We start from the raw sequence: 67743 nt of genomic DNA on the forward strand, positions 1-67743 counted from the left end.
TGGATTCTTCCGGAGGCCCTCACAGATGTACATCCTGCATTGATGCTCTCCCTGGCGCAAAAGGCCCTTTGGCGGCTTCTGGCCGGGGCATTTTACCCGGAATAGGCGCAAGAGCCCTCACTGGGGCAACAAGATCTCTGATAACCGCAGGTGATCCAATTACTGGCACAGAGACCCATGTTTGGCCAACAGACCCTTGCCTAAAACGGGGTGAAGGGCCCCACAAGGGCCCCGGTCACCTCTGGCCGACTCGGGACTTCTTCCGTCACAGGACCGCTGTTGAACACTCTGGAAGCCTGACCGTCAAAAGACCACTCACTGTTTAGGGACGCCGACCAACGCAAATCGCGGGCCTCGGTCATCGTTCCTGCTAGAAGAAATAGGGCGCCAGGGCTCAGACAAACACCCAGCCAACTATTCGGTATAGTAATCTCCGGCCGAATAGGTGCCCGCAACTGTCCCAGGGTCTAAAACTTGGCGACGAAAGAGACATTTGGCTGACATTTGAGATCACGAGCCATACGGGCCTGGATGACCTGCAGCCTTTCGACCCTTACGGCCATTCAGCCTTCGCATCGGCCCGTTTAGTCGTAAGTCTTGAAGGGCAATCGGTCCACCTTCAGGCACCCTCGTACATCCCTGACCAACTCGGAGGCCCTTGTCAACACCGGACCTCCCGCTAGGAGCTGTGTGCCCTGGCCGACACAGGGGCCCCTCATTGGCTCGGGGTGCACTGACCAATGCAAATCGCGGGGTCCTGACCTTGTCCCTGCTTGGGAAATGGGTTTACCAGGACCAGGTCGGGGCCCAATCGGAGCAACGGGCCCTCTGGCTGGTATTTGAGGGTCCGACGCGCGCGCCCTCAATGATTCTTTAGCCAGTCCTTCGGGTCTCATATCGGATTACGTGTGCTCCCATTTGAGATTTCGTCGTGGTCACATGAGTGACACTTCAGGCTTAGAATCAATCGCTCTCTCCTCTCGGCAGTCCGACGTCAAGGGCAAACTGAGTTCGGGGGAGGGGCAAACATGTGGAAAATAACAAAAGTATCCTCAAAACGTACGGTAGCAAGCAGGGGCGGGATCTAGAGAGGGGGCCACGGGGCGTGCACCCCCCCCCCCCCTTGGACTCCGAAGGGACCCACTTGCTCCGGGGGGCCGGTAGCCGGCCGAACAGATGCAGTTTTTTTAAAACACAAAACGCAACAAAACTGGGTATATTGGACTTTTAGGCCATCAAGAACAGCTGCAAGTGAAAGTGATGGGCCTAGGAGAAGTCCCAAAAATTACTCAATTTTTTCAATGATTGGAAAAGTTGTGAACTGGAAATTTTAAGCCCCATTACACCGTCTAGGGGCCCATGCTGTTTCCAGGGGACCTATATGTCCCTTGTAGGTTCATTTCGGTCGTTTAGGAGCATCCCACGTTGTCCCTCATTTCTTTGCATTTGCTCAGAGGGCCCTGAGCTGTTGTTGGGGCCCTTTCTGTTAGCGTGCCGGGGAACTTTTGTCAATCACGGGCCCTTCCACGGGTTATCTCCATTCGCGAGAAGGGCTCTGTGAGCGGTAGCCAGAGTCCCATACCTTAATTGCCGGGGTACTCTCGGCTGCTCAGGGGCCCTTTACGGGGGTATCGGTGAACCTACCGACACACTTGCGATATGTCCATGGGCCTCTACGTAGGGCGTTTCCAGTTCTCTGTCACTTGCTTAGGGCCCTACACTCTTGTCGAGGGCCCATCTAATGGCCTGCTTGGGCACACTCAGCCGTTCGGGGACCGTCTACATTAGGTTTTGGTACTTCTTTTCTGAATGGGGAGTCTACGCTTCTGTGCGCGGGGGGGGGAGAGCTATGTGAAAACCTGATCGGGCACATCCGATCGTCCGGGGAGCCCTCTATATTGGGCCTTAGACACGTGCTGTTTGAATGGGACCCTACGCACTTGTCTGGGGCCCGCTCTGTTCGCCTCCTCGCCCACGCTGGATTGCTGGCGGGCCCTGCACATTGGTTCTCAGTGTTTGAATTTAGGGCCCTCTGCCCGTATTGGGGTCATCTGATAGCCTGTTTAGGTACACTCCATATTTCGAGGCCTTCTGCATGGGGTTTTAGATAAATATGATTTGAATGGAAGGCCTTAAGCTCCTGTCGGGGCCCCATCTGATAAGATGCTTGGGCCCATTCGATCGTGGGGGACCTCCACGTCTGGTTTTGGGTACTTCTTTCTTTAAAGGAGTGTCCTCCGCTCTTTCGGGGGACCTATCTCTTAACATTCTCTGGCGCACTCGGTTATTCGGGGCCTTCTACATCGTGCCGTGGGTAATTCACATTTCAACGGAAGACCCTACACTCCTGGCGGAGCCCCGTCTGTTAGCCAACTGCGGCGCACTCGAATATCCGGGGGCCCTTCACATTGTTTCTTGGGTACTTCCTATCTGAATGGAGAGACCCACACATTTGTCGGGAACCCCATCTGTTCGCCGCTTCGGCCACATTGGATTGTTCCGGGCCCTATATATTGGGTCTTGGTGTTTGAATTTAGGGCCCTACACTCCTGTCTGGGTCATCTGATGATCTGTTCGGGTATACTCCATCTTTCGGGGGCTCTCCGCACTGAGTTTTGAGTACTTCTTATTTGGATGGAGGGCTCTAAGATCTTGTCGGGCCCCTTCTGATACGCTACTTGGGCACATCACATCATTCTGGAGTCATTTACTCAGGATCTTCAGCGCTTCCCATTCAAATGGAGGGCCTTACGCTCTTGTTGGAAGCCCTATTTGTCAACCTGCTCGGGCACACTCGATCATTCGGAGGCCCTCTACATTGGGTATTGAATAATTCCTATTTGAATGGAGGACCACAAGCTCCTGACGGGGGCCCTATATGTTAACCTGTTCTGGCGTACTCGATCGTTCAAAACCCTACACATTGCGTCGTGAGCATTTCTTATTTGAGTGGATGGCCGTATGTTTTAGCGGGCCCCATTTATTCAGCTGCTCGGGCCGGTGGCCGATGCAGAGGGGGAGGGGGGGGGGGGGGGGGGGGGAAGCACAGGACCAGTGTCCCATGGACCATGCCGAGGGAACCTAAAGGCTCCGAAGGGGCCCATAACCGGCTGGACGGACGCAGTTTCCTTACAACAAACGCACAACAAAATTGGATCCATTTGGGCCTACAGATGACCAAGAACCATCGCTAGCAAAAGTACCGAGTTCATAAGTAAACAAAGTTCATTCTTCGCTGATTGAAAGAGTGTTGATTAGGGGAAATTTTGGGGCTCATTACGCTGTCTAGAGGTATTACGCTGTTGGTTGCCTATATGTCCACTTGTTGTTGTTGCCTATATGTTGGTCCCCATATGTCCACTTGCTGCGTCAATTTGATCGCTAAGGAGCTTTTCACGCTACCCTTGATCTATTCCCATTCTTTTCGTAGCGCCCAATATGCTGTTGGGACGCTATCTGCCTTCATTCTTGAGCACTGTTGATCAATCAGGTTTTCCTCCACGGATTCTTCCCATTCGCCCGAAAGGCTACGTACAATTTTCCGGGGCCGCATACTCCAGAGTACATTCAGATGCTCAGAGGTCCTTCATATAAATCTCAGGTACTTTCTACTTGCTTGAAGGGCCTTATGCCGTTGCTAGGGCTCTTGTACGATAAGGCACGGAGACGCTCGATGGTCAGGGGCCCTCTACTTTGATCGAGGGCTCTCTCCCTTTGGTCTCATTTGCGGCTGACTTTTTACTCCCATCGAGACTCGTGTTGTTAACCTGCCCGTGTTCTCTTGATTGCACAGGTGTATTAATTTATAGACTTGAATAATTTCTCTTTGTTCGGAGGGTCCTTTGCTCTGACCGGGGATTCATAGGTCAGCCTGTCGAGGCACCATCGATCGTTTAGGGGCCCACCACGTTGGTCTTGAGTTCTTTTTGCTCGCTCTGAGGACCCTATACTTGTTGACGGGAGCCACTGTGTTGGTCTCCTGCGGCACCCATGACCGCTTAGGTTCCCATTGGCCTTGGTGCCTTCGCCTTTGAACAGCAGTCGAATACGCGCCGATGAATTTTTACGCGCAATTGCCGAACGTAATTATTCATGCCTCCGCCGTCGTATGCGTCATTTCCACTGACTGTTCAGTGTGTCACACTCATTTAAATTTACGGCCAACCTTCACGAGATCCTCAATATCTCTGTTGGGTGTGGACTCCCTCGCCCTAGCATTAGAAACTACGGCGCTGTCTGGTGTAAAGTCCTATCTAGAATTCATTCCGCTTAGAAGTGGAACGAGTTGGTATCATTACGTCACGCCGATAGACAATGAAGCCACCCACTTAACAGCGGCCATCATGAACATTGGAACCCGGGCTTGCCGCGAGAGAGACCAGCACGCTAACCATACATCCACTGGAGATGCGAGCCCGGCGGCCGAAAATTTATGATTAGGATCGAAATGGTTCGGAGTGAGAAGATGGATTTCGTGATTGTTGTATATACGCTCAGTGCAGAACGATGGGAGTTTATTGGCTGGACAGGCTTTTAGGCACAATGCAGTACACGTGGCTTGGCGCATCACAATCCACTCGTGAGTTCGTTATATTTCCAAACAGCGCAGCGAAAGATGCTGAAACACTGCCGTACTTCGCTGCGCCAAAGTACCACAACTCCTCCCTTCTTGGCAAAAACTAGCTTAGCGGTACATTGTATAAGTCCATGCGCCTTGGCGAGCGCTGGTTGCGTACCGGACGAGCAGGCGGCGGAACCTGATCGGCTGTTTCCGTCGTTCGCGCGCCACTGGGCTGCGGGAGGCTTGTTTCAGCTTCCGCGGATGAGCGGACGTCGCTGGCTGGTTGACAGCTTCCGCGGACGGAGCGAACGTCGCTGGCTTGCTGTCAGTCTGCTGTGGTGCCGTCACGTTCCTGGGCACAGGCACGAACGGCTGCGAAGTTAGGCTACCAGGCGCGAAGTGCTTCTCTGTTTCGAGCAGTCCATCCTCTCCAGACGTATAACGGGGACGGATGTGATCGAAGTGACGACGGAACTGACGGCCATCTTGCAACAGAACCTGGCAAGACGGTCCGCAGACATCCAGCACGGTTCCTGGGAGCCACTTATAGGCCGAGCCAGTCACTTCTGTGATGAAGGCTGGGTCTCCCGTACGGAACGATCTGTTGACAGAACCACTCGCTGTGCTGCTGCGGTACTGCCTCTCCTCCGACGGGTGGAGCAGCGTTAGGTGCGTTTCTGGAGCGCATTTGAACAGCATCTCTGCTCGGGCTTTCCCTGTTGCTGCATGTGGCGTATTCCTGTATTGGAACAACCAGCTCCGGAGCTTCGTGAGCAGAGGAGCGGGGCATTGCTTCTTGATTCCGGTTTTCGCGAGCTTCACCATGCTTTCCGCTTGACCATTAGACGCAGGGTGAAGCGGAGGGGTCAAGACATGGGGAATGCCGTTGGCGCTTGTGAAGTCGCTCAACTCTTTACTGGTGAAGCAGCCACTGTCGTCGCTCACGATCACTGTGGGGATTCCATGCGTGGCGAAGGCAACCCGTAGGTGGTTTACGGTTGATCTCGTGCTGACGTCGTTGGTTATCCAGACGTCTGGCCATTTGCTATACGCATTCACCACAATCAGAAGCATCTCGCCTTCTACAGGGCCAGCGAAGTCAACATGTGCTCTGTCCTACGGAGCGTCTGGGTATCTCCATGGTTGAGAGGGCACTTTAGACGCTGCTTTCTGGTGTAGCTCGCATGCATCACAGACTTTGGTGAGCTCGGCAATGTCTGAGTCCATCCCAGGCCACCAGATCTGACTGCGGGCACGACGTTTCCTGGAGCAAATGCCGGGATGCCCTTCACGAAGGAGCTTCGAGTGCCTTTTGGCGCACCGTGGTGGCATCACCACTCGGCATCCCCGGAGCAAACAACCGCCCTGGATACTCAGTTCGGCCTTTCGGCACTGGTACGGCAGGAGAGCTGGCGACACCACTGATGACTTGGGCCATCAGTACCGGGTGTGGTGCAGAACTTCAAAGAGAACGGCATCTCTTCTGGTCCATTCTCGAACAGCGTCCACAGTTACCAGTCCATCAACAGCTTCATGCATCCGGATGACTTCCATGAGCGGAGCTACTGCAGCCTCTGCCACCGTTTCCGAGGTTGGCAGGCGGCTGAGGGCGTCTGCTGCTGCATGCTGCTCTGCAGTGCCGGGGACGTGTACAAGGTGGTGCTGGTAGGCGTCCATCGTGACCTTCCATCTCATCATGCGTGGTGGGACGACTTCTGGCAGGTTCTTGGTTTTCGCGAGGAGCCCCAGGAGCGGCTTGTGGTCAGTTCTGAGCGTGAAAGGTCTTCCATACACGAAGCTGTGGAACCGCTTGACGGCGAAGACCAGAGCCAGTCCTTCGACCTTCACGGTCAATCTGACTTTAGTTCTTTTCAGCTTGGTTCAGAGTGCGGGAGGCAAAGGCGATTGGGCGTCCTCCTTCTGGTGTCATCTGAGACAACACAGCTCTTAGGCCATAGGAGCTGGCATCTGCTGACACGATGACTGGTGCATTACTGTCGAAGTGTGCGAGACAGGGAGCCTCTGAGAAAAGAACCTTCGTTGCCCTGAAGGCGTCCCGCTGCTCTGCGCCCCATCGCCACTCCACGTCCTTCCTCAGGAGTGTATACAACGGTGCAGCAACCGCACTCAGCTTCGGGCAGAAGCGGTTGTAGTGGTTCAGCATGCCGAGATACGTCCTCAGTTGTCCGACGTTTTCAGGATCTGGGGCGTCTCGCACAGCTGCCACCTTTTGTTCTGTTGGGTGCAGACATTCCTTGTCGATCCGCAGCCCGAGGTAGGAGACCTCTGGCAGGAACCACCGGCACTCTCTTTGGTTGATTCTCAGGTTCTCCTGATCCAGTCGCCTCAGTACTTCCTCCAAGTTAGCGAGATGTACAGCGTCGCTCGGGCCTGTGACACAAATATCATCAAGAAACACCATGCTGTTTGAGATGCCAGCTAGCCGGGTTTCGATGCGGCGCTGGAAGATAGCAGGACCACGGACCACTACTAACTCCATACACCAGCCTGGTCGCTTTAGAAAGACCTTTGCGCGTGTTGACCACTGTGTAGTCTTGGCTTGACTCAGACAACGGAATATGCAAGTACCCCTGTTCCAGGCCGATTGTGGTGAACTTGTGACCCCAGCAAGTTGGGTGAGAAGCTCCTCCACTTTGGGCAGTGTACATTGGTCCAAGTGACTGGCGCTGTTTACGGTTAGGTTGTAACTACCGCAGAGTCTCACTGTGCCATCCGGCTTCAACACTGTCACCAAGGGTGCAGCCCACTGTCCTGACTTGCAGGGATCAGGATTCCAGCTACAATTTGACGACCCAGCTCCTCTTCCACCAGTGGTCGCGGAGCCAGGGGCACTGATCGCGGTTTGCAGAACACCGGTTTGACGTTCGGATTTATCTCCAGGTGGGCTTCAGTGTTGGCTTTCCCCAACTCGTGTTTCGTCAGATTTGGGAACTTTTTCAGCATCTCTTGTGCTGTTTCCTCCAGTGAGGCCATCACGTGGAAGATTGCATGCCAGTTGTGTTTCCCCTGGAGAGCCAATGTATACCCAGTAGGGACTTGCTGGATCCATGCACTATGACCAGGGGTAGCTGGACTCTTGTGCCTCTTTCGTGCACAATCACATTGACTTCCCCCGCTACAGAGATGGGCTCACCTGAGTAGGTTTTCAGTCTCTGTCTGGATTCCTCCAATTTCCTGTTTGGCCACAGCTTGCGGAAGAGCTGTTCCGAAATCACTGACACTGCTAAAACCAGTATCGACTTCCCACTGCACTGGCTTTCCATCCACTTGCACTGTTGTCTTGATCAGATGGTTCTCACTTGCTGTTGTCTCCTGTGTAGACTTGTTAATCTTCAGGAGGTACTCCCCAGGTGGGCTTTCATGCTGAGCTTGCAGATTGTGTGCTTGGTCCATCTGTTTTACTCTGGTTAACCATGCTGGCCTTTGTTGCGGCATGCTGTTTAAGCGTGACCCCATTTTACACAGTGAAAGCAGTCCTGCTTTTTAAAGGGGCACTCCCACTGGCCATGTTTCGGGCTGTTGCATCTTGTTTATCTTTATGTGTTTGACATTCTGTGACTGGGCTGGTTGCTTTGGTGCATTTTCTTCTGCACCATGTTTGGGGCGGGCTTTTGTTTTTGCACTACGCTTCGTGCCTGGAGACAAATCTGTTTGAGTGGCACGCTTCAATGACACTGGCTTGGGCTCTGGCTTGCTGCAAGCCCCTTGCAAACGAGTGCAATTCCTCGAGTGTCATTTTCTGTTGCAGGGCCTTTTCCCTCACCCTGGGATCTCTGACTCCCATGGTCATCTGTTGGCGGATTTCCCGGGCGGAATCGGTGAAATCACAAGTGCTGGCGAGGTGCCTGAGGCGAGTCACAAACGCGTCAGTGAACTCACCTTCCATTTGCATTGTCTGGTGGGGCACATCGCACTCGTCATTATTTTTCTGGTCAACAAAATATGACCCGAGCTGCCTGCACATCTTTTTGTAGACACCATCTGCATCCTCTCACGCGACAGGCGGGGCTGTGGCAGCGTTTCTCGCAGATCAAACACTCCAGGGCCAGCAAAATGGAGCAAGCAGGCATTTTTCCGGGCAGGATCTCCTACTCCCATCGCCAGACACATGTTTTCCAGTCGACGGAGTCATTTAGACGTGTGTGTAATTGGGACTCTACGACGCACTCAGCTGCTGAGGCTATATGGTGTCGCCTACCTCTCACCCTGGCAGGAAGGGCGGGCACCGCGGGGAATCGAACCTCGTACCTCTGGTTTTCCAGACTCGCAGTGGTTAACGCAGACGCGCTAACCACTACACTACCGGCACCCCGAGAGGGCCATTTAGGCCAATGATCGGGGTGCGTCACATCAAACTGCGGCAGTTCCAGCGTCGGCAATGCCATCACTTTTCAGGCGGGATTTAGCATCTTTGGCGGGCAATTGAGCGTGAAAACAGCATATCAAAATTAATATCCTCGTCGCCAATCTAGCTGCATACACGCTCAGTGCAGAACGATAGGAGTTTATTCGCTGGGCAGGATTTCAGGCGCAACGCGATACACGTCGCTTGGCGCGTCGCAGTCGACTCGTGAGTTGGTTATATTTCCAAACGGCGCAGCGAAACATGTTGAAACACTGCCGTAATTCGCTGCGCTACAATACCACAGTGGTCGTTTGATGTCTATCACGCTTAGAACCGACTTTTTGCACGGGATTCTGCATTTTTGCTTTTCCTTGCTTCCATGGCTGTCAATCCGCGTATGCTTGACACGTGCAACCATCTGAAATATTTTTGGAGGGTGTATAAGCCCGGCGCGCAGCCGCCCTCTGTCATAGAGGGTGTATAAGCCCGGTGCGTAACCGCCCTCTGTTCTAGAGGGTGTATAAGCCCGGTGCGTAACCGCCCTCCGTTTTGGAGGGTGCATAAGCCCGGTGCGTAACTGCCAGCTGTTCTGGAGGGTGTACACGCACTGCCAAACCTATTACAACGATCCTTTGAAAACTTCACTATCGGGTGCAATAAACCTGATATGCTCTTGCAGGTGAAAATCGGGTGATTCTAGAAGTCAAGAGTCATCAGATTTCACCAATTCCAAAGTTATTGCTTGCAAACAACTCATTTCTAAGGACCCACGGGACCGATCGCTGCGAAACCTTCACTTTTGGATGCGCCGTACCTGACTGCCACCTGCAGTCAAATAATTGTTGGCCCTGAATCAATGAAATGGCATCAACTTTCACAAATTTCAAAGCTCTTGCTTGCAGGCAAATCATATCTCAGAACTTACCTCTCCCATCGTCTCCATACGTCATCATTTGATAGGGCGTACATTGCAGTTACGATGTGTGCCATGAAGCCATGCTTGAGATTGTCATTTGTCGTGCCCAAGCGCGTGGACAGGTCATACACATTTCAGCAATAACATTTTTATTTTTTGTTGTGAGAATGTGATATTTATATTTTGTTGTGAGAACATTTGTGAGAATGCTCTCACAAATGTGAGAGCATCAACTTTTTCTTTTTTTCGTGGCAAGGACACACCAAGTACGTTGTACACGACATATCCAATTTTGGTGCATATTTGGGGGACAGTCGTAACCACGCATTGACATGGCTGCGCACGACACGCGTGGTCGAGCTCGATGTCCCCGTTGTCCTAAACAGTGACGCTTTTTGTCCTATTTGATCACTGTCTGCTTCAGGGACTTGTGCCTCAGTGATAAACAGGGGCGGCGTAAAGTGGGGGGCGTTCCGCTTTATCGTCAGATTTGGGGACAATCCCCCTGTCCTATCGACCTTCTTGCAGGGCAAAAAACATTCTTCACAAATATTTTCATGCATGGTCTCATATTCCAATGTTTACCACAATGAAGTTACCTCACATCGGTAGGATTACATTGCCAGAAATCTAGTGCGATCCTGCTAAAACTCCAAAAGGCCGCTCGGCGATGTTCCTCTTTAATAGCCGAGCACACTCAATGGCTTCCATGCCTAGTGATCAAAGTCGGACTAGGAGGTGAGCAGGTCATGTGCCTGCATCTTATGGATATTAGGCATGCTTTAAAGGGAGACGTAAAAACATACATCAGATCACAGTGAACGTGCTACAATGAAATAAATACAAAAATAATATTTCATTAGCTAGTACAGTGTTACTAGGGCTTCAACAGACCGCTCGGTGATATCCCCCATACTGCCCAAGCATATTCAATGTTTTCTGAACCTGGAGATCAGGAGCGGAATGGGAGGTCATTGGACAATCACGTGCGTGCAGTCAATAAATAGTGAACACGTTTTAAAAGTTTAAGATGAAAGCTAGCTTTAAATTGTAGGGCACTCGCTGAAATGCAATATCCTCAATTTCCCAGGTACCACTGTAATTTTCGCGCGCCCCGTCAATAACGTCCAGTTTGTATCACCACTTCTGCCGCTACGTTTTCGCAAAGCTTTAGCAGCCAAACAAGTACAGGCCCGCAATGCTGCGTGCGCTTTCTGTTCATTGCCTGTCCGTCCCGATGGCTCAGGTTGGCTCAGTCGCCTGCCTTCGATCTACCCACCCGCGGCCGAATGGGGCTTGGGTCGCTTTAGGGTCGCTTTGAGTCGTTATTTGGCCTTAACAGGTATGACCTGCGATCAGCGGCAGCGCCAGCGTCAAAGGTCAAGTGACGTTAGAGGGCGGGACGTACCGCGCCAACCATTATGGCACGCTAAACTTTCGCCACCAAATTCTGCCATCGACTTGGAACTGCGCAATCGGATGGTAGGGGTCAGGGTTCACACAGCAAGCACTGCTTAGCGCGAGCCCTGATCCCAGAAATTCATCCATGCAAAAGGCTCATATCAAATTAATACAAATTTAGCTGCTTGAAAATTTGTGCTTACACGTGCATTAATGACAGCACCAGTACACAATATTTGTTTGACCTATTACCGTGCTCCATGAATGGTGATTTGTAAGGCAATTTTGATGACTCTTGCTCCGTAAAGTATGTTTTAATCTAATGCCATTATTTCTTTGAACGCCTTTTCGCCTTCGCCTTTTGAAAGATGGCGTGATTAGGTTTCGATTCGAAATGAAGACCAGGCGTCAATCGAGATCAGCCGGGTAGACGTCCTGCCGGTCGCCACGCTTCCTGCAGAGGTGAGAGGCAGCCAACGCTCATAGGCTCAGGCTATAGGCTTCCTGCTGGGGTGAGAGCCAGGCAACGCTACATGACCAATCAGCTGAGTGCGTCGCAAAGCCCCAGTGACGACGATGGCTGCCGAGGGAACGGGATTGGGGGGGGGGGACAGAAATCATTCCTTTTAAAGTTGCCGAGGACTAACATTAAAAAAACACACAAAGCGACGGTGGAACAGAGCGATGCGAAAACTCAGTGTCTGGTATATTACAATCCGTTTTGTGCCCGGGCAAAATTTGAAGTTCAAAGCAGGTCACTGAGCTGGCTAACATTAGTCTGAGGTTAAAGCGCTAAAGTTGAAAACCTCAGAATTTGTTTAAGTATGGACAGGTTTAGTAAATATTGCAGATACGTTCCTTGATGTGTTACATGTGAATACACTGGTTTTGTTTGATCTTTAGTCATGGCATGCTCTTATAACTGATAGCGGAATGGCTTTCACTGGAGGATCCAGGGGGCCGGGACCCATACCCATCCCTCTCCCTTGGGCCGAAAGGAGACCGTAGGTTCCGAAGGGGTCTTTGAAATGGACAAGGACGTAGATAAATATGTGGCCAAGAGAAACATGCCCCTGAGCCGAGCTGTGTACACTAGGTGCTGGCAGTAACGGATGCAGATAGGGGGCACGGGGCTGTGCCCCCCCCCCCCTTGGGCCCGAAGGACCCATAACCAGTCGAACAGACTCAGTGCTCAGGACTGCCTGAGCGATGTAATACAATCTGAGAGCATCGGTGAAACTTTCACTTGAATTCTGGATTTTTGGCAGTAATAGAGGACGGACGAGATAGGCAGCATTGTCCTGAATCTATCCACCAGGACCTACTTCTCGCATGCCGAGGTTATCACAGCGCAAGATGCAGTGGAGCGCAATGGCCGATGGTAGTTTTTACTAATATTTTGAGAGCGGTGGCGCGCCAGGTCCTCACTGTTTCTTGCCATGCCATGCATAAGCCGCTTGCTTCATACAAACGTGATAAAAATAATGGATGGGGGAAACTGCTGTCAAATAATGATTATGTCCGGGCTGCGGGAGGCAGTCACGACTCTTGAGAATCGATAAGAGGTCTTGTTCTAAAGCAAAGAGCTACAGCCTTGGGTTGAAATGCATTGGAAGTCATGCCAAATCCAACGTAACCATCAGCGGCTATTGAAATATCGTCGGGACAACAGTAATCAATGCGTTCATTTTGTTGCCTTTCATATATGACCTAACTTTAGGTAAAACTAATCGGACTCATCGAAGTGTCAAGCATATTATACCGAAAAATGAAAACTACGACAAAGCTTCTAACTGCTGATGGAGCAAACACCTCACACTGTGCGATACTTTAAGCATTGCTTGTTTAGAAGCACGCCGCCGGCGCGCGTCAAACGAACTGGACTGGATCACGAGACAGCCAGCCACATAGAGTCGGGTTGCCTTGCCACCAGCCATTTAGTGATTTGGACGTGCAATTGAGTTGCCAAGTCTTAGTGAGCATCATTGCGGTTGCGCTGCGCTGCGTCTTGCGCTGTGATAACCTCGGCAGGTGAGAAGTAGGTCCTGAGAGCCGGTATAGGTCATTCGCTGTGTTGAATCCAATGTGACAGACACCAATGCAAGGTGTACTTTCATGTAAGCCAGAGTAATAACGAGGGACGGCTGATTTTGCAGTTAGTCAGACGATTGGCAATTTAGCATTTTGAAGGCAAGAGTAAGATCTGACCAGATGCCACATGGCTGCCCGTTGATGGTTGCCGAAGCAACAGATCAGAACCATATCAGGTGGAAGTAAACGAAGCATAGAATAGCTCCTCAAAGTTGCCTCCACGTTAAATGACATCCGTCTGCAGCTGCGGCAATCGCAAAAGTATACCAGCATTCATGGATAATTAGCAAATGACCTAATGTGTAGCATTGGTTAATGGTGGACTCCAACGGAAACGAAATATTGCCGCTCAGTGGTCGATATGGAGTGCGTCGCGAATTAGGCGCAATGGCTCCCTTGAGTCGTTTAACACATGGAGAACGGTACTACGTTGTTCAATACCTCTTCATAAGTACGTCCCCCTTGTTTTCATTCTAGTTTATAGCGCCAACACTCCGATCAAAAAAGAGCAGGTAACCTTCCAAACGTTGGAACATTAAACACGAGGGCGTTCGCTGATTAACATTCGGGCGTTATTACCGATCTGGAGAGCTGGCTTTTCTCTGCGGGAGTTCAGCGCAGGACAAGCGTAAGCACCTTGGAAGTGGGTTGTCTTGTCGGTTGCCACTGCAGGTGGACTTGGGCATTCCTGCAACCGCAGAATCAACGCACGTCACGGTTTCAGTGGCGAAGGCGGTAACACGTCGGATGCAAATTTTAAGGTTCGTGGCTTCAAAACCGGGCTTGACCAGCATTGTTCGGGCCGTCCTCTAAATATTTGGTTGTAATGGCTGCTAATGGCCTGTTCATAACATCGGTGTGATGTAAATTCAGTTCCTTGAGAATTTCCATGCGGAAATTCCGTGCATTACACCATTTTCAACATTACATGACACGGCATACAAGCCATCAAGCAACAACCCACCTTAACTCAATATACAGTCGGTATGATAACACCTGGGGGTCAATAACCTTGGTGACAGGGTGGAATATTGCTAGTTAAAGTAATGTTCTAGCACGCAGGTGCATATCTGATAGCTTTCTAGAGCTTTACAACTTACATTCAATTAGGTAAGCTGTTGAGTGCATTTGCGAAGAATATTATTCACGTAGATAAGACAGTAGTAATGATAGTAGTTGAGTATTTGCACGATATTGCCACGTTTGGGTGTTAATGAAGCAAGATAGCGCCCTAGAAACACCTTTGTTTTTCTTGCAAGGCACAATAGTTCGTGAGGGAGACGTGTGAAAATTGTTGCAAAACAAAGAACAAGAACAGTCACTTTCATTCAACCGTACGTGAAAAAGCATAAGCCCGGTAGCAAAGCAGCGCTGTTCTTTCTTCTACTTCAAAAATATCCTCCAGATGTTGATAAAAACCTAGGGTAACGTACACAAAAAATATAGCAAAGGAACATTGAAATCATCGTCTATGCGACCCATAAGTGTAAAGGCCAGGCTAGAAATTACATATACTTCTGGGAGGAGGGCGAAATGCAAGCTGTTAAATGCTGATGCTAACTGCCAGTTTGCCCAGCCGGAAGGCGACAAAGCAGAAATCCGCCATGATCATCGCAGCGTCTGTGGCAAGAACAATAACTGAAGCAAGCAACTATTCCCATGTGTCGTTAAGTTTCAAATGGGGTGGTGAGAAAGCCAAATGAAGGTTGCCAATGGCCTCGTAAAACTGCAACTAACAAATAAACAACATGTTGGAAGTGATGCGAAATATTACAAATACGGCCTGTATGTGAGGAGAATTTCTAGGGAATTACGAGCCTATTGCCCGGCCTCCTGATCGTGATGCACCGAAGCTCGTCCTAGACCAATTCTATAAGTGCTGAAGCAGTTGCAAATGTTTCAAGTCCTTCAGGGAAGGAATCCACAAAAGGTGAATCATGGTTCCACGGGCTTGAAATCTCTAGATGTAAAATTGAAGAGAATATTGCCGAAGTTGCACACAGTATTGCAGGGTTTGCCCCCTCCCCCCCTCCCAGCCGTTGCAACACTACATCAGCAGCAATAAATAAACTAACAAAAGATGAACATTTCAGATTGTGTCATTCCGTGCTATTCATTGCAAATTGAATGAGGAAAAGTATCTATGTCAATAAGATAACTACCTAAGTCAATAACTTAAGTGACAACATCAATGAATAAAGTACCTACGTCTGTTATTTTCGGAGTTAGAGGAAGCAATCAACTGCGGGTGGCTAGATTTCCTGTCCGTCCGTGTCGGCCTGGACCATGTGCTGCCGCACGGGCACAGGACTGCTGCAAACCAGTATTATCAATATTGACAAAGTGCAGGTTAGTCCTAAAGTGCCGGGTAAAGACGACTTACCGGACCGTTGTTACGCCGTCACTAGGTAATTTCGCCCACAGACTATGACCGGGCCTATGATTTGATGCATCGGGGACCCGCTGATGTACCGCCAGTGGCCTGTTTACCTTCGCTGAACCACTAAGGCGGAGTGGCTCGGCGTCGCCAACGAGGTGGCGCAACGGAAGGCCATGGTTTGCAGCTTGTGGACATTCGCTGTCAGTTGCAATGTGGCGCAGTGCTCTACACACACGGCGGCATGCTGCTCTTGCTCTTCGGTGAGTCAGGTGGCTGGAACACTGGTCCCAGCAGATTGTCTGCCAGTGCATTTCACCGAGCCTGAAAAATCGCAGCGCAGCGCGTGCGGAGGTAACGCAACGCATGCCTAAGCCATCACGCGGGCTGCATGCAGAAGGTCTAGGCTTTGTGTACAGGCAATCGATTCTGGCAAACACGATATCGTCCATTGCGCTGCTGCAGACCAATCTGACTCGGACACCCCTCGGTGGCAAATATAAACGACAAAAGTGCAACGTCGCACTCTGATTGATGTGATGCTGTTTATCACTTGCATCGCCGCGCAGTGTCGGACGTATTGTGTTGCGGCGCGGGCGCGCTGTTGGGGATTCGGAAGGTGTTCGACTATTGTGTATGCTTTGTGAGGATAAGCGGTCGATGCATTCGCATTTTCAATTGTCTGGTTGCTGGAGGTTGTTGAGCGAAAAACTGCGCAGTTTTCTAAAGCGTAAGTGCGCTGAACATTGCACTTCATGTGCCCGATAAACGCGCTATATGATGGACGACTCTGCACGGAAATAAAGGCGACACACTTTTGTAAAAAAAGTCACTTGATGGCTCAGGAGACGAGGGGGGCTTTTCGGCTGATGATTCATCAGAGACTGTGGTGTGGACGGTCAGTCGAGTCGGCTTCGTGGAGTTCGATTTAGCGCGTGAGAGTAACCTCCAATGGTGACCTGAGCGAGCTTCAGTGTGCTGGGCAACATGAGAAGGCATTTCAAATGATTTTCTTATGCGTGAAAATAAATGATCCGTGAATTGGGGATTGATCAGCTGCCAGCGATCCTAAATATTACGCCAGGTTGCAGGCACGGCGTTTGCCCCTAACTGACGAGACGCCTTGAACGCGTTTTATCATAGCGAGAGAGATTCGGGATCGCCGATTCGCGAGCTAGTTGTTATGTCTAAACCTGCCATAAGCCCTCAAAATATTCCGTCATAATCTAATTTTAGGTGAGCGCCGGAATCCAATTGCCTAAGTTTTGATCTCAGACATTTTGGGCCCACCCGCAGGGGACTTCCCGGGTGAGTGCCTACTCGCGTTTACAAAATGCATTATGACTAGGCGTGACCACAGTGTATCCAATCTTAAAACCGTTATTGGAACGGTAGCTGTTCAGAACCCGCGTCCGGCCGGGGGGGGGGGGGGGGGAGATGTTGACTTCCCCACTGCGGTTTTTCAAGCAAAGCTCAGAATGAGCGCTCGTGGCAACAGTACATTTTCAATGCCTGCTAATTTATCAATTTGATATCCTTTACGCGAATCCCAGGTTTTGATCTACCAAAATCATTCACGTAGGTCAGGTCAAAGAGGTCGACATCCATAAAAGTTGGCTTACACGCAACTTTTTGTGGGTCATTTACTATCATTCAAACTTGCAATAGTAAAAGAACATGGTAGTATCTACAGTTTTGTGTTTCAGATTGTTCAGGAACGCCAGGTCGGTTAACTCAGAGAAGTAGTGCAATTTTTGCGCATTTTTGTGCATTTTTGGTGTTTGAATATTAGCAAAGAGCATTTACTGACATGTAAAACTGCTACATGAACACAGAGCACATGATCTTGGCCCAGTCATAACTTAGCCTGTGGGAACTTTCTGCAAAACCTTTGCTGAGCGCAAGATAGTCAGTTTTATTACATAATTTTGGACACAGAGTTAGAGTACTCAATTGAAAACATGCTGTGATATTATTCTAAGATATAATAAAGCCACAATAGGTCGTGCGAGGACATACGAGGTTATGGGAGGCCATCCAAGGTCAATGACCCATGCCATCGCCAGGGGAGAGGCTAAATGAATGAGTGCGACGTGTCTGAATGAACGCGTGCGATAAGAGCATTTCCTTATGGTGTTTATGAAGCTGATGACGTGTAATTTCATGCACCAACGTGCCTTTTCTCAGTTGTTACAAATGCATTGCCAATCGTCGGAGGGGTTATGTATATATCGACGACAGCTATGCGATCTCGAGTAACTGCAGATAAACAGCACACTATTTCTGACCACAGAAAATCATGGCACTGGTCACATAGACATTATTAGCACTTAATTTTTCATCATTTGTTGGTTTATAAATTTGACCTAACTTGATCTCAAATGACCTCTAGGTCAGTCGTAAGTGCTTTTTTGTATCGGGAATCCTTTTTTCAGACAGCTGCACCTAATAACATGAATTTAGTCAGAAAAAACATTGTGAAAAATTATCGTTCTTGCGCGTTACTAGCAAACCAATTTTGAACGGTGGCTTTATCTGAACTAACCTTTTCTGGGGAACAGACATCTTCGAAATGGACTAACCACGGTCATAACGCTTATTTCCGTGGCTTCTATATCCGTCTTGACATGTTAACATAGGCTTTAACTGCATTTGTCGGATCGACTGGTTTTTTTTTTCGTGACCACCGGGACCTCACATTTTGCCTAAAATAAAAATGTGGTGTGCATTTTTCATGACTTGACCAGACCTTGACAACTGCATCTTTTTTTCTCTTATGGCGCCTGGAAATTGGAGATCGGAGGGAGGGGGTTGTCTACTTCCTCCCCGGCCGGGCGCGGTTGCCTCAGGCCCCAGGCCGGGCGCGGTTGTCTCAGGCTCCAGGCCGGGCGCGGTTGTCTCAGGCCCCGGCCGGGCGCGGTTGTCTCAGGCTCTAGGCCGGGCGCGGTTGTCTCAGGCTCCAGACCGGGCGCAGTTGTCTCAGGCCCCGGCCGGGCGCGGTTGTCTCAGGCTCCAGGCCGGGCGCGGTTGTCTCAGGCCCCGGCTGGGCGCGGTTGTCTCAGGCTCCAGGCCGGGCGCGGTTGTCTCAGGCCCCGGCCGGGCGCGGTTGTCTCAGGGTCTAGGCCGGGCGCGGTTGTCTCAGGCTCCAGGCCGGGCGCGGTTGTCTCAGGCTCCAGGCCGGGCGCGGTTGTCTCAGGTCCCGGCTGGGAGCGGTTGTCTCAGGCTCCAGGCCGGGCGCGGTTGTCTCAGGCCCCGGCCGGGCACGGTTGTCTCAGGCTCCAGGCCGGGCGCGGTTGTCTCAGGCCCCGGCCGGGCGAGGTTGTTTCAGGCCCCGACCTGGCGCGGTTGTTTCAGGCTCCAGGCCGGGCGCGGTTGTCTCAGGCACCGGCCGGGCGCGGTTGTCTCAGGCTCCAGGCCGGGCGCAGATTAATTGACAATTACTCAGAAAACACGGGCTCAGTCATTCGGGGGCAATATTCTGAGGCTTGTGTCCGCCAGCCCGGCCACCCTATACCGGAATACTCCCTGAAAGGCATTCCACTACAAGTTATAATAGCTTAAAATGCTTTAAGATTAAACCAAACCAGTTCATGCTCATATCTGGACGCTCACTCGTGCACACGCTCACATCTGGACGCTTCTACAATACTTACCACATCTGTCCACGCCTAAACAAGATATGAGGGTTCTGGTGATTAAAATTTGACCTCCGACTGACCGCAGTCAGCACATAGACCTATCTGAAACCTCAAAATTTACCTCTGGATAAAACACAGACGCACAACAAGGCACGACAAATTTCGTGTCGCTCCGCTGCATCGTTTTTTTCCACGCCCTGGATATATGGTAGGGCTTCTCTGACCACTGGCGACCCCAGCTCAAACCCTGTCTTCATTTCAAACAGGAACTTAATCACATCAAAAGTATCGAAAAAATTATTTTTCCAGAAGATAAAATGGTGCTGAACTGAAATAAAGCCATAACAGAAAAAATCCCCAAAATTGTATTTTGAAGTCCTCTCCAGTACGGTCATGGGCAAGGCAGATGCGATGCATACTGCATTTCGTGCAAGGCACGTATATACAAATGTTTTAATGTGTGTTTAAACAAAACAGGTACGCAAAATTGCAAGGGGCCATGCCTATTTGCATTCTAAAACTGCGATGAACACAACGACGAAAGTGGCGATGACACACAACGGGCATTGATGAGAACGAGAGGTGCCGGAAAATGCGTACAAAACCTGATCCCTCTCCAAAGAAGAACATTCATTTACGTGTGCCACACCAGTTGTGGCTCCCAGTTTCAGCATCTTCGCAGGATGTAATATTCGACGTTCTTCGTTCGACCTGAAAATCTTAGAACCTTTACAATGTTTACAAATAGGCCCAGCGCTAAATAACATGACCTATCACATCCATTGAGAAATGTCGCAAAATTGAATACCTCTGCAGACTTGGGCTGGATCATATCGTTACCTGTGTTTGTACTATATCTTCGCTTTGTTTGTGTGTCGTGTGCGTGCGTTAAACCACCATGGTGTACACTGTACGTGGGTGCTTTTGCCTGACGATGCAGCTTAATATAAGAGGATAGATTACATACGTTCGTGGTACATTATATATATATATATATATATATATATATATATATATGTATATATGTGTGTGTATATATATATATATATATATATATGTGTGTGTGTGTGTGTGTGTGTGTGTGTGTGTGTGTGTGTGTGTGTGTGTGTGTGTGTGTGTGTGTGTGTGTGTGTGTGTGTGTGTGTGTGTGTGTGTGTGTGTGTATTGAGGTGCCGGTAGTGTAGTTATTAACGCGTCTGCGTTAACCACTACGCGCCTGGGAAACCAGAGGTACGGTGTTCGATTCCCCGCGGAACCAGGGTGAGAGGCAAGCGACGCCATATAGCCCCACAAGCTGAGCGCGTCATAAAGCCCCACTGATACATATATGCATATTGCTGGTTATACCCCACACCATAATATTAGTTTATGACCTCCTTGGTCCTTTGTTCAAGGCTTCGTTTGGTGCGTTTACCGTTTTAAAGGTATCAGTACAGAGTGTTTCAAAGTTCATCTATTCGTTCAACATTTAGATCAATTCCATGATCACCTTGAAAACAAATATTTAAATTTAGACAGGCAGTCACAAGTACAAACCGTATGCAAAGCTTCAGTTTTATGGTATTGCCACAAAATACATGGTCGGGACATTAAAAAATATTTACATGCCGCATGCTTTAATTTCAGACACACTTCCGATGATTAAATATTTTACATTTTCACCAATCAAGTTAAAAGCTTACTAGTCCGGAAGGTTTGCATTACGAGGGAGAAGTATGTCCTACTAGTCGTATGTCGTAGAATGATAGCCGTCTAACTTGTTTGTTTTGTATGACAAACAGAAATGACCTGGTCTATGACCCTGTCTGGACATTAAGATTCATGAAAAATATGAATGGTTCGAATGTTACAGCGTCTTGAAAGTCAACTTTGTGGTAGACATGTACCCTGGGGACCGCGAAACGCGCAAAGCAAACTACATTGGCGTGACAGAAATAAGTCTCAGCCCATGCTTAACCATGCACTTGCAGAAGGCGGCACCAAAAACACATGCACGCACACATCTCAACACCCCACTAACCATAAATACATTGGTCACAAGCACTACCACATTTGCGCACACCTCAGACCATATATATATATATATATATATATATATATATATATATATATATATATATATATATATGTATATATATATATATATATATATATATATATATATGTGTGTGTGTGTGTGTGTGTGTGTGTGTGTGGGTGTGTGTGGGTGTGTGTGTGGTGTGTGTGTGTGTGGTGTGTGTGTGTGTGTGTGTGTGGTGTGTGTGTGTGTGTGTGTGTGTGTGTGTGTGTGTGTGTGTGTGTGTGTGTGTGTGTGTGTGTGTGTGTGTGTGGTGTGTGTGTGTGTGTGTGTGTGTGTGTGTGTGTGTGTGTGTGTGTGTGTGTGTGTGTGTGTGTGTGTGTGTGTGTGTGTGTGTGTGTGTGTGTGTGTGTGTGTGTGTGTGTGTGTGTGTGTGTGTGTGTGTGTGTGTGTGTGTGGTGTGTGTGTGTGTGTGTGTGTGTGTGTGTGGTGTGTGTGTGTGTGTGTGTGTGTGTGTGTGTGTGTGTGTGTGTGTGTGTGTGTGTGTGGTGTGTGTGTGTGTGTGTGTGTGTGTGTGTGTGTGTGTGTGTGTGTGTGTGTGTGTGTGTGTGTGTGTGTGTGTGTGTGTGTGTGTGTGTGTGTGCGTCCGTTCTGCGGACCTGTCTTCCTTACTCTACAGACCGCAGCACTGAACCGAACTGCCAGACTGCACTGCCTCTAATCTCTTGGCTTTACCGCTGACCAGGGTACATACCTAGTACGGACTTGGCTTCCCAGACAATGACGCTTTCCATCTATTCTGACTTTATCAAAATCTTAATGCTGAGACGGGCGATATATCAGGTCATTTCTAATTCTCCCGCCCTATTTCAGGAATTCTCATGCCTCCATTGACCTGGACAGAAGTACTGGAGGACTGGTTCTTCAACAATGAGAACAGTTACGTGGAAATCCGATGTGCGGCCATCTGCGCCCGGCTTCCATCTTGTCGTGCTTTCGCGGTCTCCCCCGAAATGGGAGGCAGCTCTGGTGGCAGCGCGTTTAGAGGGGAACGGTGTTTAACATGGGACAACCCACCACCTGAGCAGCCGGCATGGAGGAGGCGGGAAGGGATAGAGCCGACAGGTGCCGACAATACCGGAGGAAACGAACTGGATGGAGAGGAAGGTGAAGTAGGAGAACAGCAAGTGGAAGGAGAAGAAGAAACAGAAGGAGGAGGAGAAGAAAAAGAAGAAGAAGAAGAAGCAGCAGAAGAAGGAGGAGGAGGAGAAGAAGGCGAAGAAGAAGGCGAAGAAGAAGGCGAAGAAGAAGGCGAAGAAGAAGGCGAAGAAGAAGGCGAAGAAGAAGGCGAAGAAGAAGAAGGTGAAGAAGAAGGCGGAGAAGAAGAAGGAGGAGAAGAAGAAGAAGAAGGAGGAGGAGGAGGAGAAGGTGAAGAAGAAGAAGGCGAAGAAGAAGCAGGCGAAGAAGGAGAAGGAGAAGAAGAGGGCGAAGAAGAAGAAGGCGAAGAAGAAGAGGGCGAAGAAGAAGGCGGAGAAGAATAAAGTGAGGAAGAAGAAGAAGAAGAAGAGGAAGAAGGGGAATAAGAAGAAGAGAAAGAAAACTGAAAAGAATAGCAAGAGTGGTGAACAAGAATACGACGTTTAAAACGTGAAGACGTTTTATGATGTGATAATGACAGTTTATTGTGACAGATGACAGTTGATCAATTATCTTCCTTTAGCAGACATCATAGCAATAATCAGCACGGAGCTCTTGGCTTTACACGAATAATCATCGCATTGGCAGGGTGAAAGCGTGTGCCATGGGGAGTGATCACGATGTGGTCAGTAACTCGTGGCTCCAGCACTAAAGCTATATCATTCAGCCTTGCCCAACGTCCGAGTCATTGGGTACCCGGCGAGCAGCTCGAAATCACGTTAAAGTTTTACGTGAGTACCGCTGGATTACGGGTTAAAATAGCTGCTGCGAGGCATAGGCGTAGGAGCAAGGGCACTGCCTTCTCGTGAGTTTGTTATGAACACTAGCGTTGTTTGGTAGGGACCGACTTGATAGTAAAATTTGGCCCCCTCTCGCACTACTGTGATACCTACACCTGCTATGATGTCGAGTTACAGGACGTTGGTCAATAATGTATCATTATCAAGCAAAAGCCTGCCCGCTGGGCTTCAATGATGCACAGACTGCCGCTAAACCACACTGCAATGCACCTGCCGCCTGACACGGAAGGCAACTGCCGTGGGGTCGTAAAGTCTTGCTTCAGTGGCAATGGGGGGGGGGGGGGGGGGGGGCGCACAGACAGTCTCGCCCACGGCCAGGGTGTCGGCAGCGACCGTACATAGCTTGTGGCGTCGCTACACTAAATTTGCTTGCCACAACAGTTGCCGCGGCGTAGCCAGCCCTCTTCAGAGCTTGCGTTACTTGCTCGCGCCCACAGGCCACGACGGCGTCCGGTCTTATCCGAAAGTTGTCCTGCTTTGATGCGCACTGCCACATGAGCAGGTATTCTAATTTGTGACATTCAGCACAGGAGCTGACCCGCAGCAGTCGTGTGGAGCGTCGACCTCCGTCGGCCGGCGACGTGGTCAACACCCGAAGACACGCCGTGTGGTGGCGACGCGTACCTCTAGCATAAACTAACAACGTAAGCAGGGTCGAGAATGATGCTAGGCGGCTTTCTAGAATGCTTTCCCTGCCTGATCAGGCGGTCTGGATACTGTACCTCATTAAACTGATAGCAGTCAGCGATACTTTGTAATCGATGAACGCTAAACTACGCTGACGGCGATAGGTGATTATGATGACGCTGGAGTCGTTGTAATGATGTGGTACGCGGCTGTCGTTACGGCCAACGGCGGCCCGTCCACAGGTGGTCGTCTTTGGTTTCTTCTAGCCAACAAGACTGACTGTCCGCGCGGGAATGCCATTAAAACGTCTGCCGGACTTCAGCGAGGCCGCAAATGTATTTGTACAAAATCTAATGCTACCAGTAATGGAAAAGTACCTACGGCCTGAAAACCTCATGGCACATGAGAGGAAAGTGTAACAAAACTCTGGACGAGTTCAAGCATACTTGCGGTGATTTTGAACGCAAATTTTTACATCGAGCACCAACAAAAACCACATGCTCGGCACCATTAATGCGCAAGCGACATAAAATAAACGGCAGTAGCACGGTTCAAGCCTTCAGCGCACCACTGTGCGGAGGAGCAAACAATCCTAGTCCAAGCTCAGCGATCGGTCCGGTTCATGCCACGCCGCATGCGCACACTCGGAGCTTCATTTTCACTGGTACGTGTCCAAATCTGACAATCCTTACCATGCCACTCATTGTTACCGAATCCCTCAACAGTGAAAATAAAGCTCAATAAAAAAGCGGCGCTTGGCATGATCTGTATTTAATTTGCCTTATCTTATTTGCCAGTGAAGGAAATAGAGGGTGAACAATCGCTTTTGAGAACAAGGGGGAAGAAATACATTCTCCCACAGTCCACCGGCGAAAATTTTCATCTAGAACGAAACAGATGTGTAACGAGTCAGGAGGGCTTCACACAATAAGCGAGAAAAGTGAACGTCGATTAACATCTGCAGGCTAAGACGAGAAACTAAACAATTCAGCAGCAAGTTTTCACTGTCAAAATTCGTCACTGGACATCGTACAAAAAGTACAATAGCATTCGCTTTGACAGACACCGATATCGATAAGTGCGCCACATATTGGTACACAGGTAAATAATCAGACAAGCTTGTAAAGCAAAACTTACGCCACATTGGTCAGCACGCAATACGCTGCATAAAAGAATACGGTATTCACACACAAAGTTGGGTCTTGCGCGCACTGCAATGGAGTGCTGGGAGTCACAGGTGCCTCAATCTCATCCTCCACTCGCACGGCCGCAAGACGCCGCGCTTACCAAGTCATCACAGAACCACGCTCTCGCCGTGGCACTGATGGTCGCACCGTCCGGGAGCTGCACTAGCGCCCACTGGCGTCAGAAATCGGCACTAGAGGTCCTCAGGCTCACGGACAGGTGGGGGTAGTACGCAGAAGAAAGAGACAGACACTAGAAGAGCCCCTTTTTCTTCTTTTTCCCATCTACTGCCCTGCAAAAGAAGGCGGCCCGGGGTCAGTGGAGCGAGCAGAATACCGCACCGTTACGAAAACCCCGCCACCAGCACAAAAGTCTTCTTTAAGCTCACCGGAAGACACAGTATTTTAAAAGCGCATCTGAAGTGAGCCAGACAGGTCTCCGAAGCCACTCAACACGGATTCCAGCTAAGTAAGTGCAAACATGCGAGACGGTCGGGGCCATCGGCTGATTTTCATCTCGGCCCCCGGGCCACATGAGTCCACCGCTGCCATTGGTCGGCTCGCTGACCACTCAGCGTGCAGCACGCGCGGCACCTCCGGTTAGCGGTCGGCGGCACGAAGAGGCACGCGACGGCATGAGTGCGTGAGGGAGCACACGCTCTGTGCTGCAGCCGGGTGGGCAGTGTGCTCAGGCCCGCGAGCGTCGGACAAACGGGCAACGCGGTCAAACGACATCCTCTGTTAGTGCTGTACAAACGCGCCGCGCGTGACCAGGCCCTGAAGCATGCCTTAAGAAAGCCAGCCAGTGATGGTCCACGAACGCTTTTGGTCCAGCTCGCAAACTGTGCTCCAGTGTTGGTCCAGCTCGCAAACTGCGCTTCAGTTTCGGTCCAGCTCGCAAACTGTGCTTCTTTTTAAAACATGGATAAAGTATGTCTTGGGAAACCAGAATCATGGTCATGTGGCATTCTGTACCAACTGAACTGAACTAGACAATCAAAGAACCCTCATCAACTGTATGCAAGCGTTACGTTACGCAGAACGGCTTTGGCACCATAGTATAAACTTGTTCACATTTCTGGGAGGATTGGCCAAGTTTCGATTGCATGGTGGCGGGTGAAGGTTTGGGGGTTTTAATAGTGCCTGTATGACAATCCTTGTCCGCGCGGCAAGGATATGACAGCTATGGTGAGCATGTACGAATTTAATGCTTTCTGAAGCTGCATAATTATAGGTATATTAAATATACTCATTATCCGAACTTGTATCGTGACGCTGGCCTCCAACTGTTCCGCAGCCTAGTCTTGACGGCTAGCTCATCTTGAGCCAACCGATCCCAAAAACGCAATCCAATAGGGAAAACAGTGCACACAGTGCTACGATACCGCTGAATCTATCCCGTGCGCCAATATTCCAGTATGCAACCAACGAACAACAGAAATCTGCTCAACCAGGTGGCTGTCAAAAACGAAACACGTCCAGTCAATCCACTGTCCACGCAAACGATGGGGCACGGTGCAAGTAAAAGTGACTACAACGTGGGAAGCGGGCAGGCATGCAGGAGCAAGACGCAAACCACGGACACTCAGCAACACGGGCGCACCCAGGGCATGCTGCGCATGAAGGGATTGTTGGCAATAAATGTTGCGAAGAGTTGACTCCGGTAATAACTTCAAACTCCACTCTTCACAAAAACAAATGCCGTGAAGAGTTAAGCTGCAAACACGAACACTGCTAAAAGCAGCAATTTTTGTCACAAAGGGAGACAATAACTTCAAGCTCCACTCTTCATGACTATAAATGGCGCGAAGAGTTGAACTGTGAAGACGAACACTGCTAGAGCAGCAATTTTGTCACAAAAGGAGTCATCTTGAATCCAGAGTGCTTGCCAATCCAGTCCCAGCCAGTCCGCGTGATTGTGTTCTGGGTGCGCCCCTGCTCAGGCGGACACACAGGCGCGGAGGACCAGTGCAGGCACGTGTCAGTCGCAGGCGCCCGTCCGACTCGCAACAGACACTCAGCTGCTCGGCACACCTGACAGTCGGGGCACCGGGATTTTCCACCTGCTCCTGCCACCGCTGCAAAGTCAGACAGAGCGCTCTCGTTAGGCCGGCCCTTGCAGGTAAGCTGACGCGCCAGTCAGTCAGCGAGCGGTGTGCATGGACAGGTCGCCGGAAGAGGGCACTGGCGATGCACGTCCACCACCACAAGCGTTACAGGCCCGGGACAGCCTGGCCCACAGTGAGAGCACGGCGAGCACCGTCGCAGAAGTGTGACCAAAAGCATCAGGGACCTTCACCGACCAGACAGGACCAGACGGGACCAGACAGGACAAGGTATGGAATCGCCGCGTTGTGGAAGCTTGGGAGTGATTCGGTGCGGGTCCGTCACAGCGTGAACGGGACCGGACGGGACCGGACGGGACGAGGCATGGGACCGTCGCATTGCGGAAGTTTGGGAGTGATTCAACACGGGCTCATTAGAGCGTGGTTGGTGCTGACAACCTGTCGCACCCGAGACGAGACGAGCTGCACCCCAACCGCATATCCGGGACACCAGAGACAAGGAGCACCGTGCTACGGTCAGACAGGTCAGGCAAAGAGAGTACTACCAGGGCAAGTGAGAGGGGTAAAGTCACTGTTAGCACAGGCATCCACGAAATTGTTCGCGATAGGAGTACGGCACAGGCAGCCTCGATTGTTGCACCAGTGACACGGCTGACTCGCCCAAGGGGTTAACACCATCGGCTGAAACTCCTTCCCTCATAAGCTTCAAAAGTGATCCAGCCCTGACTCTGTCCTGACGTCACAGAGAGGAGAGTGGCTGCTGTCGATCTACCACAGCCTTAAGTCCTTCCCTGCCCGTCACAGCAGCACAGAGAGTGAGACGGCCAACATGACTGGCTGCCACAATAGCCACATCTCACCAAGCTCAGTTACAAAAGTTCGTTGGCCCTGTCATCGGGCCACGTCAGAAGGGGGTCACGTAAGTGTTAAGACTAAGCACACTCAACATGCAGAGTCATCACGGGCCGCAGAGAACAGCAGGGGTCATCACTCGCGTCCATTCTCCAGACGTCCCTTCCCCGCTGTCCGATCGCATACACCAAGTCACGACTCGCGGCAAGTCTCCCAGGTCTCCGCTCCTCAGCCGGTCTCCCAGGTCTCCGTTCCGCAGCCAGCGCACACATCACACACACGGGAAGCGTCACTGCTGCCGACAGGGCTCCGGTGGCTCCTGCAGCCTCATGGAGAGGCGGCGCCGGGTGGAGAGCGAGCGGCTCCTCAGGAGCGTGACCCGGCCGGGCCCGGCCAGACTGGAGCAGCTCTCATGCAGGCCGCTGCTGGCAGGAGGCCAGCCGGCCGGCGTCAGCGGGCGCCACAGGCTCGGACAAGGCCGGCGTCGGCGGAAGCCATAGGCACAGATGAGGCCGGCGTCAGCGGACGCCACAGGCACGGATGAGGCCGGCGTCAGCGGACGCCACAGGCACGGATGAGGCCGGCGTCAGCGGACGCCACAGGCACGGATGAGGCCGGTGTCAGCGGACGCCACAGGCACGGATGAGGCCGGCGTCAGCGGACGCCACAGGCACGGATGAGGCCGGCGTCAGCAGACGCCACAGGCACGGAGAGGCCGTGTCAGCGGACGCCACAGGCACGGATGAGGCCGGGGTCAGCGGACGCCACAGGCACGGATGAGGCTGGCGTCAGCGGACGCCACAGGCACGGATTGAGGCCGGTGTCAGCGGACGCCACAGGTACGGATGAGGCCGGCGTACAGCGGACGCCACAGGCACGGATGAGGCCGGTGTCAGCGGACGCCACAGGCACGGATGAGGCCGGTGTCAGCGGACGCCACAGGCACGGATGAGGCCGGTGTCAGCGGGCGCCACAGGCACGGATGAGGCCGGTGTCAGCGGACGCCACAGGCACGGATGAGGCCGGCGTCAGCGGACGCCACAGGCACGGATGAGGCCGGCGTCAGCGGACGCCACAGGCACGGATGAGGCCGGCGTCAGCGGACGCCACAGGCACGGATGAGGCCGGCGTCAGCGGACGCCACAGGCACGGATGAGGCCGGTGTCAGCGGACGCACAGGCCACGGATGAGGCCGGCGTCAGCGGACGCCACAGGCACGGATGAGGCCGGCGTCAGCGGACGCCACAGGCACGGATGAGGCCGGCGTCAGCGGACGCCACAGGCACGGATGAGGCCGGTGTCAGCGGACGCCACAGGCACGGATGAGGCCGGCGTCAGCGGACGCCACAGGCACGGATGAGGGCCGGGGGTCAGCGGAGCCACAGGCACGGATGAGGCTGGCGTCAGCGGACGCCACAGGCACGGATGAGGCCGGGGTCAGCGGACGCACAGGCACGGATGAGGCCGGCGTCAGCGGAGCCACAGGCACGGATGAGGCTGGTGTCAGCGGACGCCACAGGCACGGATGAGGCTGGTGTCAGCGGACGCCACAGGTACGGGATGAGGCCGGTGTCAGCGGACGCCACAGGCAACGGATGAGGCCGGGTTCAGCGGACGCCACAGGCACGGATGAGGCTGGTGTCAGCGGACGCCACAGGTACGGATGAGGCCGGTGTCAGCGGACGCCACAGGCACGGATGAGGCCGGGGTCAGCGGACGCCACAGGCACGGATGAGGCTGGCGTCAGCGGACGCCACAGGCACGGATGAGGGCCGGGGTCCAGCGGACGCCACAGGCACGGATGAGGGCTGGCGTCAGCGGACGCCACAGGCACGGATGAGGCCGGGGTCAGCGGACGCCACAGGCACGGATGAGGCCGGCGTCAGCGGACGCCAACAGGCACGGATGAGGCCGGCGTCAGCGGACGCCACAGGCACGGATGAGGCCGGCGTCAGCGGACGCCACAGGCACGGATGAGGCCGGCGTCAGCGGACGCCACAGGCACGGATGAGGCTGGCGTCAGCGGACGCCACAGGCACGGATGAGGCCGGCGTCAGCGGACGCCACAGGCACGGATGAGGCCGGCGTCAGCGGACGCCACAGGCACGGATGAGGCCAGCCGGGTGAATGGACAGGGAGACACACACACGCAAACACACGCACGTACGCACACAGCCGGGCTAGGGACGGACGAGCGAGGTTCACGGAAGGGCGGTGAGACACAGAGACGCAAGCGCACTGGATATTGTCCCACCCTTCGCCTACTTACGCCTGTACGCCTGCTCATGCGCACTATCAGCCTTTGCGATAACTGACCCATCACAGTCAAACACGACGCACTTGAAACGCGACGATGTCTTTTACGATCCTTCACCACTTTTTCAAACTGTGCGTTTGCTTCTGATTATTTCCATTTACCTGAGCATATTTCTGTGTATTTTTCTTCGCAACTCATATTTTTAGCCACGCTCATCGTCACTCCCTGTACCTTTATCGTCTCCCCTCTATCAGCTCTACATTGTTCTTCGCCCTCTGCTAATACACCCGGCTCCCTTCCTGTCCACATCTGTGGCACTTTATCCTCATGCGGATCTTGTTTTTGGACCGGGCTCTCCCCTGTCCCCATTGTCCAAGCTCACTCATCAGACCCTTCATGGTCATTTACACTATGCCTTTGGACTCCGCTCTTTCCTCTCCTCAAGCCACTCTCCAAGCCATCTACCATCACCCTCATCTCTCTCTCTCTCTCTCTCTCTCTCTCTCTCTCTCTCTCCTCTCTCTCTCTCTCTCTCTCTCTCTCTCCTCTCTCTCTCTCTCTCTCTCTCTCGCTCTCTCTCTCTCTCTCTCTCTCTCTCTCTCTCTCCTCTCTCTCTCTCTCTCTCTCTCTCTCTCTCTCTCTCTCTCCTCTCTCTCTCTCTCTCTCTCTCTCCTCTCTCTCTCTCTCTCTCTCTCTCTCTCTCTCTCTCTCTCTCCTCTCTCTCTCTCTCTCTCTCTCTCTCTCTCTCTCTCTCTCTCTCCCTCTCTCTCTCTCTCTCTCCCTCTCTCTCTCTCTCCTCTCCACCCTCACTGTTCGAACGCATCGGACATCAGACTGACTCAACTCGGCTACCCTCCGCACCCACGCCACCAGGTCCCCTGTCGCTACCCCGTCCATTCTGTTGGACGCCACTCTCTCACTCCCCCACCCCCCCCCCCCCTCCCGTCCAGCGTTCGATGTCGTCACTCACTCCTTGCTGTTGGACTCAAGCTCGCGGCGGCGCAGCTCGTCGATGGTGACGCCGTTGAGTCGCTCCCAGTCGTCCTTCTCGCGCCGGAACTGAGCGCGTCGCTCCTCCAGTTCGCGGCGCTGCTCCTCCAGCGGGCCCAGCATCTGCTCCTCGCGGCGGTGCAGCTGCGAGCGGAGCAGTGCCGCCGTCAGGCGGGGTCACGGGGTCAACGGAGGATCATGAAGGTCACACAGGATCAGGAGCGGAATGACGATGGACCGGTGACGGTACAACGTGCTCGCGCACGCTCCACGCTCATACCACTCTGTCGTCTGTTAGTAACAATGTTGTTGTGGATTCATGAGATCGGACATAAAATGACCATCGAAAGTGCCTTTAAGAAGGAAAACCCGCCAACAGGTTCAACGCAATGTGCAACTCGAAGAAAATAGAGTGATGCTAGACAGGAAACAACTGCATCAGCACGGCTCGCTGGCTTACTTTACACACAAAAAATGTGCTCCGGGAACACGCATAGAGTACTTGGCCAGATCACACAACGAGGAAGACTTCTAGACGCTGACGATGGATGGCTTACATCGCTCTCGGATTCCTTCAGCTTGTTTTCCTTCTCCTTGACCTTCATCTCGAACACGTGCTCCATCTCAGACTCCATTTTCTTCACCTTGCGTTCATGCTCTCGTTTCTCTTCTTCCATTTGTGCCAACGGGTTTCTGGAATACGAAAAATGCCTTTTAACTAGCGCATCACAGCTGATGATACAATAGAGAGCTGTAGAGCACCACTGACATTTTTACATGTCGCGAATTTTCACCTTCCCCATGATATCAAGGTTACATTCTTACAACTTTTTGACCTCAAAAACCATTCCAATATTGTTAAAATTCTAGAATTAACATATTTTCCCAAACTGTTGATCTAATGAATATATCCCATATAAATACACTGTCATATAAAGACCGGATGCCCCATACCCCATATAGCCCATACAAAGACCGAAAAATCCCACAGCTGAAAAGACCGGTGCCCCGTTGCACTAATCAACACACGGCTGACTGAGCAGCAGAGCTAGACCATCTGTGAGTATGGGAAACGCGCAGGCACATGAGTTGGTACAAGCGTGGATGCCAGGGTGTGGGGTGGAGGTGGGTGCAGGATCATCAGGACGGCACGAGGCGTGGGCGCCGGCGTCAGCATGCCGCTCACTTGTTGACGATCTTGGCCTGTTTGCCGTCGGCGCCCAGACCGGCCAGCTTGCGACTCCGGTAGTTCTCGTACAGCACCGAGTTGGTGATGTCACGCAGGTCCATCATGTGTGTGCGGATCTGCCGGCACGAGCGGGGGCAGGGTCAGGCTACGTCGTACTGCATCGACAGTGAGTTTCACTGTCGGAGAGCACATCGGTGAGGAGGGGTACAGGATGGCGGCGACGGTAGTGACAACGCCGCACCTCAATTTACCAGTCCAGACGACAGATGCAGGCGGCGGCCAAAAGCGCACACGATCCCCGCTACACACGCCACACCATATCATCATAGCAAACGTCGTGACACACACCACACCACACCGTCGTGGCAGACGTCGTGACACACACCACACCACACCGTCGTGGCAGACGTCGTGACACACACCACACCATACCGTCAAAACAAACGTCGTGACACACACCACACCATACCGTCATAACAAACGTCGTGACAAACACCACACCATACCGTCACAACAAACGTCGTGACACACACCACACAATACCGTCATAACAAACGCCGTGATATACACCACACCATACCATCATAGCAAACGTCGTGACGGCCGGGCGGTGCTGGAGGGTTTAAATCCAACCACCCTCTGACGCCTCCACACCAAGGCTATCGCTGCATGGGCACCAACGGGACGCCAGGTGTGCTGGCATCTGTAGGCTCACCAGCATGTTCCTGAGCGGGATGAAGTCGGAGTGCTCCATACTCTCGATCTGGACCACGCCCCACGGGTACCGGCGACCGCGCACCTTCCGGCCGTCCACCTGGTGGCCACACAAGACATTAACAGACAGACTGAGCGTGGGCACGACCGGCCTCTTGGTGAGGTGAGATACGCGTGGAGTGGGGCAGAGACTCTGAAGGCGCCATACGGCTCCAGGGCGCACGCAGAACAGCAATGGAATGAGGGAATAAAGTCGAGTGTGACTTGTTTTGAAGCAGAATAAAGACGACACAACACTAAGTACGCGTCACTAATCCAGCACACCTCCGAAATGTGTTAAATCGCAATGACGTTACACAAACATCATAACCATAACAAATCATTCATAAGTAAATCATAACCTAAAATAACTAACCTTTGGTACGAAAGCGCGCCAAGCGATCCCAGAACAATGAAAATACCATCTCCATACAATCAGTTGTCCATGCAAAGCATTCTTCACAGCGCCGTCACCTACCTCAGTGCATTCCAGTTCGGCTACTCAGCGCGCAACAGAGGTATGCCTTGTAACTCAGTAACAGGTACCGGACCCCCCCCCCCCCCCCCCCCCCCCCCCACCCCCCACTCTCACTGCGCTCGGCCGATGGCGCCTGCTTACCTCGATGACCGTGTTGGCGCCGACAACGGCGAACGGCACACGCTGACGCAGTGCCCGCTGCGCCCGGTTCTCGTCCTCGTCCTCACACTCGGGGAACTCGTAGATACGGATCTTGTGCTGCGCGATCTCGTTCAGGATCTGCCGCCGACGAAGAGCTCGTGAGCGGATCGGGTGGGTGCGCACGTGCGTCAGGCGCGGCATGACAAGCCATGTGCAATATACACTCATGTGGTATATATATATATATATATATATATATATATATATATATATATATACTCTCCAGGAATACTCGAGTAATGGAGTGTTACGACACATCTTCGCTAAAACGGCGTTTGCAAATGCGACACACGAACTGCCAGGAAGGATTCTAGGGGCCTCAGATATGATCTGTTCAATACCAACAATTCCAAGGCAGCAAAATACAAAACTGTTCACTTTAAAAGACAACCACCAGGACCTGAGTTGCCCTCTGTACTTGGGCGTCAAGCCCTCACAACGGACGCCTCACACGGCGCGCGCACCTGCTTCTTGAACCGGGTGATCTCCTCGGGCGTCATGGTGTCGGCCTTGGCGATAACCGGCACGATGTTGACCTTGTCGTGCAGCCGCTTCATGAACTCGACGTCGAGCGGCTTCAGGCCGTGGCCGGAGGGCGCGATGAAGTGCAGGCAGCAGTGCACCCTCGAGTCGAGCACCTCAGTGCGTCGCACGCGCGTCTCAGGCGTTCAAGTACTCCTCGTACCGCGACTCGATGTACTCTATCACCGGCTGCCAGCTGTAGTGCGGAGGGCGCGTCAGTGGGATAGAGCGGAGCACGCCCGGATTCCGACCGTCAGGTGTGACGTATGGTTAGGCGGTTTGGGGCTGCAAGCAAATGTAGGAAAAAACCGCAGAAACTCACCAATTGCTGTTGTCTACCGCATCTCCAAACCCTGGCGTGTCAACCACTGTTAAACTGAGGTTTACGCCGTTTTCCTTCAGATTCGCGACAGTCTTCTCCACCTGGCGGTAGGCATGGAAAACAATCATTACTTTTCCACCACACGATGGCGCCACAGCCCGAGGCTCGGGCGGACGGTATTGCGACACGAAATGGATTACTGCGCCTGGTCTTCGGGCGCTGGCGACAGCCAAATGCTGACAGCACCAATAACGCGCTCCCTTCCAGAAGTTCGCAAGCACCATTTCGAAACAAAATGAAGGGCACGATTGACTGCAGCACGGAGTGATCGAACTCGCCGTGAGCCTGAAATTTCGATGATGCATTGCACTCTCTACGTACAAATATAACATAATGAGACTTACCGCCACGGTTTTCTTGATTCTGTGCGAGGGGCCCGGGTATTCGTTGTTGTATATGTCGGCCATGAACATGGAATTGACTAGCGTCGACTTGCCCAGACCCGACTCGCCTGCAAAACAGCACATAGGATATGCATCAGTTCAGTGGCGCATCAAACGACACTGCGCACATGGTGGTAAGTCACAGAAAAGGACACCAGACCGCAATTTCCAAGTGGCCAAATTCAGAACATGTCAGGAAAGAGCGACAAATCGGCTCGTTTTTTAATACATGACGCACGCGACAGCAGCCACCGTACCGACCAGTCCGTCGGTAGCACGCGACAGGGCCATAACAGGGGATCCGACCATGTGGCCGCCTGCCCACCACTAAAAGAGAGCGCCCGCGGCGGCTCACGAAACAGCGTGTATCACGGCCACGAGCGTAGAGTACATCTTCGCCCCATCAGATCCCTCCCGAGTGCTGAGCACGCCTCTGTCCCATCGGACCCCCCTTGAGTGTCGAGCGCACCTCTATCCCAGCGGGTCCTTCTCAAGTGTCGAGTACGCCTCTGTCCCATCGGACCCTCTTTGAGTGTCGAGCGCACCTCTGTCCCACCGGGTCCTCGATTTTCGAGCGCACCTCTGTCCCATCGGGTCCTCCTCGCGTTTCGAGCACACCTCTGTCCCAGCAGGTCCACCTTGCGTTTCGAGCGCATCTCCGTCACAGCGGGTCCTCCTCGAGTGTCGAGCACACCTCTATCCCAACGGATCCTCCTCGAGTGTCGAGCGCACCTCTGTCCCAGCGGGTCCTGCTCGATTTTCGAGCGCACCTCTGTCCCAGCAGGCCCACCTCGCGTTTCGAGCGTATCTCTGTCCCAGCGGGTCCTCCTGAGTGTCGAGCACACCTCTATCCCAGCGGGTCCTCCGCGCGGAGCCCACGTCGGACGGCGCGACCTTGGGGCCGGGGATCACGGCGGTATGGCGCGGACCCGCGCCGCCGGGTCGCGTCCAGCCCGTAATCAGCACCACAGAAGACCGGGACGCGCGCGGGCCGAGGCCGACTGACCTTCATCCGGCGCGGTTTCGAACGCCGTCCGGGGTCATGTCGGCCGACCCACCCTCACCTCCTTTACATTACTCGTTCTGGTGATGCTTTTTACCCTCACTGGAGACCCCACCCTCGTCAGCGCAGATGTGTGCCGCGGCTAACATGCTTTGATCCGCAGGGTCTCCATGGCTCACGCGCTGGCTCGCACAAACAGGATGAGCGTCATCCGACCTCAGCCGACGGTGGTATACGTCAACACGCGCCCGCGTGACTAGGGTTGCATTCGCGGCGACCAGGACGACCCAGAATCCATGTTGTCGACGTTACTCATGGCGTCATACGTCACAAATCTGCGGCTTTTGTTGCTTGTAGCAGCTCGGACAACAAAGACTCTACATGTCGTCGCGTAGATTCTTTCCCGGACGTGCACAACTTTTTTCGCAACTTGATCAAAGCGCGACAGAATGGCGTAAGAGATTCGATTGTACAGAGGTCAATTTGCGTGCCCAAGACAAAACACAATTGATACCAAGGTTTTTTCGGCGTTACAAACACGCCATTTGCAGTTGTCATTGTTGCGAACACGCAAAGTACGTGCAAACGAATATCTTTGTGTCTTTGCATGCGCAGTTCCTGCCACGACAGTCACAAAGATGCAACCAAAAAACGTGTCGCACTACGAACACATCTGGCAAAGTTTCTACATGACGCCACGTAGAAAAGAAAAATCTTGATGCGCTGCGAATCCGCTCTAGCACAACCGCTTCCCACAGCATGTCATCAGCCAGGCAACATGACTCCTCACACGGCTCGCCAATCGTCCGCAAGCCCGCTACAAACCGCCGGCCAGTGGCCTCCTCTTCTGAGACGAGCTCGCTGCCCGCCCATGAGCCGCTGCGACGGCGTCACTGACCGGCACCCCACCGGTTCCGCCGCCGCCGCCGCCGCCGCCAGCGGCCGTCCCGTTGCGCCGCGCGCCACAATCGCTGCAATCGCGACAATCGCGCCGCAAAAACAGCCCGTGGCCGCCAGGTGACGCCAGGCGGCGAGACCGCGCCGCGACGAGGGGCGGCCAACGGTGACTCAGCTGTGCACCGGGCACCCATGACCTTATTTGCCCCGCTAGCGTCCGGATGCAGGGCTGGAGCGTGCACGGAGCTGCGGGGAGCCTGGAAGCCCGCGGTGCACTCGTGATAAAAGGCTACAAATTACCGGCAATTTCACGGCGTCCGTGAATATCAGCCTCACACTACTCGCATCGCGTAGTCGGCGGCGAGAGCTCCACATTCCAATGCCGCTTAATATGCCAGTCAGACGTACTCTGTGAGTGGAGACAACGCAAGCTGCTGTGGGCGCCGCGGCAGCTGACGGCCTCGGTCCGTACTTTGCGGTGGCAGAGGGCAGACCCGTGCGATCGCACCACACACCGGTTTTAGCGGTAACAGGCATACTTAAACTCTGTTTTGCATCTTGCCATAGCGGCGTTACGGTAGCCGCACTAGAACAGGATGGGAACGGCGAAAAGTATAGAATCATGGGAATGCGGTTCGAATCTATCGATCCGTGAGGATAAGCATTCGGCAAACTGCAGAACTCCACGCGGCAAAGTTCCTAGATATTTTCAGGGCCACTATCCCGTTGCCAATCATGTGTTAAAGAGCCAAATTCTATAAGGACGGCTGCTTTCGCAAATCACCTGCAGCCTGAGTCGTCGACAAGTTCATAATTCGGCGCCCGCTGCACATGCGAGCCCATTGGTGTCACATGTCCACGCGACGATGTTTACAGGCAATGATGTCTAAGTCCACGCGCAATGAAATCAGCATAACCCCATCCATTCATCGTCTCGCCAGGCTCAGTTCGCCTCCAGCTGCATGTCGCCAGAGCATGCCATCATTAGCCACCCGTAGTGTCCATGTTCAGCCTCCACAGCACGACACAAGCCTTTGTCCCAGGCGCGGCCTCTGAGGCGCAGCGAGTCGATAGGCGTACCACGCTCACTTTCCGACCCCTGCGAACAATGCGCTAATTAGCCCGGCCGCTGGTGCTGTTCTTCCGGGACTTGATCATCACGGTAATGTAATGACCATTGTAGGGCCACAACTCAACCACGCACGAGCGTGTGACAGCGGCCGCACCAAGACCAGGACGGAGCGGGACAGCCGGTGTCACGTGTACCCAGATGTTCGTTCCCGATGAAGTAACGCACGGAGCATGCGGGGCTGTCCCGGTGGACTCAGAGAAGCGCTTGAAGCGCAGGACCACACAACTTCAGCTGCTGCACCAGAGACGTGCACCAACCGAAGAGGTCACCTGGTGCTGCATCGTGCAAAACTCCGGTATGTCCCGATTCCGTCCCCATCTCCGACGTGTGCATCGAATCGTTAAGTGACATGGGGGTCCGATCACGCGGGGCCGGGACGACAGGAGCACCGACAAGTTATACAGCAAACAACTACTGCATGTATGATGTATGAGGGTTTTTCGCAGCCACACCTGATGTGGCTCGGTGCCATGGCCTCGACAGGCTGATTATGTAAACCTAACTGAAAACTTCACGCAATGTAGGCACTTCAGCTTCCTATTCCACAGACCGTTCAGCAGGGACAGCATGAGGCCTTTTGAAATGTGATTAAGCAGAATGCGTTGGTAACCCATTTGCCCTTTTCATCGCATCCTTGCTTCTTTTCCCGTGCCATGTCGCTACTTATCTCCTTTATCTAATCTTTCCCTACCTTTCAAGTGCCCTCCATCTTTTCTCCTCCTCTACCTTTCCTCTTCCATTTTCAAACCCTCCCCTCTCCCGCTGTACCGCAGCGTCGGTCGTCCGTTCGGCGGCGACCGCCACGCGGCGGTGACTGTCAGTCCGTGACGCGACGGCGCCTGGCCATCGCTCACCGGCCGGTTCCAGGCCGGGCCGGGTCCCCGCCTCCGAGACCGGGTCTTCGACGCTGGGACCGAGTCCGAGTCCTCGCCTCTAAGGCCTCCGCAGCCGGGCCCCCGCTGCCGAGGCCTAGTCCCGGTCGCCGAGGCCGGGCTCCTGCCTCCGAGACCGGGTCCTCGACGCTGGGACCGAGTCCGAGTCCTCGCCTCTAAGGCCTCCGCAGCCGGGCCCCCGCTGCCGAGGCCTAGTCCCGGTCGCCGAGGCCGGGTCCCTGCCTCCGAGACCGGGTCCTCGACACCAGCCCGCTTTCGCCGCCGGTCCGGCACCAGCTCCGGCACCAGCTCCGGCACCAGCTCCGGCACCGGCTCCGGCACCAGCTCCGGCACCAGCTCCGGCACCAGCTCCGGCACCAGCTCCGGCACCGGCTCCGGCACCAGCTCCGGCACCAGCTCCGCAGCTGATGACGCAGCCAGACATGGACATGGCCGCAGGGAGGGCCAAGAGAACCAAGAAAGGGAGGGCCCCCGGTAACCGAGAGCTGTACACTAGATGCCGGGAAATTTCGCAGGGGTTTGGTTCGGATCCTCAGGATTTCGGAAAAAGTTGACGTTTGTCCCTCCCCCATCCTCTTGAGCAAAATTTTTGCAACGTGCTACATTTGGCTACTGGCGGACGACACCTGGCCAGGCTTCCGTTCTTCGCTATCGTACACGGCTCTGTTCCAACACTACGACTATTTTTGGTTGGCATGGATGTGCTCTCCACATCCATCCGTTTTATCAAGTGTGGTGGTTCCCAAGAGTGACGAGGACGTTTTCAAAAAAGCCTGAAAACCCAGATCCGAGACTCATGGCTATGACCTCTTATGCCGTGCTTTTCTCGGAGGGCTGGGCAACAACTCCACGCCACCAGCTTGCGTCTTCGCACCTCCAACGGTACATAGGGATTCGTTCCTTTCCCTTCGCCGCATTGTTAGGCCTGGACGACTGCCAGAAGCGGCATCTATTTCTGGGCGGCCCATTCATTGGGACGGCAACATACCTTCCCCGGCACCCACGCCGGGGCGGTATGTGGAACATCGCTACACGTGCGGAGGGCGGGGGGATGGCGACATCCTTGAACACTTATGACATCCACCTTTTCCGTACCAACGTCGACGAACCGCGAACGTTAAAAGTTACTGAAATCGGAAACTATCCGTTCGAAAGAAGCCGATGGGGTCTGGTAAACACGGGCCACAGTGCGACCGTCAGCAGCAGGCTGGTTTGTTTACACGCCGTCTGCCGCCGGTGTGACGTCACACCCAGCCGGTCGCCGCACGCGTGGCAGGGCGCGGGGACGCGACAGACGGAGGCGCCGCCCTGCGCGGTCTGGTGGCCGACCGGGCCCGTGGGAGCGAGGCGGCAGGTTCACGACAGGCGGCTAGCGGGTCTGGTCGCCGCCACGGCCCGCCGGAGACAGCACGTGAGGCGGAGAGTGTAACAGAGGAGACGCAAGAGACGCCTCACGCCGGACGGAGCACACACAATGTGAGCTGAGAAATAAACACGAGATACGTGGGAAAGAAGACACGAAACACATGGCATGTGGGACGCCGAGCACACGCCAAGCAGGAGGTATCACGTGATGCACGTGGCACGTGAGACGCAGGAGACCATGCAAGCCACAGAAGGTCCGAGATTTGACGACGTTTGGCAGCGGATAAACGTCAGAAGTCCAAATCTCCGCAGTCCGGGGCTAATGCACAATCGCTGTCTCCGTGCCCGAATGCAGCAGCTAAGCTGCAAACAGCGCAGGCAAGCCGTTGACTTCATCGAGCTCTGGCACGAAACCTTAGAGCATTGAACGCTTGATACCCGTAACGGGAACAAATGGCTGAGCACAAGTATCACGGTGTCTCGGAATGGCTGGCATTTCCTTGAAAGGTGGCTGAGCACAAGTATCACGGTGTCTCGGAATGGCTGGCATTTCCTTGAAAGCTGGCCGACTCAAGGGCAGCTCAGAGGAAGTGCCGCCCAATTACATTTCGTCTGCCACTCACATTTCGCTGACGTCTGTGCGGAAAGGTAGAAACTGCGGAAGGACGTTGGGCTTTCCCATGACCTACTCGCCGTGGAATCAGGTAGACAGCCTTCGTTGAACGCACAATGCAGACGACTTTAAGTGTTGTCTGAGGATGTGCGAAGCCTTGTCTTTAATCACTAGGGAAGTCCCAAAGCAAACAACGAGGAAGAGGGCGAATTTTGGGGATATACAAGGGAACCATGGAAGAGCAAAACGCGCCAGGTTATCAACTGACCTCTTTCAAATCGCGGGAGGGTAGTATCCACGAACCACTTGTGTCGCAGCCCAGTCCAGCCCCCTGCGGTGGATGTCTCTATATTTTTCCCCGCACGAAATCCGTGGCCGCACTCATTTATCACAATTAATCAACCTGTTTACTGAAAGAACAAACAACTTTTTGCAACTCATTCCATTAACGCAAGATTAAATGAGATACCAGAACGTTGCAGGAACTTCAAAGATCTCGGACCACCTCTACCAGGGTGCATGGCCCTATCTCAACGCAGGCGCCGCCTCGCGCGTCCCCGTCTCTCACCGCCGGCGCACCGCCAGAATGTATAACAGAACGAAAATGTGACGGCGGGGGGATTTTCCAGCGTCAACAGCACGCGCCGGTGCCGGAAATGAAAACAGCCTAGACTCCAGCCATGCCAACACGATGACGGACGGCACCGCCTGAGACCACGTGACCACACGACTGGCGGGCTAAAAGTCCAGACGCGCGTGCTGATGCGAGAGCCTGCCCCCCCCCCCTTCCCCTGCCCCGCAGACGGCAGCTGCTCGGCTGCACTTCGCCCCACCTGCCCACGCCGGACAGCTGCCCCTCCCCCCCCCCCCCCCCCACCCGCTCCCCAGCCGGAGGCACTAAACGCCGTCTGCCGTCTCCGAACGACCTCTGCAGAGGGGAGGCGACGCAGTCGTGCCGAACGATCCTACGGCCGAGGGTGCATATACATCAGCCCAGTTGATGCTTACGCGAATCCGCCAAACCAGCACATGCAAAATAAGTGAGCCTCCTCTTCCGAATCCTTTCCTTCCTGAAATCATGTGTTTCGGCGGATAATTAGGCGGAAGTATGCACCATCAGTCAAGCCAGTGCATTAGCCACTGGCGCAGAATTCTCCGGAAGTTTGCGCGCACGCGATGTTTTATGACCGGCGTCCATGCCGCGGCGCGCAGATCTCATGCTCGACTCTGTCAGGTGGGGGAAGCAGGTGCGGTGTGCGTCACCGGTCCGTCAAACCATTACTCATCGCAGGACGATCCGTCAATGCCAGTACTCCAGACTGGTGCATCATTAACATGCAGTACATTAAGAGCCACGGTCAGGTCTCAGAAGTGGCTGTCCTCCCCGCGCCCCGCCTCGGGTTCTCCGCGCACAAGTCAGAGTGTTTCGTGCCGTTTGACCGCTTTACTTTGCCGGTGCGAACCAAAGGCAAAAACGCAAGTGGGTGCATTCCAAATAACACACGGCCTCCAGTCGTCTACGCCGCGCCAATGCTCCTACCTCATAAACATGGCCGTCCCGACACTTAGAGTGGCGATGCGTCTGGTCAGAGTCGACGATACCTTCACTGACATTTCCCGACACACATTATCAAGATGTGTCCAACATCCGCGTGAAGCGGAAGCTTCGTTCTTTCTGTTGCCAAAGCCCATCAGAGTGAGGCGGGTGTTCCTCACCTGGTCTCGCGAATGTTGTATTACATTAAGATGAAATCATCTTTCATCCTTCTATTCCGATGAAAAAGAAACTCTTTTCCCGATCTGACACGAACTTCGATCAGATTCAGCGACGACACAAAACACTTGACTCGAACTCTCGCGAGCTTGAGAACGAAAAAAGTTCTCTGATCTATCCAATCCGATTTTACCTTCAAATCTAGGTCACTGGATCACCGAGACCTCTCGTCAATCTCCATCCGGACGAACTGAGCCTAATCGGCAGCCCAGCCCTTTCTTCTCACCTCTCGCCTGCCCCAAACAAACCGCTCCCCGGCGTGATCACTCACCCACCACTCATCACCTGCCGTTATCAACACGGCATCCTCGCCACCACCACCGTCAACACTCACCGACCACCATCAGCGTGAAGTGGAAGCCCTTCTTGACGGCGCGCCGGTACACCTGGTTGGGCAGGTTGGCGAAGCCGACGCAGCCATCCAGCTGCCTGGTGCGCCACTCCCGGTGCTGACGTTCTCGGTTGTGCTCGTCGGCGCGCCGCGGCGGCTCCGGCGCCGCCCCCTTGGCCGGAGCCGCGCTCTTGGTGGGAGCCGGCGGCGGCGGCTCCCGCGGCGCCGTTGGCGGCGGCTCCCGCGGCGACGACTCCGGCTTCGGCGCCACCTACCGGCGGGGCGGCTCCGTCAGATGAAGAGGACGTGACTCCGGGGGAGAGGGTGCGCAAGAGTCCGTGAGATGGGGCGAGAGCGACTGATGGTGCGGGAGCGGATCCGTGAGACGGGACGGGAGCGACTGAAGGAGCGGGAGCAGATCCGTGAGACGGGGTGGGAGTGACTGATGGCGCGGGAGTGGATCCGTGGGATGGGGCGGGAGTCGCTGGCTGAGATGGGGCGAGAGAGGCTCCGGGAGGTCAGGTGCAAGCGACTTCACCCGCTCCGGCAGGAACAGCTCTTTGAGATGGAGAACAGCCGGCAAGATGGGTGAGCAACTGGCTTCCTTAGAATTGAGAACAGTGCGGTAAACGCAAGACGGACAATGGGCAGGACCATGGTCTGCTAAACGGTGCAATTGAAATTCAGAGTTCGGTGGGTGCCGACTATCTCTGAAATTCACCTCGGTCCGAAACGACGCCGATCGCGCCCATGAGCAGCGAGCACACTCCGCATGAGGTGACAATGCTGTGCAATTGCACGTCAGTCTAGTTGACAGAGTTCCCAGGTGCTTTGGCCAGGGCCTGAGGCAGTACCACGCCGCCAAAAGAGCATTATGCACTCACTAAGTTGGGTATGCCGAGTCTCGACAACAAGCTGTCCTTTCTTAGGCTGATGAGCTAAGCTCCTTCGAATGAGAGCGCTGCACTAGCAAAGACAGGGGGGGGGGGAGGGGAAGCACGCGGCCGACCATCCCAGATTCGCCAGGAATCCAGAGCAGTGTCTGGAACCCGGAGCCAGGTTCGTGGACGGAGACAGGTCCGGGAAGGGATCCAGGTCCGGTAGAGAAGCCAGGTCCGGGGACGGAGCCAGGTTCGAGAAGGAAGCCAGGTCCGGGGAGGGATCCAGGTCCGGGAAGGGAGCCAGGTCTGGGGACGGAGCCTGGTCCCGGAACAGAGCCTGGTCCGGGGACGGAGCCAGGTCCGGGAACGGAGCCAGGTTCGGGACGGAGTCGCCTGCCGGCCACAGAGCCGCCGTCCGCAGAATATCGTCTCCCGTGCTAACAGCGTCGCACAGGGGCGGCACACAGCGCCGCACAGGGGCGGCACACAGCGTCGCACAGGGGCATGCACACAGCGCCGCACAGGGGCGGCACACAGCGCCGCACAGGGGCGTGCACACAGCGCCGCACAGGGCGTGCACACAGCTTGCGGATGGGGCGGGGCGAAAAAAAGTCTAAACAGATTGTCCGCCCTGTTGATTTGCAACATGCATCTTATCCCCACTTTCTGGTCGCACTACTGGTGAGAGACGCGCCAACCCCGTGACCCTTCCTCTGCATATGCCGTTCAGATAGGGAACCAGAGGCTCGGTCATTAGCCGCGAGCGGGCTACCGATCTTGGGGAATCGTATTTCGTTTAGGTACGTCGTGCTGGTAAGCTGAGAGCGCGGCAATGATTAACAAATTTGAGGCACTGCAAGGCAGTCGAGATTCCAGTTGAGTGATGACGCAAATCGCCAACTGACATATGCCGGAATGAGCGCCGCATGACATTCACGACGTCGTTTGCGGTGAATTTGCTGAAGTGAGAGCGCATTTGAGTGGGTGTGTCATCGATCAGAAATATATAAAGCCCCGCTCTGAGGCTTTATTCCTGATATCCTTACCTCTGCAAAGCCTCTGCAAGGCCTTGCCTCGCTCTGGCTCTGGGGGGGAGGGTGTGTGTGTGTGGGGGGGGGGGTCTACGCGACCCTCTCCCTGGGTTTTCTGAGGATACCTCTCTGGTATGGTGTGTGATCGCATTGAAATTTTTGGTAGCCTGTGAGGCATCCATGCCCACATTTGACTTGGACCGGCTATAATGGGGGCTATCATTGACCTAGAAACATGAAAACCATTGCCTATCTCGAGATCTCGTTACGATCAAACCACTGGTGTTTTCCGCTAAGCTTTATAATTCTTAGTCTAGAAACGGCAGGGGGTCGTAATGACCCCTCTATCGGTCCGCGTTATGGAAAACGGCAAATCAGGACAAGGAAATTCATGATGAATTTATGAGGGAATTGTTGCTCTCTCCTAACATGCACCATGCCCAGTCAGTGACTGAATGTGGCAAAAATGTAAGTGCCCTCCTGAAACTGACAATTGTATTAAAGGCAATGGCGAGTGAATTGGGAAACATTTAGTTGCATTTATGCCAGAGGAATTAACACCACGAGCAAGCGCCTTTAAGTGGCATTTCCTCAATGTTGAGATGAGAAGGAACGCTTCCCGGAACATGGATAGACAAGTCCAAATTTGCACCGCCCGATCGGTACAAAATCGCGAAGGACACTGCCAGATGGCATATTAGGGCCCCGTGCGGGACCTGTCCGCCTCGCACACCACATACGGGAAGAGGCGGCACCGGCGATCCGTTGCAAGGAAGTTACCAACAGACAAAACCACGGAATCATGAGAACTCTTAAGGCATTACCTTGCGCAGAGCATACACGCTCTGTGCGACAGTAAGCTACATGCACGTGGTTTCGATGCATTGAAAATCAGCTTAATGAATCCCCACTACCGAAAGTCTACCTCCTGTTGGAGCGTATCTTACGTCCTCCCATGGTGCATGAGTGGCGGACCACATATGTGACCTACGACCCAATGCAGCTCTCCTCCTTCCCCTCGCACCCCCACCCGCGAACGTGAGTCACCCTGTTCCTGACATGCTTACGTCCTAACACCTCCCTCTGCAAAGCCTGCTCTAACCTCGGAACATGAGTCACCCTTGTATTCCTGAGATCCTTACCTCTGCAAAGCCTACCTCCTTCCACAGCCCTTGAGCCATACGCTCACGGCGTGATTAATCATCTCGATGGCCACACGTATACTGTGCGTTGCTTTCTCGTGATTTTCCTTTTTTCACATCTTCTGAGCCAAGACTGACACCGGCGAAGGTACCATGTTGAGGATGGCAGGCACCAGTCTGCGGAAGCAGCTCGACCTGAACCTAAAATCACTGTCTGCGTCGGGTTTTGACTACAGGATTCGGATAACGAGGAGCTTTAGGGACTTATGTTCACTTTTAGATACGAGCCTGAGATATCGGCACCAGCGCCGGCCCCACCCCACCCGCCTTCTAAGCCCACAAGTCCCCGCATTAATGATGGCTCATAAATCCACAATTCCACACTATCACGGACCATCCCGTGCGTCTTCTCCTATCTGAAGTGACTCATTCGACCTCAGCGTTATCCCCGGACCTGACCTCCTCCCATGTCTCACCCCGAATTCCTTAATCTCGTGACATATGACTCAATCTCCCCCCCCCCCCCCCCCCCCACCTCCACGTGGTCCTCCAGGCCTTCTTACCTTTTTACAGATCTGCCCCTCCTCGAGGTAACTCATCCCACCCACACCCTACGCGACGCTGCGGGCCTCCTCCCCCTCCTTACCTCCTCGCTGCGCACCTCCTCGCGCCCCTCACTGGCGAGCATGGCTCCCGGAGGCGGCGGTCGGCGCCGGCGGCGGGGCCAGACTGGCGGCAGCCCGCCCCCGGCGCCGGGCCCGCGGGGCCCGCCGCCGCCGGCCGTGGCGGCAGTCTCTAGTCTGCAACGCCGGCGACATGTGGCCCGGTCGAGTTCCACAACACGCCGACGTGATGCAACGGCTGGGAGGGAGCCGGCCGCGGGATCCGAGGAAGGCAGCGCGGGCTGGCGCGGTGCTTTTGAGGAGTCGACGAGGCAGTGGTGGCTTATGGAAATTAGGTGGAGAAATAGCCGAGCGGTTGGCGACGACGGCGCGCCTGGTTTGACTCTACTTTGGCTGATTAAGAAGCGTCTGTTCGCGATTTTAAGTCCACTTATTCCCTAAACCCATTGCAAGCGTGCCTGGTGCCACAGATTCACCCAGCAATTACTGGAGTTGTTGTCATTAAAGCATAAATCAGCGATAATGACGTCGTCGTGCAAACATGGCATAGTTATACACTTGCAGGCACCCATGAAGCCTGCTGTTTACTCTCATATTCACATTCCTGGCCGAACAGTCTCCAAGCTGCAGCGTCTAGTCAGAGAGCAGGTCCGTGAAACTGAAGCCTTAGTCATACAATAATGCGCACCACAGCGGCGCAATCAGGACATCGACTGAGGGCCATCCGCCGGTCATATTAGTATGGTTTAATTAGATCAGTTGGTTCACTGGATGTAGCAAATGTTGTACGCTTCAGCGTCCAAACGAGCAGGATATCGACATCAGATGACACAGCGGCCGCCTCCTGCGTCGCGATCCCTGGATGCGCCCTTGCCAGGCAGCGTCGCCGCGCCGCGCCGCGCCGCCAGTCTGTTGTCTCGCGGCGTCTCGCCTGCGAACGCCACGCCTCGGACGGCACGTGGCCAGCGACGGGGCAGGGGGGGGGGGGAGGGGGGAGGGAGGGCGTGGCGGCAGAGCTCAGGAGGATCAGCAAAGGCGCATCCAGAGTTCGCCAAGGGGAAGAAATAGCTATTCTAGGGCAAGCGGAGGCTTGTTCCGGCCGCAATGTTGCTACAGCACATTTCATCATCGCAAATGGATTTAGCCTTCCATTCATGCATGCATGCATGAGATGGATTTGTGCGTGGGTATAGAAAGAGATGGAGGGAGTAACAAATCACATATTATCAATACAGCACAGCCGCCACCTGGAGTTGCAACCCGTGCTCTTAGTCTTACTTCCTCGCTCATTCGGTCAATACGCATCCCGCTCTGACCTTCGCAAACCCCCACAGGGCCACTTCCGGCGTACACCTCCGATCTCAACACAACACGTCAGTGCCGTCTGAGATCTGTTGCAAGCACCCGGCGCTGGCTCCTGTCCGTCGATCGGCCCCCGTGCAACGCGCGCCATGATCACCCGCTGACAGCGTGCTCTCTTTGTGTACGGAATGCGGTTGATCATCGCTTCGGGTCCGATCAGGTGCTGATCATGCAGACGGGTGTTGACCGCGGCCGGACGCCGGCTGCGTCGTCAGCCTCGGGATACGTGCTGCCAGCGGCATCACGGGGCGTCTAAAGTCACAACATATGCACGCCACAGCTGCTCTGTGCGGGAGGCCGTTCGATAGCGTGCTGCGTTCAGCAGGAGCGAATCTGGGAAACCCGCAACGCGATACATCGCGGGTTTGTTTATTTCATCGACATGAGCTTCCTTCAGGTTCTCTTCAACAGCCAGTTATTTTGAACATCGGAATGCTCGGAACGCTTGGACGCCTTAGCACGACGGCTTCGTCAATACAGAGATTTTCAACAGTCCTTCTGAAGTATCAACGATTGTATCATGTAAAACGGCACTGTAGTCGACCTACATTTGGGGTCATTATCGTCAATTTGATTCTTGGAACCAAGAGTGTGCATACCGCGGATATTGTATATAAAATTGTTTTTCTGTGTTCAGCTTTGAGCAGCATTGGTCTGAATGAGATACAGGTGCCTTACTAATATTAAGCTTAATAGGTAAGTACAAGTAATTTCAATGCCAACAGATATGCGTAGATTAACTATAGAATGACAATGATGTAATACAAAATGCATTAATGCATTTCAAAAGCGATACTAATCGCCAGCCATTGCCTGCGCGAGCTCATAAAATTCAAATAGCAAACCAATGCCCCTTTCATTATTTCCCTCCAGTTGCTCACGGACAGGTAATTAGGCTGCCTCCCAATCCACTTTACTGTTTGAACGGCGATCTAGCCAGAGGTTACGCATCAGACGCGGCTGGGCACGCATCACGTGCTGACCAAGCAGCCAACACGACTGCCAATCACCGCCGTGTAATTAGCTCTGAGTCGGCGGGAGTGGTGCCTGTCCTGCAGGTGAGGCGGTGCTGCGCACACAGACGGACGGCCCTCCGCAGGCGGACGGCTCTCCGCAGGCGGACAGCCCTCCTCATACGGACAGCACTCCTCAGACGGGTAGCCCTCCTCAGACGGACAGCCCTCCTCAGACGGACAGCCCTCCTCAGACGGACAGCCCTCCTCAGACGGACGGCTCTCCGCAGGCGGACGGCCCTCCTCATACGGACAGCACTCCTCAGACGGGTAGCCCTCCTCAGACGGGTAGCCCTCCTCAGACGGGTAGCCCTCCTCAGACGGACGGCCCTCCTCAGACGGACGGCTCTCCGCAGGCGGACGGCCCCCCTCATACGGACAGCACTCCTCAGACGGGTAGCCCTCCTCAGACGGGTAGCCCTCCTCAGACGGGTAGCCCTCCTCAGACGGACGGCCCTCCTCAGACGGACAGCCCTCCTCAGACGGACAGCCCTCCTCAGACGGGTAGCCCTCCTCAGACGGACGGCCCTCCTCAGACGGACGGCCCTCCTCAGACGGACGGCCCTCCTCATACGGACAGCACTCCTCAGACGGGTAGCCCTCCTCAGACGGGTAGCCCTCCTCAGACGGGTAGCCCTCCTCAGACGGACGGCCCTCCTCAGACGGACAGCCCTCCTCAGACGGACAGCCCTCCTCAGACGGGTAGCCCTCCTCAGACGGACGGCCCTCCTCAGACGGACGGCCCTCCTCAGACGGACGGCCCTCCTCAGACGGACGGCCCTCCTCAGACGGACAGCCCTCCTCAGAGGGACGGTGTTGCGCTCAGACGGCCCTCCCCCGCCGGGCATTCCTCTGTCAACCACTGCCAGACGCCGCCGCGCTTATCCACACCTGAACGTGCAGCGGCTGGCGCTGGCGACACCAAGACAAACAACCAAACCTCTCCGGGTAATCGGCAGTTGTTCCATGTCTCCCTGCTGCCGCATGCCTCTTGTTATCTGGGCGAGCCAGGGCCGACCGTGTCCCGCTGACAGGGGGCACGCGGCTGCGCACTGACCTGGGGTCGGTTTTCCTTGCTGTCTCGCGCGTCCCGGCCGGCGGCGGCCGCGGGCACGGCCGGCGGGGCGCTGGACGGGGCGGCGGGCGCCGCCGTCGTGCCGGCCGAGTCTTTAGCCGCAGAAGACGCTGCCTCCCCGCGGAAGAACATCTCACGCTTGTTCTGCAGCTGGAACAGAGGAAAGCAGCGTCATAACCTGTTTTTCATCATAATGAGACCGATCAACGCAACTGACGCGGGCGTGTGTAATTAGCCGCGTCTTAACCGGATACGGTCTTGTTTAATTAGCCCAGTGCCATCCATCCTCGAGAGCTCTGTGTGCCAATTAAATTCTCACTAACGCTCAAAGCAACCGCTAATAATCACGTTTGTGCTCGACGTTTCATAACCGAGGAATACTGCGCGTGCTTGTGTCTCACTCACGCACTACTGCGCGCACCCACGTACGCACGCACGCACTACCGCACGCACACACGCACGTACACACGCACGCACCAACGCACACGTCCACGCGCGCTCGCACGCGCGCACCTGTTACATATCAAGCCAATGCGAGACGCTTGGAGCAGCCGCGAACGTCACTCCCGCAGCGCTGCCCGACAGCCGCCGCACATGACTGATACACACAGCGACGTTAGCGCCGACCTCTGACGGGAACAGGATGAAATTCAGATTGCGTCACTAAACTGGAGCATGCCGCTCACGCCGCAGCACGTCAGCCCGGCACTTGGCAGAGAGGGGAGCAGACTTCACATCGCGCCGTTTCGGTACGCACCGTTCTCACACGCAGCACTCTCGTGCCGGATCGTGCCACTTTTCTGCCGGCCACTGTGCCAACACTGAGGAATTCTCGCCCGGCGGACGGGCCAGTGCACTGCGTCACGCGCCGCGGCGCGGGCCGATTTCCTCATTTCAACACCGCCTCACTCTGGGCGTCGGGCCGCCATGCCTGTGACGTCACCGACAAGCGTCGCGCCGCAGTTCAGTCAGTCGCCCAACGGGAAAGCCTTACAATCGCCGTCAATACGGCTAGCCGATTACTCGCGTCGCCGCGGTTCTGCAGAGCAGGGACGCACGCAGAAATTCGCAATGGGGGGAGGCACAACTCAAGCGCATGCAATGCGCGACCTCGCAGCTTCCTTCACGAGACGCTCATCCCCGTCAGCTGGTGCTCGGCGCTGATTCACTTCCTGCAGCACCCCGACACGCCGCCGAGTGCCGCCACGCGCTCCCTGTGTAGCTCCTCAGATGCCGCCGAGAGCGCCGCCAATCGCTCCCGGCAGCCAGCCTGAAACGCCGCCGAGAGCGCCGCCACGCGTTCCCCCTAACGCGCGAAGGCCGCACGGCTCCAGGCTTTCAGACGCCGCTGGGAGCGCCGCCACGCGCTCCCAGCAGCACCCCTCAGACGCTACCAAGAGTGCCGCCACGCGCTCCCTACGCACCTGCACGCCGCCCGCCGGCCCGAGACACGTGTAATAGGGAGCCGGTGCGCCGCTGCACGCACGAGGCCCGGGGCCGCCTCCTGCAGACGGCGGGAGAGGGCACCTCCACGCGCAGGAACGCAGAATTGTTTGCCAGGCGGCGAGAGGGCCGGGGCGAACGGACGGCGCTAAGCGAGTTCATACGGGCGGGCCGCAGACACCCTCAGCTATACACGAGCACGGTAGCGAATGGGAACATAAAGTTCGAAGTCATACTGACGTGGTGTGTTGCTGGACGCAGACAGAAGTTCACGCACGGGCGTGTATAGAGCGGTGGAGCTATGTTGACGAATGTTTGTATGGTTTCGGGATCCCTCCGCGGCAAGCAGATCCTGCTTCCCGCGGATGGGGTATTGTAGCCCAGGACTACAATACTCATAATATTATACAATATTATTGTAGTCCAGGACTAGCATACTCATCCATCAACACACAGCGTCTCCCGAAACCGAAACTCCTCTGGCACGGACATGCATCAGTGTTTACGAGGACAGAATTGCGATATGATCTGTCATTTGCCGGCCACTGCTCAGGGATGATCGGAGGGGGACGATGACACCAGGATGTACGTACAGTTACTGCTGACAGTGCACAGCCGACTGTGGAGTACAACTCCCCGAACAAATACCATGCGCGCATCTTTGCTGAACACCGGCGGCACCCGCACAGGTGGTGGCGAGGTGGTAGTCACGGGCAGAGGCGCCCCGGATCTGGGCCCAGGACAAGCCATCTCACAGGCATCACACGGACAGGCTATCAGTGTTCTGAAAGTGAACGTGAAGTAGCTTGAAGGAAATCCTTCATTGCAAAAATGCAGATGGTCGCAAGTTTTTCAGTGGCTTTATTACTTTAGAAGCCAAAGCGATAGCTGAGTCGGTTGACCCACTAGACAGTCGTGGTGATTCAAGGCGATACCCAGAAATTCAGCCAACGAGAGAAAATCTGATCCGAAACGTCGCGGTGACCTTTCCCTGTTCGGTGGCTCGGGTGTCAGTGGTCCAAATCGGGTGTCAATCACAGGGACGGACCTCCCAGCCGGCCCATGCCAGCCTGAAGAACTACCAGCCAGCCAGCCCTCCCCCCCCCCCTCCCCCTCCCTCACCCCAGCTCCCGCGCCATGTCACATTACGAGGAGCACGCTCGAGCACACGCGGCCTGCCGCGAACAATGGCTGGAGCGCACCGGTGAAGCAGTCGAGCCCACGACGGACCGTGCTTATGTATAGCGATGGGAAAAAAACGGCAAGACCGGCCGGAGCGCCGTGCAGAGTGGCGTTTTTGTAGCCGTTGTGGGCCAAGGTGAGAGGGCTTTGTCAACTATGACAGTCCCTCAATAGCGGCGGTTTCCATTCTCACGGTTTTAGAGGATGCTTCTCCACGACCTCCTCGACAGTCGTGTAGGGTAACGCTTTTGGCGGTGTCTAAGACGCAGGGTTGTGGACAGTAAGAAGCAATGTCCACACATGCCAATATTTCCCTAAGACCGCAGCCGGCAAAAACGTGCAAAAATGTGCAAGGGTGCAATGGGCACTGGCTTTGCAAGGCACATTTGCTGGGCTGATGTTGCGAGACGAAAGGCGGCAGGAAACTTGATCTGGACTATGTTTACAGCAAAAACAAACCGCAACGCTTTCTGAACTTATTGATGAAGCAGAAACTGCCAGCTTATGTCAGTCATTTCATTCAAAGACGCAATGAAACAAAAGAAGAACAACGAATGGAAAGGAATGAAGCTTCCACGTCTCACGTCACACAAACACACCTATTTGGAGGCAACCAGCTGGCCACAAGTTACTGAAAGGTTATTAGTTTTCCAGAATACCGTAACTGTCACACAATAGCAGAAGTAGCCGGCGTGAATTTTGACGGTGGAATTGACGAAATGAATGAAATCAGGGACGCTACAAGGATTTTCTTATCGAATGGGTGTCGAGCCTCAGTGGGCACCCATGAAACAATTTTTTGAAAATAAAATGCGTGTCCGAGGGGGCTCCAGTTCCCTGGCTGCTTCCTTGGATGACATTGATTGGAGAAGTCATTAAGAACTGAAACTCTCCGGTCAAACAGCTCTTTGGGGCTCCGTCGCAGAAAAATATTGAAAGTTGAATGGAGTGAAGTGCGACGGAAGATGATTGCCCAAGCCCGACAAAAACGTCACTCTCGCTGGAAAATAGCGGCAAAACAGCTCCTTCCCGTCAACACTACGACGCGCGAGACGACACGCAAGTTTGCAGCCCAAACAAGCCGCCGCCGCCTGAAACGCGTCTGCTGGAGAGCGCGGCCCATCTGTCGACCGGCGCGGCACACGACCAACTGTCCCGTCCCGTCCGACTTGGCCCCCGCGGCGTGACAGAACCATTGTCTCGGCGGCAGATCAAAAGGTCCGCGTCGGAGCACGCGCGTCTGTCTGGCGTGCGGGCGGCGGCGCGTGTGACCCCTGACCGGCGCTCGACCTCTGGTGGTCGGGTCAGCTGGCGATCGATCGGCGCCGTGAGCCGTCGCTGATAATACGGCGTCGTGCAGCGTTCGGTGCCAACGCCGTTATCCCACTTTCATTCAGACCGTTAGCGATTTGACAGTCCCAACTGAAGCGAAATGGCCCCGGGATAGACCGAAGCGCTTTGTAGCATTCAGTTCAGGCAAGGCACGGACAGTTTTCCGTGGAACCGCAGCAGCTGCTCACATTCCGCACAGACGGCACAGAAAATGGCCGCGACCCAGCTCTAAACCGCAGGAACAGCGCAGAAACGCGTCGCCACGAGCTTAGATTACGCCCTGGCTCGACCAATTTATGCGTCGCTGGCACTTGCGTCCATCGGCTTCGCATGAAGGGCTCTCAGAACGGCAGACGTTTCCCATCCAGCGGCGAATACTGCGCGCCAGACAGCTGGCTCCCCGACCAATCAGCTGGGCCGCCTCCCTCGTTAGGCGGCACCCCGTTGCTGAGACGGAGACGGTGCAGGGGTGCCAAGCCCGGCGCGTGGATCCGTTGATGGCGGAGAAGCGGCAATGCGCCGGTAAAGGACAGCGGCGGCGCAGCAGCGGCACGATTTCATCGCAAGGCGCATATCCCGATTGGGAAGAGACCTGATTGATAGAATACCTGGATTGTCCCGTAGCGTAGCTGCTACGATGGATAGAGGTCAACTTCCAACACGCATATGAAATGCCCCCTGTGAAATTTCGACACCATTGAAAACACACAGCAATTGTGAGGAAATCCTAAGATGCAGAGGGAAATTTTTCATGACGATGTTCAGGAAAGACTTTAAGGGTTTCAGGGTTTTCAGGAAAGACAGGCTTTCAAACCCCTCAAAAGCATAGGCAGCTCCGCCAAGACATATTTGGTTGGAGCAGTCACAACTGGTACTTACCCATTCCCTTATTACATTTTTCATCCGCATTTATTGTGCGTTTGATTAAATTCCGGCCCACATTCACGCCATCCGCGCGCCAAAATTGAGCCGTGTCCTCTCCGTCAGGGCATTCTGCGCACGTCACTGACCATAGCCCTCCAAATGCGCAGCCACTACACGTCGACAGCCAGAGTTAGAGCCCTAAGCAGAGCAACGGCCGCGCTCGGCTCCTCGTCGTTTGATCAGCCGCTGCCTTTGGACACTTCAACATGTCAGCTGTCACGTGCCTGCACATGGAGGCATAAACAATGGGCGGCCGGCCCGGCGGGGCGCAGCGGACCCCACGCCGCTGTTGTTGCTGCCGACTGGTGATGAAGTGGCGGCGTCTGGTGCTGGAAGGAGACGGCGCCCGCACCAGATATGCCCCCAAACCGTCTCCAGACGCCAATGCCGAAAGAGGAACGATGCCGAGGGCCATGAGAGTTGGCCTTGAACTGAAAGACCTCGTCCAGCAGCGGGCGGCACAGCTGGGGAGGCCTTAAGTTAGAGACGATACAATTAGGGAAAAGAATGACTGACCAATGAGATCACCGCGGTAGACAGACAATGAACAGGACGAACTCTCTGAGGAACTAGTCACAGACGTAGAGTACAACTAATGGGGCGGGAAAGAGCGGAAATTGGACGGAAGATGCTGGTCATTTTCTTGTTTATTGGCGTTTCATTGGACACATCGACTGAATTGGTCAGTTTGCTGACCGACCCGAGAGACGAGAAATGGAAGAGAGCCGCAACAGGGGTTCAATACACCACCCGCTCGAAACATGCGCCAGTGGCCGCTCTCGGCGGGAGACGGTTAATCTCTGGATAACGCCCCGCCCCCCCCCCCCCCCCCCCCTGATGGATTCCGCTACCGCAATATATCAATACAAGTGTGCTTTCTGACCGCTCTCTGCCTATACCTGTACGTCAGGTAAAAACAAATATATGTATCGCTTGCAACACCCGCGAGCTCGCGCAAGTGGCCGCGGCTGCTGTGAAATCGACCTGATAACGCCACGCGATTTCGCGCGCCGTATTTGTATTTCGCACCGCGTATCAACACAGGCACCAACGCAGACACATAAAGCGCCGGCAAACACGTGACTCAGCGGGGCGCCCTGCCACTGGGGCCATAAATAGCTATCCGCACGCAGTCCCGCAGCCCAAACACGCCGGCGGGATCGGCAGTCTAAGTGAAAGAGGCGCGTGCTGATGCTGACTCTGCTGCGTACGCTCCGTTGCCGATCACGCCAGTCGGCTCGGACAAGTGTAAGACGTGTTCCTAATCGTGAATGTGGCTTGTGTATTTGCAAACGAGCTTTGCTGTTTTTGTCTCTAATCTTATGTTTTGCGTTGGACGGTAAAATAATTAGACAGTGCATCAAAAGGATGTAGTTTCATGTTCAGTTGGGGTTCCTCGTCCAACTTTGAAAACAACGTGGACGGCATACGACGGAAAAATCTATGTTTTCCTGTATTTTGGGTGTATATTCAGCCATGTTTCCCTGTTCAGACTTCCCCCACATTTAATTTGCGAAACGACATCCCTAATGCATCACACTGAGGGACCTACACAAGCAAGGAAAGCATGATAAAGCCGGTAGGAGCAACTGTGGTGGCTCCCTTGATGTATCATAAAATGCGCACCTGCCCACCAATAACAGATACCACACGGATCAACAGTCGCCCTTCATTCCTGGCTTTAAGTGAGAGTGCCACATTTGTGGAGAGTTTTGAACTGAGACAGCCATCTTTTGGTGATCATTTGGTTCATTTTGGCTGGAATTTGGTTAGATCACTTGGAAGACCATTTGGTACGGTCTACAGCCGTGCCGTTCTTAAGGCCCAAACCCCTGTAGTTTCTGAGAAACACGCCCTCGAAGATGTTCAGACAATTTCGGGGAGACTTTTCAAGACCCTTGAAAAGTGTGTGACGGTCACCCAGGTATCCATGACGCCATCATAACCTCATTCAAATCCTGCCTTTCCATGAGCCACGCGGCGATCAAGGCCAATACGAATATAATTATCGAGTCCTCCATAGCTGGCATTCGTGAGCACGATTTCCAGATAAAACGGTCAGTAATTGGCTCCCAATCAATGTTGTGCAAGGTACGATAACGTATTCCAACAATGGCGCATTGGGGAGCAGATTTGCTCGCCAGAGAAATTGTGTTGTTCAGAGCAGGCTTTTTAACTTAGGAATATACCAATAGTTATAAGTGAGCCTACTTCATCGTAGCTTATGCTTGCTTCAATATCTTCAAATGTGAAACACTCCCTTTCATATGCGGCCCGACATCTAGGTGGAAACAGCACAGGTCAACAGGGGTGGCACCATAGATTTTGTCTTGGAGGGAGTATACTTTTCCAGGGGGCCCCTTGAACACGATGAGGCCTCCTCACAGGGTGGGAGGGAAGGTGATGGGTATCCTGAGTGGTGTCTTTTCAAGGGGTAGGGGTTAACCTTTCCTGCGATCAAATTCGTTAAATATCAATTTTTGTTTAGATAAATGTTGACAACAAAAGTTAACGGACAGCGGCCTTCTGACTAATTCAGGGGATTGCAAGCGCCAACAAAGGGTCTCCCTATCTCAAGACAGGGCCTCCTGTTCCATTTAAGGAAATTTTGATAAATAGGGGAGCTTCCTAATGCAAAACGGAATCTTTCCGATTGACAAATGGGGCCTCCAATTCCGGTAAATAGCCTTGAAATCCCAAAACAGGGCATCCTGATCCTGAGCAGAGGTCTTCTGATAAATGAGAGGGGGACTTCTGTTTATAATGGGGATCCCATCCATATATATATATATATATATATATATATATATATATATATATATATATATATATATATATGGGATGTCTCCCTAATGCAAACGAAGAAACTCCTAGTTGACAACGGGGACTTCCGAGACGACAATGTGACCTATTTAGTCTACATTACGGCTCCCTGATCCAGAGAACGGGTTCCTTGGTGCAGGAGGCCTCCTTGCCATTAATGTCGGTAGTATATGTGTTGCTAGGAAACCTCCAGTTCACGAAGCAAAAAGGCCTGACAACATTTTGAGGGGGTAAAAGCATACTTAAGACCCTGCTTGCCAGCAGCGGGGTAACTGCCAACAGTTTCCCCTGTCCCCTCCTCCCCCCCCCCCCCCCCCGCTACGCCGCCTCTGCATGTGAACAGTTCTTCACCCACTCACCAATGGTCTTTGTCTGCCGACTTTCGACATCAGTTCCTCCGACAATGGCGCACGCCTTCTCAGCGCCGTCGTCGCTGGCAGTCGCCTCGAGCTCAAGCCTCCCCCGGCGCGCTGCTCCCGAACACCTGAGCCGCAGCCCGCGGCAACTCCCACAGCACAGCGCCCGCCCGTCCGCGATCGACACGGCAGCGCCAAACACTCCGTCACTGTCGCAGTCCGCACGCTCACCGACTGGCAGCACAGCCCCAGCGTCCGGCCCCGCCCGCGCCGCGCGGTCAGCACCGCACCCCCGTCGCTATCTGCACGCCGGCTCCGGGGGTCGGCCGCACCGGGTTGGCAGCGGCCGTATCAGCGCCGGCCGCCGCCAGGTGAGGGCGCCGCTTCCTGCCGCGCCCGCTGCACCTGGCCGTTGGCGGATGCACCGCGAGAGCGGCCGGTCTGGTATTCGGCGCGAAGCCGCGCATTCGGCGCGGCACGGGCGCGTTCAGGGGCATTGATGCCGGGACATTGCTGTCCATGGCACGTGGAGGACTAAAATTTCGTTCTTCGTTTTGCAAACGAACGAACCCATAGAAAAAAGAAGCAATATTTCGTTTGGATGAGACCACACTCCAGCGTGCTTCGGTGAATGCTGCCAGCCTTGACCTGCTCTCCACCTGGGCGCGCCGCGACGCTATGTCACGCGCACGATGACGTCACAGCGGTGAGGGTCGACGGTGTACAGGCAGGGGTTATCGTTATCATTATCACGTCAATATGGAGCGAGCTGAGTGGGCGAGAAGCGTGATAAGCTCGAGCGGGTCTCAACGGCATAGTAGGCCATATCGTGCTTGGATAAGACCAGCGAGTCATGCATCTGCACATATATGAATATATGCATTCTGCATCCTGCATACATATATCATCATGCATATGAGCTGCATATGTAATAACACTACGACGAAAGGGGCAAAACAACGACGTAATTTTCAGCCGCCCGTATTCTTAAAGACGACCCAATTTAGATCTTTGATGCTATGGCCAAAGGCAAATCTAACATGGAATGTGGGCGGTACGTACCAAATATGGCATCACTTTTATAAAAAAAGCCTGAAGACGTGCCCAAAAATAAGAGGTTTGAGGAAAAAAAGAACGCGGCAAACGGGAAAAGTCCAGTGATATACTGTTTCGGCATGGCCCCGAACAGCAGCAGCATTAGATCAATAACCGACAACAGAGAGCAATCTTACGTTAACGTGAAATTACGGGTGACCCATCAGTGGAATTCCTGAGGGTTCCCAGACGCGATGGGCCATTGGCTGTGAGGCAGACCCATCGGTCATCTGATACCCCGCCGAGTCTGGCTGATGGGCTTTTTGACGCGACAAAAGGCATAGCCCCAAGGTCAGAGGGTGCGGTGAACGTGACCCGACCTTTCAGTCGATCACCGCACTCCAGTGGTGCCAGGAAGTAAAAAAAAAAGAGGAAAAGAAGAGGCCCACGTTATGAGTTAAATTCGTGCCCGACGGAGAGTTACTCAAACATATCACAAGAAGTAAGTGCGAACTGTCGCTATTTAAGGATTGCTATCGATAATCCAGAGTACAAGGACTGGGTGATTTATTCAACTGTCGCGTGTAAAAGTCGTAAGGTCATAAGTCACGTGACTTGCGTTTGTCATAGACAGCGCGGAGATTATACGTTTGTCATAGAAAGCGCAGATATCATGCGCCCTCGATGGGTGATATATCAAGAGACACACTTGGGATGACAAAATACATTTAATTTGAATGTTCTCATCACAAACTGGGAGCTTATGACGCAGCCATCCAACGGCTCGGAGTTACGATGAACCGGATTGAAGGAATGCACGGTATTCCCTAATATGAAGTGTTCAGCTATATCTTGTACTCGGCCGAAACAATTAACACAATTGTGCCCTTATTATCGTTTCAACACGACAGACTCGTCAGGCCGCAATGCGAGATAAGCACCGCGTGCACAGTTGGTAAACGCGCAGGGCTTTCGGTTAGTTCGAAGCAGGCTGAAAAATGCGGATAAGGCAGCCAATTTAGACACCATTTGTTTCAATCGCCGACTTTCCCAACACCAATCAAGCTATTACCCATAATTGCTTTCTTCCTCTCTGGGGTACCAACCGAGCGGTGGACATCTCTTTCTAAAGCACACATCATCGACACGTCAGTCACTTTTCTCCTGCGCGCCCCTCAGCTGTTATCGAAGCGACAGCCGAGCCAATGCCGACAGCACTCCTCTCAACGTGGAATGCTCGAAACAGAATACACTGCACGGGAAATGCAGTGTACTAGTCGCGTCAGACGTGTTCTAATATATGTTGGGCAAGACATACCACAGATGCACTTTCGGCGACCTTGGTACAAAAACGCTGCAAGACTTGCATACAAGCTATTCAAAATGATCCAATGGCAAAAAGACATGTGGCAAATATGCGGCTAGGGCCTGCATGCCCGACCAAAAACTAAGCGATGAATGGATAGAGTGAATCCCGAAGATGATATGCTTTAAAAGAGTCTGGGCAGGATGCCTAAAACAAACCGTTTAAACTTCAAGAAAAGCCTACGTTTTGTAGTCCTGGTTCCTAAATGATGTGCTGGGGACCGCAGGCAATTTCTGCACTTTTCATCATTCCGATACGCAGTAGTGTGTTGTCCTGAACATTAATGTTCATTGCGAGCGCGGCATTCTTCTACTTTCTGTCAAAGAACCTTGACATAAAGCACCGGAGCTGAGAACCTCTGATCGGGGGCGTTTGAAAGACCTGATATCAAAGCTCTCTTTGTCTCGGAATCTTATGTCAGAACCGCGAAAGCCTCGCGACATTCCAGAGCTCGACCCCCCCCCCCCCCCCCCGCCCGGAAGCGCCCGCCGTTAACGAGACTCGCGCCGCCGACTTCAGCCGTCAAAACGCCACTGCAGCTGCGGCCCCAAGTGAACGCCAGACTGTGTTTCTGACGCGGTGCCGCCAGCAAAACAGCCGGAGGCGATCCAGGTCGCCAAAAAAGCACTCACAAAGAGGTGTCCGATGACCGCGCTGGACGCGTGTCCACGACGTAAGCCGATAGTGAAGCCGTGCTATGCGACTGGAGGCTGCGACTTTCCTGAGGAGTAGCTGGGTGCTTTCTGGCCTGATCTGACACCGGCTTTTGACAGTCCCGAGGCGGCCAGGCTTGCCCGACCAAGCGAGCATCCCAAACTCTCCACATACACGTGCCCCAGATGTCAGCCAAGATCTGAGCTACACAAAACAGGGGCTCCGAGCCCCACACACCCGGAAATAGACTGCAGAGCGGGGGCCGTGCTCCACCGGCTGGTGCCATGTCTGCCGGCTGGCCTCCGGTCCGCCGGCTGATCTCCGGTCCGCCGACCGGTCTCCGGTCCACCGGCGGGTTTCCGGTCCGCTGACCGGTCCCCGGTCCACCGGCGGGTCTCCGGTCCGCCGACCGGTCTCCGGTCCGCCGGCCGGTCTCCGGTCCGCTGACCGGTCTCCAGTCCGTCGACCGGTCGTCCGCACACCGCAAATCTCACGGAAAGCCGGGTGCGTGACGGCTGTCAGGTAACGGCTATCACATGTCGGCCATCAGCGTGACGGCTGTCACATGTCGGCCATCAGCGTGACGGCTGTCACATGTCGGCCATCACCGCGACAGCAGCGGCACCGTTGCCGGCGATCAGGCAGCGGCCACAGAGTCGCCCGGCGAGAGAGCTCCACTGCCTGTGTTCGGCCGCGGGAGGAGAAACCGGGGTCGTCCGCTCCAGCGATACGACGAGATTGCGAGCGGGGAAATACGGGGCGACTATATGAGTCGATGCGTTCCGTCTGCAATTACTGCAGCGTTGTTTTCTTTGCGGTGGTGCTGATTGCATGCAAGAAGCATACAGGGAACGCCCAGCGCACGTGCAGGTGTCTGGTCTTGGACTCTCCCCATATAATGGAGAACCAAGCTCGAGACTTTTCCATAGCGGACCATTTTTCCTGACGATATGACCTACATGCCTCCAGAGGATGAAGCGCCACCTTCTTCATCATAGTTATCCATCGGCTCTTGTCCATCCCGATACTTTAGTTGGTTAGAGCACCTGTCTTCCGATCCACCCACCCGTGGCGGGGTGAGTTCGGGTCGCTACAGGCGCTCGCTATTTGTCCTTGACAGGTATGTTTCGCGGACGGTGGCAGCGGCCGCGATAAGGTCAGATGACGTCAGAGGGCAGGACGGACCGTGCGGGGCACCGTGGCACGTCAAGATCACGCGATCAAATTCTGCCGTTGACATGGAATTGCGCGATCGGATGGTAGGGGTCAGGGGGATTACACAAAAAAGACTCCTTACCGTGGGCTTTGACCCCAGAAATTCATTCACACATAAGATTCGGCTTGAATCTTTAAAAAATAGCTGCGATTATAAGTTGTGGCAGAACACAGTTTACGGTCAACACAAAATAAAACAGGTTTCTAATAAAGAAGGAGGAATTATGTTCCGTGAAGTTGAAAAAGGTATTCATTTTATGCTGATGGACAAGAAGCAGGGACAACGACAATTACGGAGGCATAGGATGCCTATATTTCCAACTAGTATATCACAGGGAGTAAGAAGTTAGTCTATCCCAAAATGATCCCGTAGATCAGCCGGCCACCAAATTTCCCATCAGTATCAATGTCCAGCAGTCAATGAATTTCACACGTTGGGACGGATTGTCCCGTCACATTCCACCAACAGAAGCGCATACCATTGTCTCCATCTCCATCAGCCGTGAGCTTCTCCCGCATAGCTCTCCCTGGCCGCCGTTCCCCGCCGGGGGACACCCGCAGGCCGCCGCCGCCCCCGCCCCGCCCCGCCCGGTCCGTACCCACCTGTTTGTCCCGCCGGCGGGCCGGCGCGAGGGCTATGCTGCGCGTGACGGCGGTGGTAGTGGTCCCGCAGGCCGCTGGGCAGCGAGCCCAGGCTGGGCCCCAGCAGGCGCACGCAGCGGCCGCACTCGGCTGACATGGCCCGGTCCGACTGGCTGCAGGCGCGCCGCCGCGCCGCACCCCTTATCGGCGTCGTGCAACGGCCGCCGCGGGCGTAGGATCAGAGGACGCCCCGCCCACAGGGACAGGGGAGATCGCGCCCACAGGGACGGGGGAGATCGCGCCCACAGGGACGGGGGAGATCACGTCCACTGGGTCAGGGGAGATCGCGCCCACCGGGACAGATAAAATCACGCCCACCGGAACAGGGGAGATTGCGCCCACAGGGACCGGGGAGATCGCGCCCAGGGGCCGTTCCACTGGGTCAGGGGAGATCGCGCCCCCCGGGACAGATTAAAATCAACGCCCACCGGAAACAGGGGAGATAGCGCCCAAGGGGACCGGGCTGGAGATCGCGCCCACAGTGGACAGGGGAGATCGCGCCCACCGGGGCAAGGGGAGCGTTCACGCCAAGATCACGACCATGCTGGGAGTAGGGGTTGATTTAGCTCGCCCGGGTAGGGGGATGGGCTCGCAGGGCAGGAGGGCGCTGTGCTCGCGTAGGAGAGAAATACTGCGCTAGGAAGAGACTGGAATAGGTTCCCGCCTCACGGACTGCAGGTCATTAGGTCACCGTTGACCGTTTAACTGCACAGTCATGGAATAAGAGGCACACGCTTGGAGGAACAAGGAAAATGGCGCTCATGTAGCTGGACAACTTGTTCGGGGCAGTGCAAAACAGGACGAGAAGGGTGCACCCACTGCTGAACAGCGTCACTCCGCAGTGAATGAGCCTGAACGAAACTTCGAGAAGAACACAGCCTGAAGACTGCCGACGGCACGCCACTGAAGATCCGGAGGTCCCACCAACGGCTCGCTGCGCGGGCCGGCGCCGAGTCAGCACGCTGTCCAGCCGTCCACTGCACGCCAGCGCGACACGCCCTCCGTCCGGCGCTGACGAGCTGCACCGGGCTCGCCGCTCGCCCCGACGTCAGCCCGGCCAATCAGAAGCCCACCGCCGCTGCGACGCTATCAGCTGGCGGCCGTCGACGCGGCCGTGCTCCTTTCACGCGGCGCGCGCCGGCACTGTCCACCCGGCGCCGACCGGCCGGCCGGGTCCACCTCGGCCCCGGCGTGTATCGCACCTTCGCGGCCGCTTCTCTCGCGCCGGAGTGCGTTTAGCCGCCGCCTAAAAACTGGTCCGTCGGGTTGGCGGGCCCGGGTGGCGGCCGCCCGCTAATCGCGCCGTCCCGCCGCATAATGTGCCAGTGAAACGGGATACCGGGACCTCGCCGCGTGCGGAAACGTCAGAGCGAGCCGGTCCAGTATGGGCGCCCTCAGACGCGTCTGTTGGAGATGATTTCACCCCCCCCCCCCCCTGTTGTGATCAGCGCACGTGGCCAGCCGCAGTGTTCACGTTGTGAGCGTCATGAGCCTCTAAGTTGTTTCTCCCGCGTGGTGCAGGTGCCGCGAGTGCAGGTGCGGCGAGAAACCAACACAGGGCCCTCGCGTATCTCAAATCGCGTACCCCACTCAGCCTGCAGTTACCGTATGCGGCCACCCGAGGCGACCAGCGTACTCCAAGTGCTTCCCGGAAGATGGCTGACCCCGCGAAGAAACATGACACGATCCGTCTGCGGTTCCGGAAGTCCAGATGCGGGCAGCCAGTTATGGACGTCTGGGACAGGGGGCCAGACCGCCGGCCTGGCTCGGGTTCCAGTCAAAAGAGAGACGTGTCCTTACGAAGCTGGTGCGTCGCGTTACCCGTTCTGAACACGTGATCAAGTCTTGGCGCAGTTCGTAGACGAAAATGCAGACGTACGTGGGCGTGACGTGCACATTACACACAACATCGCAAAGCGCATCTAACTGACACTCGGCACACGTTAACGGGCATTCACGACCTTCAGCTTCCCCGTAAGGTACCTAGAAGCTTTGCATAGGATATCGCACACCATATTGGCTGGAGTGATTTTGAAAATCGGCCAACGGCCGACATGAGTCAGCGTGGATTGTGACGTCACCGATGGCTGCTTGACCGCCTGAGGCAGGACGACTTCCACGACGCCAAGGCGGGGAGGGCGGCGGGGAGGGGGAGGCTGTTAATCACGCGCCGTCTCGTCTGCGGCCGCTGACTCAGAGTCGGCTGACCACAGCGGGGCGACTCTGAGTATGGCCGGACGCCGAGCGGGCGTCCTCGGCACGGACCCGGTCCAGTCCGGTCCAGAGACCGCGGGGCAGGAGGCGAGGGACAACAAGGGCAGTGAGACGCGAGACAGTGCGGCGCCGCACATATTACTCGTGGATAAATATCATGCTTTCGTCGCACGCGATTTTTGCACGATCTGCGTACACAGCGAACAGGGTGTCCGCCTGACGAGGCGCGGCCCACCCTACCCACAGGGTTCGGCCCAAGGAGGCCCGGCTGCCCTACCGACAGGGTCCGGCCCGAGGAGGCCCGGCTACCCTACCGACAGCGTGCCAGCCTGAGGAGGCCCGGCCACCCTACCGACCGGGTGCCGGCCTCAAGAAGCTTGGCTACCCTACCCATACGATGCCAGCCTCAGTAGGCCCGGCCACCCTACCAACAGCATTCGTGCCGTCTCAACAGACCACCGGCTGCCGGTGTTGCGTCGCCGAGTCCATTCATCGTCAGCGTCTCTCGAGGAATTACCACACAAACAGACGGCGGCTCATTCATAGGATCGCCTCACCCACGCACGGGGCTCTCTGCGGGATTTTTAAACAAACACGTGGTGGCTTACTCAAGGAACTGTCACGTAGAACGTGGTTCATTTGCGAGGGTGACATACTGGCAAACGGAAGCTCACTGGCGGAGCCATCACGCGAAAACGTGGAGGCTGGGCACTCAAAGGACCGTAGCACGGACACAGCTGACACAACATTCAACGGGGCATTAACAGGGCTGCAACAGAAAACACAGCGGCCCATTCAGGGCGCCGGCTACGTGGGAGAGACAGCCGTCGCCTTCACTCTCATCAAAAGTGGAGCACGTCCGGTAGGTGCCCTCATGGCTGGCCAGTGGCGAATGAGCATACGCGGGCGCTCACACGTAATTACACGCCCATGGATACGGTAATCGGTCGCCTTGCCATAACACCGATGGCGACTGGGCCAGAACGTGAAAAGTTAATTACATCGGACCCCGGCTCCAAGGTCTTAACAGTTAATTACGCCCCCTCACACAGTTGTCACGAGGGCGCACGCGGGCTCGAGACCCTCAGTGCGCCCCCGTCTGACTCGTGGCCGCCTGGTGATGGATTTGGGCTGGTTAGACCGGGTTTCTTCCCGTCATCCGAGACCAGTGCTGAGCCAGGGATTAAGATGGGTGAAAGCGGGGTAGTGCTGCGCATGACAATGAAACGCTGGTGCAACGCAATGGTGCTGCGGCTGTGCTGGGGTGTCTTCGACACAGAGCCTGCCCTGCACAGCCCAAGCGAGGGATGTGCGGCTGTGCTGGGTTCCACACAGAGCCCGCCCTGCACAGCCCAAGCGAGGGATGTGCGGCTGTGCTGGGGTGTCTTCGACACAGAGCCTGCCCTGCACTGCCCAAGCCAGGGATGTGCGGCTACGCTGGGATGTCTCCGACACAGAGCCTGCCCCGCACAGCCCAAGGCAGCGTTGTGCGGCTGTGCTGGGATGTCTCCGACACAGAACCTGTCCTGCACAGCCCAAGGTAGCGTTGTGCGGCTGCTCAGCCAGGACCACCAAACAGGGCGGTCATAAGGCCGACCTCTGGCTGACAGCAGAGCGTACTCCCGTTGAAACAGTGCTGTAGAGATCCCGGGTCGCTCGGTGTCTATGAAAGAGAAAAACAGTGGAGTCATGGACCCTATGCCTCCCGAAATGCATGACCGTGACTTACAATGCATGCATAGCCTCTGTGCAGATGCCCACCCGAGGACTAGGGAGAACAGAACCAGAGTGCAAAGGCGGAGTGGAATTATCATCATAAGTTATCCCATGGGGCAACTGCATGCTTCGCCCACCTGTCAGGGCTAATTCGCCCACTCATCCAGCACCCCTTAACTGGGTATGCTGGATAATATCCGGGGCAAACTGCTTGCACCAGCTGTGAATGGGCTGAGTCACCCCAGGCGGGAATCGCAGGTTCGAGTACTACTTAAGCTTTAAACATTCAAGAAGCTTCTCAACGATCACAAAAAGCCCCCAATTTATCAAAATAGCAATCCAGGCCCAAAAAGACCTACCGAACGCCCCTTGAACGACGATTGAGGCCCTTGGCAGAAAGGCGTCCTATGCACCGATTTTACTCCACCGGATCGGAATCCTGGCTACACCACTGGTCA

The 67743-nt window shown here is 54.5% G+C and overlaps 1 protein-coding gene across 1 annotated transcript; it reads right to left on the reverse strand.

The window, feature by feature from the left end:
* Positions 1-24307: 24307 nt before the first annotated feature.
* Positions 24308-43400, reverse strand: LOC119105847 (protein peanut-like). Its single transcript, XM_037229401.1, is given in 11 exon segments — positions 24308-25468; positions 31321-31484; positions 31898-32033; positions 32527-32645; positions 33245-33343; positions 33902-34039; positions 34426-34623; positions 34625-34679; positions 34806-34906; positions 35210-35316; positions 43260-43400. Coding segments are annotated over 11 exon segments (1167 nt in total). The 5' UTR covers positions 43270-43400; the 3' UTR covers positions 24308-25428.
* Positions 43401-67743: the final 24343 nt, after the last annotated feature.

The sequence above is a fragment of the Pollicipes pollicipes genome, unplaced genomic scaffold, assembly GCF_011947565.3.
Source record: "Pollicipes pollicipes isolate AB1234 unplaced genomic scaffold, Ppol_2.1 Scaffold_6138;HRSCAF=7277_pilon_pilon_pilon, whole genome shotgun sequence".
In the NCBI taxonomy this organism is placed as follows: Eukaryota; Metazoa; Arthropoda; class Thecostraca; order Pollicipedomorpha; family Pollicipedidae; genus Pollicipes; species Pollicipes pollicipes.